The 67331-nt window shown below is 34.4% G+C and overlaps 4 protein-coding genes across 5 annotated transcripts; 2 read left to right on the top strand and 2 right to left on the bottom strand.

The window, feature by feature from the left end:
* Window positions 1-7814: 7814 nt before the first annotated feature.
* Window positions 7815-12378, top strand: LOC120089440 (F-box/RNI-like superfamily protein). Its single transcript, XM_039046913.2, has 5 exons — window positions 7815-8106; window positions 8217-8363; window positions 10092-10227; window positions 11173-11271; window positions 12013-12378. Exons 1-5 carry the CDS (start codon window positions 8018-8020, stop codon window positions 12202-12204), a joined length of 663 nt encoding a protein of 220 aa, XP_038902841.1. The 5' UTR covers window positions 7815-8017; the 3' UTR covers window positions 12205-12378.
* A 12911-nt stretch (window positions 12379-25289) lies between these two features.
* Window positions 25290-28008, top strand: LOC120088735 (F-box protein At5g67140-like). The gene is made up of 5 exons (XM_039046167.2): window positions 25290-25799; window positions 25908-26054; window positions 26374-26509; window positions 27345-27443; window positions 27555-28008. The coding sequence occupies exons 1-5, from the start codon at window positions 25669-25671 to the stop codon at window positions 27750-27752; spliced, it is 711 nt and encodes a 236-aa protein (XP_038902095.1). The 5' UTR covers window positions 25290-25668; the 3' UTR covers window positions 27753-28008.
* Window positions 28009-28303: 295 nt separating this feature from the next.
* On the bottom strand, window positions 28304-32793 carry LOC120088734 (PLC-like phosphodiesterases superfamily protein). Its single transcript, XM_039046166.2, has 9 exons — window positions 32439-32793; window positions 32222-32344; window positions 31974-32111; window positions 31699-31797; window positions 31274-31577; window positions 30967-31190; window positions 30801-30887; window positions 29381-29825; window positions 28304-28571 (listed from the first exon to the last, which is right to left on the bottom strand). Exons 1-8 carry the CDS (start codon window positions 32553-32555, stop codon window positions 29613-29615), a joined length of 1305 nt encoding a protein of 434 aa, XP_038902094.1. The 5' UTR covers window positions 32556-32793; the 3' UTR covers window positions 28304-28571; window positions 29381-29612.
* Window positions 32794-35062: 2269 nt separating this feature from the next.
* CLF (SET domain-containing protein) lies at window positions 35063-48456 on the bottom strand. Of its 2 annotated transcripts, XR_016523810.1 has the most exons (18): window positions 47761-48456; window positions 46893-46994; window positions 46459-46778; window positions 45247-45408; window positions 41746-41830; window positions 41427-41582; window positions 41301-41348; window positions 41106-41177; window positions 40266-40999; window positions 39430-39565; window positions 38803-39026; window positions 38388-38519; window positions 38034-38100; window positions 37392-37482; window positions 36107-36154; window positions 35901-36029; window positions 35699-35776; window positions 35063-35610 (listed from the first exon to the last, which is right to left on the bottom strand). XR_016523810.1 is itself a non-coding variant. In XM_039045695.2 (17 exons), exons 1-17 carry the CDS (start codon window positions 47824-47826, stop codon window positions 35419-35421), a joined length of 2775 nt encoding a protein of 924 aa, XP_038901623.1. In that variant the 5' UTR covers window positions 47827-48456; the 3' UTR covers window positions 35063-35418. The 2 variants fall into 2 exon arrangements, 1 of the variants encoding a protein (XP_038901623.1); XM_039045695.2 differs by lacking the exon at window positions 38034-38100.
* Window positions 48457-67331: the final 18875 nt, after the last annotated feature.

The following is a 67331-nucleotide window of genomic DNA, read 5'->3' on the forward strand; positions in this document are numbered from 1 at the left end:
TGAAGATTAAATTTATTTCCTCCCATTTTCATCTTTCTCAAGTCAGTAGCTGAATTTTCAGTTAAATTCTAAATTCCAAAAACAAGTTTTTATAAGTTATTTTTTTTAGTTTTAAAATTTGGCCTGGTTTTTTAAACTATAGGTATAAAATAGATAATAAATAAAAAAATTTAGAGGATGACATAATGTCTATACTTAATTTTAGAGGAAAAAAAAACAAAAACTAAATAATTATCAAATGAGAGCTAAATAATTTAATCTATTTCAAGAATCTCTTTCATCTCACCGACTGCTTGTATGAATTTAAACCTATTTCAAAGCAATGATGGTCTTTGAAGGAAGACTTGTAGATATTAATCGATTAGGATTAATTTAACATCAAAACTTGACCATCGACCATAGGAGAAGTCGAAATTCTAAAATTTTGAAAGTTTATTACCCTGAAAAACAGTCTTATTTTTTCCAAATAGATAGCATATTTTGAGACATGTTGACCATCATCGTATGAGCATAAGTAGTCGACCTTAGGGCACTTAAGAGATGAAGAGAATTTTAGCTTTTACTTTTTTTTTTTTCTTTTGAGAAAAATCCATACTTTTAAGTTTATTTGCCACCTAATCAACTATAATGAACACGTCAACCATTCCACGTCAACAATCTAGTCAACATTCCACTAGTAAAGTTAAATCAGAAACCATTTAAAATCATTCTACAAACTTGGGGCTAAAGTGTTTTTATTAAAACTTTAAAGACCAAATGGACATCAATCTTAAACTTTAGGGTCCAAAAGTACATTTTACCCTAAAAATAAGTCGTTGGAATTTTATTTTCATTTTTTTATTGCGGGTTTAAAGATGGACCTTTTATATTAATATGGTTGTTTTATAAACTTATTAGGGAAATAAGGTTGTTTTGAAACTTATTAGAGAAATATTGTTGTTTTGGGAGATCGAAGCTAGAAGTCGAGGGTTGAGGATTCGAGTAATATAGAGATCGAACGTTGAAAACTTGACAAACAATGGAAGACTTGGAAATAATATCTATATTGAGGGCTGTCGAAGGTTGAAGTTTTAACATACATAAGTTGAAACTTCAACCCTCGACATGCAGTGTGAAGTCCTATCACCATGCTGCCCCTGCTCCGATTCTCCTGCGCGATTTCCTGCATGCATTGACGCATGCATGTTGCCCTCTGCCATAGCCTTAATGCCTCTTCAACCACCCAATGTAATTTCTCAACCCGTGGGTCGAGTGTTCAACACTCGACCTACATCCTTTTAAACCCCACTCCTCTTCATTTTGCTCACTCACTACCTCTTCATTTTTGCTCACTCTCTCCCTCGATAATTTTTGCAGCCTCATTTCCTCTCCCCTTGATTTTGTTCATTGCCCCCTCACTGCCTTCGAAATCATCTTCATCTCCTCCTATTTCTATTTTCATTTCTCTTCTTGTATTTCATTTAATACAAATTATTCTCACACAATTATACTGGTTCGTTACTCTATTAAATTTTTATTTTTTAAGAATAATTATACATTTTATTTTTGTTCTTATATTATTGTTTTTTTATAGATTCTAATTTTTTTTTTTTTAATTTTTGTAGTTGTTGTCAGATAACAAATAACAGGAAAAAAGGGTGAACGTTGTCACTTTGAAGGAAAAAAGAGAATTATCATCGAATCTGTGAGTTGAACTTATGATATTTGAAAAGTTTAGTTTATTCTTATGATATTTGATTTATTTAGTATTAACTTTGATGTTTATAGTGTTAAAATGTTTAGTTTATTGTTATGTTCAAAAAGTTGATATTTATAGTTTAATACAAAATTATTGTGATAGTTAACAAGTTTAGTTTAGTTTCAAAAGTTTAGTTTATTCATACGAAATTTGATTTCTTTAGTATTAACTTTGATGTTTATAGTGTTAAAATGTTTAGTTTGTTGTTATGTTTAAAAAGTTGATATTTATAGTTTAATATAAAATTATTGTGATAGTTATTGTGATTTAATTTTGTTGTTATGTTTATTGTGATAAGTTGATATTTTCTAGTATTAACTTTGAAAATATAGTTTAAAATAGTTTGAAAAAGTTTAGTTTAATTTTATTTTTTAGTTTGTATTAAATTTGAAAAAGTAGTTTTAAAAATTTTAATTTATCTAGATATTTTTAGTTTAATACAAAACTATTGTGATAGTTATTGTGTATTAACTTTGTTGTTATGTTTATTGTGATAAGTTGATATTTTCTAGTATTAACTTTGAAAATATAGTTTAAAATAGTTTGAAAAAGTTTAATTTAATTTAATTTTTTATTTTGTATTAAATTTGAAAAAATAGTTTTAAAAAGTTTACCTCATTTTAATTTGTTGTTATTTTTAAAAATAGTTATAAAAAGTTTAATTTATTGTTATGTTTAAAAAGTTGATGTTCATAAAACTTAAAAAGTTTATGTTTATAAACTAAAAAATTTAATATTTTTTAATATACTTCTTATAAAAAGTATAATACAAAAAATTGATGTTTGTCTTTTTTTTTTTTTTTTAGAAAATGCAGGCAAATGCTTGGGATTTTTGTTGTTTACAAATGGTAATATGATTGATGGTATTGATGGAGTTGAGTATGACCAACCACCAAGTGGGAGTTTTACCATAAATGTGAACAGTGGAATTGTATTTGAACAATTCATTGAAATGGTTGGGATGTTACTTAGTGTAGATATGGGAGCAAATCAGATAGAAATAATATATAGACATCCTAATCTAGAACCATCAGGATCAATAAGGTTTATGTCATTCCCTATTTCGAATGCACAAGCTATGAACTTGATGTTCTCAATGGCAATGCCAGTGCCAAATCTAGTGCATTTGTATGTAAATGTAAATAGATAGGGGTGGATCCTGATACATCATTTAACCAGTTTGAAGATCCAACTCAATGTATCGATCCTGATCCGGAGTCAGTTGCATCGCCATGTGATAATGAAGATATGGCGGCTAACAACCTGTACAGAGACTTCAGAACAGAAACGGATGACGAATTTGAAGAGTTGGATTTCGATGGTCGTGAACATGAGATGCTTTCAGATACATTCAATGATTTGGATATGAATGTACTGGATAGCATTCGGGAACATGACCCAATTGTAGCTCCTGTGGACGTTGACAATACTCAATTGTATAAAGGAATGATTTGTCAAGACAAGGAAATGCTACAACACGCGGTCAAATGTTTTGCAATAAAGTGTCACGCACCATATGAGGTTGTTGAATCTACACCGACGATTTGGACAATTCGGTGTAAGAAGTGGGAGGAAGGTTGCAAGTGGAGACTTCGTGCAATAAAGAAAAAATCGCATGGCTTGTTCGAGATCACTAGTATGATGAGCAGCATACATGTTTTTATTCAGAACTAAGTCAAAGTCACGTGCAATTGGATTCATCAATGATTGCACTGGAGTTCTGTGACGCCGTAAGAGAAAAACCATCTATCAGTGTGGCACAACTGCAGTCCGACATCAAATCAAAGTTTGGATATCATGTTCCTTACCATAGGGTATGGGAGGGAAAAAGAAAAGCGATGGCTAAAATGTTCGGTGATTGGGATGAGTCTTACAAATTGTTGCCCAGGTGGTTATATATGGTTAAGCAGACCAATCCCGGAACATGTGTAGAATGGAGAGTTAAAGAAACGCTTACTGAAGGCCATGTTATCCTAACTTCTATATTTTGGGCATTTAGTCCTTGTATAAAAGCTTTTAATAAATGTCAGCCGATAATTCAGATAGATGGTACACACTTGTACGGCAAACATAGAGGAAAACTGTTGATTGCTACATCAGTTGACTCGAACGGCCATCTTCTTCCAATTACGTTTGTCGTTGCTGATGAAGAGTCCGCAAACTCATAGGGATGGTTCCTGAAACACCTGAGGTGTGTCTTTCGTTACTAAGACGGGCTCAGATAGTTAGGGATTGAAAAATAAATAATATTTTTTTTATTATATATTCATTTTATTGTATATTCAATTTCCTTTATTATATTCTTTTAATTAAGTTGTATTGTATATTCAATTTTTATTCTTTTAATTAAGTTACATTATTCTTTTAAGAGTTGTACATTATTCTTCAATTAAGTTGTACATTATTCTTTTAATTAAGTTGTACATCGAGAAACACCCTCGAATACTCCATTCATCGATCATACGAGATGCGCAGGCATTCTCGGCATATCTACTCGGGTGTTTCTCAGATTAGGATTTATTCAGTTGGACTGGCATCTGATCACAACCTTGGTCGAGAGATGGAGGCCCGAGACGCATACATTTCATATGTCTGTTGGAGAGTGCACTATCACTCTACAAGACATAGAAGTGTTGTTGGGGTTACCTGTTGACGGTGAGCCGTCACTGGAGTGATGTACGATGACTGGTCAGAAGTTTGTCAACTGTACCTCGGTGCGACCCCACCTGCCGACAAGATTAAAGGATCAAGGTTAAGTTTAATATGGTTAGGAACACAATTTCGTGAGCTCACAGATGATGCAGACGAGGAAACCGTCATAAGATATGCACGAGCATATATACTACAAATGATGGGTGGAAGTCTGTTTTCAGATAAATCAAGTCATTTTGTTCACTTGATGTTCCTGCCACTGTTAGCTAACCTCCATGATGCGGGGCGGTATTCGTGGGGTGGAGCATGCTTGGCATGGTTGTATAGACAACTATGCAAAGCAACAAGACTTGAGGTTCGAGAGATAGCTGGGCCTCTCATACTTTTGCAACTATGGGCTTGGGAGCGATTTCCAACAATGGCTCCACAGCTACAACATGTTAATGACGCTCAGTTAGTTGGACGAGCCTACGGTTCTCGGTATGTTGTTTTAATTCAATTTAATTTTTATATCACTGATCTAGTTAATTTAAATTCTAAATTATCAATTTAAAAATTTAGGTGGAGAGACAAATTTTGTGTGACTAGGACAGCCACACATGTAGTCAGCCAGTATAGATACATGTTTGATCTGCTTCAACCTGAACAGGTACATTACACTGAACCTAATTGATTATTTTATACACATTTTTATTGTATTTGTCTTTAATATTCTCTAATATAATATTTTGTGTTTCAGGTTATTTGGGAGCCGTACAAAATTATTGTGCATACTTTGCCTAATTTTTGTACGAATGGTCAAAACATATGGCGGACGATGAGTCCTCTCATATGTTTTCACATTGGTGAGTGGCATCTTCCTGACAGGGTGATGAGACAATTCGGTTTTCAGCAGGATGTCCCATCGCCTTGTAATACTGAACCCGTACTGCATGATATTGACCTAAGGACTGGAGATTGGTCCGAAAAAGTTGCACATTTGGTAGTGCGATGGCACTATCGTGCAAGGTTTATTGCAGTGGGGGTTTCTCTTGAACAGTTTGACACAGATGTCACTCCAGAATATATTCATTGGTATAATAATATCACAAGGCGCTACGTCACTCGTCCGGGAGCAGCTGTGGGTCATCTGGTAAATGAATGAATATTATCTAATTATTTTTAATTTAAATTTATTTTAAATATTGTCTAATTGTTTTATAATTCACAGAGATCGAACAACAGTAGACTCCATGAGGTTGTGAATGATTCGAACCAGGTTCCTGTTCGGGAAGAGGATGAGTTTGATGAGGTTGCACATAATGTGGAAGAGTTTCCCCCTATGATGCAGACGCAGAATCAAACTGATTATGTTAGTCCGATGATGATGATATCAGCATTTGGTTCAGGACATTATGACTCAGAGGCTGGTACACGTGCATGGACATGGTCGGGGTCGTGGAGAGCATAATGAATATTTATATTATGAAGCGCCTGCAGAGGTACCAGAGCAACATCAAGAAGAACCCGAGCAACCTCAAGTTCGACGTCGACGACGACAACCAGCTCGAAATCGACAACGTCCGCCTTGTGGGACACATTGATTTTTGTAATTATTTTTATATAAATGAGATATTTAATTTACATTTTTTTTATTTTTATGAGATATTTTTTTTAGTTTATTATTTTTAGAGTTTAAATAAAATAATAAAAAAAATTTAGAAATTGTTTTTATAAAATAAAAAATTAAAAAAAGAGGAAGGAATGAAGAAAGAAAGAAGAAGGTGGAATGTGTAATAATTAAAAAAGAAAAAAAAAGGGCAAGGTCGAGGGTTCAAAATTTGACCTACCTTGGTCGAATTTTGAACCCTCGAGTTATTAAAAAAACAATATTTTTACAAATAGTTTGAAAACAACCTTATTTTCTTAAATAGTTTCTAAAAGGACAATATCCTTTTAATTTTCCCCTTAAAAATTCTAGGATGACACATATTTAAATTTTAGTTTGTTATGGTGGGAGTTTTAAATTTTCCCCTTAAAGATTAGGAGACTTTAAAATGTTTGTCTTATAGTTGTTGGTAATGAAATTTTTATGAAAAAGAATGAGAGTCCAATCTATTTTTCCTTTGTCATTTTTATGTTGTAAGGATAAGTACTAAGTTGAATTCTAAAGTTTAGAATTAATATGTTGGAGTTAGAAATTTGTAATGAAATTTTTCAATAAATGTATAAAATAAAGGAAGATAAAGTTTCCAATGATTATGCAAATTTCAAGGATAAATATGATTGAAATTGAATTATTTAACATTAATTTATGAAGTCGACGAATCAAATACTTCTTAAAAGATTTTATACATGTGCAAAATGCATCTAAATGCTCCCAAACAAAATTAGAGGTAAGGTTGAGATTTATTTTTGTATTATATTTATTATTTTGACAAATAAAAGGTTCTGTTGTCGTCAAGATCACCTGCTTACCGTCCAAGGATATGATTGGATGATCGCTGGTCCCACCTGAGGTTGTGAGGCTGAAAATGAGCAGAGAAATTTTAAAGGGGCAATTACGACTTTTCATTATTTAAAAGTCCTAAAACTCAATGAATTTAATAAGTGGTTTTACATCCATTTTGCCCCTCCCCTCTAATATTTGTAATATTTTCTTTGAAATTTGTCCATTTGTCAATTCTATCCATCCATTTTATTAATTTGATATTTAAAGAAGTGTACATACATATAAGAATTGAATACATTAACGACTTTAAAATGTAATCTCAATAAAAAATCTAAATTCATTCTCTTATAAAAATTTAGGAGTTTAATTTATAAAAGTAAAGTATAAGTCTCATACAACATTTATCAAGATAAAACGTAATGGAGAGTTAAATTAATACACTTATAAAAGTTCAAAAGTTAAATTAAAACAAAAATCATAATAATTTAGAAGTTTAATTTAAACAATTATATATTAGCGAAATTTGAAGAAGATATTATTTAATATACTTAAAAAAATCAAAGTTTAAATTAATACAACCCGAAAGTTTAGGATTTGAAAATTGAAATCTTTTAGGGGTTGTTTGGGGGCCCAACATGAGATGTATATCTCCACATCCTATATCATCTCACTGTTTGGAGGCCCATTATCCTATCTCACCGATTTTAATTGTTTGTGGACCCATTTTCGAAATGTCTTTTGTATCTCACCGTCATTTTCCTTCTGTGTATCTTATATCATTTCAATGCTTGAACATACTCAATCATACTCGATCAGAACCCACCAGACATCAGAACTCCTCACATTCTATATCATCTCAATGCTTCAAACAGCTCTTTAGTGAGAAAGGGTTTCGAAAAGATTTAAGGAACACTATAGGAAAGGGTAATAAAGTCTTTTGAAGCTAAAAAAATGACTCTAAATTAAAAAGTGGACCCAGAAGTGTTTATGACCATAAAAAATTGTTCTGTGTGTTTACAATTTCCCAATATTTGTTTATTTTGTGGATATCTTTGGAGATCTCAGAATCTTCAAATACAGTGTGTTGGTGGTGTGACCATCCTGCCTTTTTTATACGTCACCACAAATTTCATCTCTTGTTCCTAATTGAAATACGAAGTGGAGAGCAGAGGAAAGGAGTGGTTTATCCGGTAGAAATGGAGTTGGAGCCGGCGATTGAACGGTTGCCTATTGATCTACTGGCTGACATTTTTGCGATGATAACCTACTTCACCGATTTGGCTCAGTAACTATCGATTCTTAATTTCGGTTTTTATTATGAATTAAATTGCTCCGGTTGTTGTTGTTGTTGTTGTTGTTAATTTTTAGGGTTTATGCGATTGTGGAAAAACGCAGGGCGAGCGGGGTTTGTAAGAAATGGAAGGAAGGAGTTAAAATGTCTATTGGAAGAAGAAAGAGTTTGAGCTTTGCTGGTTGGAAGATAGATGATGATTCTACTGCTCGCCTTATTCGCCATGAATACAATCTTCGAGATCTCGACATGTAATCTCTAACCTCCCTCATTTCTAAAATAGTGTAAATCATTTTTGTCTTCTTAAAAGAATTAAAATTAGATTTTTAATCATTCAAAATTAATTTTGATTATATAAAAAAGTTTAAATCCTATTTTAATTCATGAATTTTGAAGCTTCTTCTATTTTGTTTCTAAATTTTTAAAAACGACGGTCTAACTTTTAAAGGTCTCTACTATTAGAATACCAAATAAGATAATCACCTTGAAAAAGGTAAGATTTTAATTTTAAATTAGGTGGTAAAATGATTTTCTATAGAACTCAAAAGTTATTTTGCATTCAAGATTTTGTCGTGGTTGTTGGCATTTTACTTCATCTTCATTTTGCTCAACACATGCTAGACTCAATTTCATTAAAGAGTTAATAAAATCTTAATAGTGAGACCAAAATAAACACTTTTTAAAAATTTAAAGACTAAAATAGTTGTTGTAGAAAGTTTAGGGATTAGAATAGAACAACATTCAAAGTTCATTAACCAAAATAGGATTTAAACTTATAAAAATTGTATTTTAAAATGTAAAATTAAAGTTTAAATTAATTTTGAGTGGTTATAAACTTGTTTTGGAATGATTTTGGACAAAAGTAATTTTTGTAATTTCAAAATCACTTCTCAAGCATGCTCTCTTGAAAATTTTACTTTTCTTCTTGGGCTTCGTTTGGATTGCACTTTTTAAAATAATTACAGATAACTTTGCTTTTCATACCATTAATTTTAATATGAAGTAAATTAGTCTCGGTAAAATGTGTGATTTAAAAGTGATTTCAGCGGATTTAATCATAATCTGTTTTATTAAACAAACGAACGATTCTCTTTCTCTCAAAATCGCGTAGCCTCATATTTTCTTCATATTGCTTTTCTTCAAGTAGTGTCTGATTGAAAATGGGCGTTTTTTTTTTTTTTCTTTTATCTCTTTGGCGAAGAAGATGATGTTCACATGGGAGTAAAGGTACTTACTTATACGCCCTTGCCTTTTTGAAACTTTCACCAATCATTCTTCAATATTCTTATAACCTTTTTAATCAAAATTAAATTTTTTCTATCAACTTCTAACAAAATTGAATAAAAAATTCTAGGGTGAATGTTTTGTCCACGTTTTCGGTTGACAAAGTTAAATATTTTTATCTTTATTTAATATAATTTTACATTTTAAGAATTTAAAATTTACCTGGACAAATGAAAACATAAAGATCACAAAATTTAAAACCAACTATCAGAAACATAATCCAGTTTATCTTGTTAAATGAATTTAGACATAAAATAAAATTCAAATTATAAACCAAACAAACCCTTAAGATTGGAACCTAAGAGTGGACACTCGTGACTTTTCACCTTCAAAGGGTCGGTCTCCAAATACATTCTTTTTAAAAAAAAGGGCTTATTTTCAGGATTTAAAACTAAAGTGTCCCATTTTTATTTTTATTTTTATTTATTTATTTTTTTTTGTAAAGCCTGTTATATTCTTGAAGTTTATGTTTCATGTTTTTGGTTGATCTTAAGGACGCTTTAGATTATTCTCAAATAAGGGAACGTTATGAGAGTAACTCAAAGGAAAAGAAACAAAACAAAATCTCTTTACCAAAAAACATAGCTTAGTTTTTTTGAGTCCACTGCCATGGCTGTCTTCATCGTTCTAATGTCTACTCAAGCAAAATGCTGACTGATTCGTCATTCTATTGTAATATGTGTTTCTTTTTTCAGCTCAAGAAGCCGTTGGGGTTGCCAAATAACAGACCATGGATTGCAAGAAATCTCTCTTGCAAAGTGCATTCCCAACCTCAAGTCCATTTCGCTTTGGGGTATGGTAGAGATCACCGACACGGGTGTTGTGCAACTGGTATGATATTATCTTATCTTTTAAGACCAAACATGCCTGAAGTAACTGCTCAATTTTTGCCAATCTCCTTTAGAATCTATTTCGATTCTTCATTCTGTTCTAGTTTAGTTACTGAAACAATTGAAAAAGATTTTTTACTTCTTTCGAGATCCTTTATCCTTGCCTTGAATCGTTGGGTTTAAATAATACTTCGATGATCTTTATGATTAAAGTGGCAGCACATAGAATAGTCAATAGCCCTTACAGTAGGCCTTAATATGTGAATTGGACAGTATCTTCATTTCTTTGCACTAATAAGTTTTGTGTATTGTCTTAGTTATTTTGGATCTTTTAAAGTCCACTTTTGAAATGTAAACACCAGTTTAAAAATTCCTTTGGTCCTGAAATGTCATCTACTTTAAAGACTTTTTGAAGGTCTAGCTTATTGTGCATGATTTTGGAAGTACTGTCCCACTTGTTCTTAAAGTAAACCTTCAAAAACAATTTATCCACGTGCCAGCATCTTACATAAATTACGTACTTTCGATTAAGAGGTCAAAAGTTTGAATTTCTCACTCTCCACATATTATTGAACTAAAATAAATCAAAAAAGAAAAAGTATGCTATATGTGCTTCACTTCACTTTTGTTCTAAAATGCATAAAATTAAGGAATTGTTAGTTTAGGTCAGTTGATTATAATAATATGTGAGGTTATAATGGTCTTTGGAGTTGTTTAATTTGTAATTAGGGTATAGAATATTTTTGTCTGGATTTAGATAGTCTACATTTGGAATGCATACTACTTTACTCTATTCAAAAAGTCTATATTTGGGGTATAAATTATTCTACTCCAGGTTTAAGGTTTACATATTTGGATTTAGATAGTCTATATTTCTTTTATGTCTTTCATAGTTCGTTAGCATTTCACTTCCTTTTTCTAAAACTGCATTTGGTTGTGTTCTCAGATTTCTAGAGCCAACTCTTTGCAAAACCTGAATATCGGTGGCACCTATATCACAGATATATCTGTGCTTGCAATCGCAAATAACTGTCCAAATTTGAAGGTAACTCTTAGGGATGTACCCGAAAAATTTGATCAACCCAATCCAATCCAATTTGTAGGGTTTGAGCCTAATTATCAACTCATTTGAATTGGGTAGAGATGGATTCAAATAAATGAAAATCTTATAGGTTGAGCTGATTCATGAGTTCATCTAAAATAACCAAAACCAACCTAAAGCAATCTGAATTTATTATTAAATTTAAAAAGTATGTTTTTTTAACTTATGATACAATTATATATAGATTTATGAACTTTAATTTTATCTAATTGCATAATTTTTTGTATAATTTATTCTCTAATAACTCCTAAAAACAATTTTTTAACACTTTAGAAAAAAAAATTATAATATAAATTGAAATTGAGTTGTTTTACATATTAACATTTTACTTATTTTCTTAATAAAATTTTAAATAAATAACTTGGGTAACCCTACTCATTCCAATTCAGACATTTTATGGTTGAATTGGATTGGATTCATTATTTGATAAAGGTTATGTGTTGTAAACTTACAACGACCCGAATAATTGAGTTGGATCTAAGAAGTACTTCAACTTGACCCGTTCTTAAGAATCTCTCTGTTCATTTGTTCATTTCCATGGCCAAACCTGACCCAACGTAACATCCTAATTATTCTTAAGAATCTCTCTGTTCATTTCCATAGCCAAACCGTTTCATGAATCATATGATACCTACATTGTCTTGCACAATCTTTAATCAATGGATTTCTTTCTTAATTCTACAGACCATTGTCCTCTGGTGCTGTCGCCATGTAACGGAGAGCGGACTTCTCATTCTTGTAAGTAAATGTCGCAAACTCGAGTCAATAAATGTCTGGGCAATGAGGGTTCCTATAGACTGCTTCATCGGTTTGGTCGCAATAAGTCCATCACTTCAAATAAAATCAAGAAGTGTTCTTGATTCTATGTGGGCTTAAAATATGTCACTTCAAATAAAACCAAGAAGTGTTCTTGATTCTCTATGCGAGAATATTGTGTGAAATATGCTCAAATATTCACATCTTGTAAAACTTCTATTGTATGTATATACGTCTTCATCTTTGTGTTTCTTCTCATTAAAGTCAAATATATATTTGTCATAGTTTCCTCAAGATGTTGATTATGTTATTTTCAGTTTATCTTAAAACTAAATTATACTCACCGAGTGTAAATATAAGGGTATGTAAAAATTAAGATGACTTTTCTTGACGCTAAATGTCTTTTTATCATTGTATGTATTTCGATAAATACATTTCTATGGTTCAAGTAGTTGGAGTCAACTCCATACTTTGTTTGGTCCAAGAAGTTAGTATGTCACACTTCCTCTTAGCTATCCTCTTTATTCGAGCATGAATGTGAAAACAGCAGGTGTCAACCTGTTAGCTTTAGGGCTTCAATCAAACCAAGTATTTTGATGATAACAAACTCAGATGTTTTAAAGTCACTATCTTGTAGAGTTCGGAAAGACGATTCCAAAGCAATTTGAATCGCTCAAATCGGAGTTCAAACGAGAAAGTTATAAGCAAAAGAAGATTGAAGAGGAAATCCAACGTGGCAGTGACACGTGGTACCTTGCTGACATGGCATCTGATGTGGCACACAAATGGTCAATATTGATGGCGTAGCAGCCGACGTAGCGGATGACGTGATGCTCCAACCGGTCACTTTTTACTGACGTGGCGATGACGTGGCACATGATGTGGCAGTGACGTGGCTACCGTGGACGAATGAGATAATGACAAGTGGCGGTCACCAGCTTCACGCGCGGATGCGCACGTGCGCCGCATGTGCCTGCAGTTTCTTCACAGAGTACGGCACGTGACGCTCAATCTCCTCCCCTATGCGCGTGGTGCTCATATCATCCGGCTATTTTTTATTTTCATTTTTATTTTCTTATTTTCCTTTAATTTCCTGATCCAATTTTCTCCAAATTTTCATCAAATTTCAGCCTTTTCAAATTTGATTTCCTTCCTAAATTTTCATCCTTCAAATCTTTTTATTCTCCAAATCTCAATAATTTCAATCTTTCAAAATTCCTTTTCAAATCTTTTCTTTTTCTATTTTTTTTCAATCTCCACCCTTTATTTGCAATCATATCCAATGGCCAAAATTTATCCTCTATTCGACTTGATTTTACTCTTCATTGACACCAAAAGCTATCAAGTCTTAAGCTCTCAAATTCTTGTCCTCCTTGCTTCTAAATTGGTAGAGTTATTTTTGTGAGATTTTTTTTAGTGCTCAACTTGTGTATTTAATATTGTGAGGTTTTCTTTTAATTTTTGGGAATTGTATTAAGGTGTGGGTACACCTTGGGTTGTGAGAAAAAGAAATTAGTTTGATCTTGAATCAATAAAAATGATCTTGGGTTTCTTTTTAGCCTAAGAAAAAGATGGTCGTGTGTCGGTTTAGTCCTCACCTGCAAGAGGATTACTTAGTGAAATACCCAAAGAGTCTTGGAGAGTGGAGTAGGCAATTTGCCGAACCACTATAATTCCCGGTGTTTTCTCTTCCTCTCTCTTTTATTTCTGGTTTTCAATTTTTTGCTTCTTGTCTTAGTTATTTTTTAATCTTTCCTAATTGCATGATTTAATTTTTAGTGTGTTATTTAAATTTATCCTTAATTAAATTGTCTTTAAATTTGAAGTTATCATAGCTTGCATGATTTAAGTTTTGTCTTGCATAAATTTTCTTTAATCAAATTAGTGGATTAACTTTATTGAGCATTGTTTGAAGATTAAATTATTTTTTAAAAATTGGTAGTCAACCTATTCACCCTCCTCTAGTATTGCCTTTAGATCCTCTCATTGGTATCAGAACGGGTAGTTCGATTTTCTTATTTCAAAAAGGTTTTGTAATTTTTTTTCTTGATTTTACATTCTGTTTTTTTAATCTTATTAAATTTGAAATTTTTCTAATTTTTGCAGAAAGTTTGAAAAATTGAGTTTTAAAAGTCGTTTTCATTAGAATTTTTTTTTTAAATTGGTTATTAAAACCATTATTTTTTTTTTTTACTTCTTAATCTTTGAAATCTTTTTTTATTAAAATCTAAATTTTGGAAAAGTATCTCTCTTTATAAAAATCTTTAAAAAAAAATTATTATATTCTCTTCCTTTTTCGAAAAACTTAATTGTTCGAGCTTATAATGGGTATGATGAAGGTCAATCTACCACTAGGCCACCTTTGTTTGATGGAAATAATTATGCATGGTGGAAAATTAGGATGAGAATTTATTTGATTTCTATTGACTATAATTTATGGAAAATTGTTTCTAATGATCCTTTAATTCCTACTAAGATAGTTGATAATAAAGATATTCCTAAGGAAAAAAAGGAGTTTAATGATGAAGATAAAAAGAAGTTTTCTATTAATTCTAAAGCCATGAACTGTCTGTTTTATGCTTTATGTCCTGATGAGTTTAATCGAGTCTCTGCATGTAATTCTGCTAAAGAAATTTGGGATACGCTTGAAGTAACTCATAAAGGAACTAATCAAGTTAAAGAGTCAAAGATTAACAGGTTAGTTCATAATTATGAATTGTTTAAAATGGATGCAAATGAAACTATATCTGAAATGTTTACTAGGTTCACTAATATTGTTAATGCTTTGAAGGGATTAGGAAAATCTTATACCACCTCTGAAAATGTGAGAAAAATTCTTAGATCATTGCCTAAGAGTTGGGAAGCTAAGGTAATGGCAATCCAAGAAGTAAAAGACCTCTCAAAACTTCCACTGGAGGAGCTCGTTGGATCTCTCATGACACATGAGATAATCATGAAGGCCAATGTGGAAGAAGATGTCAAAAAGAAGAAGAGCCTAGCATTAAAGTCCACTTAAGTTCAAGAGGATTCTGAAACTGAAGCTGAACTAAATGATGAGGAGCTCGCTTACTTGACCAAGAAGTTCAAAAAGCATTGTAGGAAAAGGAACTTCTCAAAGAAAGTCAACAATCAAGAAGGCAAAGGAGAAAAGAGCAATAGAGATACAATCATCTGTTATGAATGTAAAAGGCCGGGACACGTGAAGTGGGACTGTCCTCAAAGAAAAGTCATTTCAAAGAAGAACAAGAAGGCCATGAAAGCTACTTGGGACGAAAGCGATGAAAGCGAGGAAGAAGTAGCAAATATGTGCTTTATGGCTTTTGGAGACGACGACGACGACGATGATGAGGTAAGTCCTGAAAACCTTACTTTTGATGAGCTCATTGATGTATATAATGAAGTTAAAATTGAATTTGAAAAACTAGGTTGCAAATATATGTCTCTTAGGAAGAAAAATGCTAAATTAGCTCTTGAAAATAATAATTTATTAATTGAGCTAGATAACCTAAAAGAGAAAAATGAGATACTAGAAAAAGATCTAGATTTATCTCAATCAAATTTGCATGCTTTAAAAGAAGAGTATAAATTATTAAAAAATAAAAATGAAGATATTTCAGCTACTCTTTTAAAGTTTACAAATGGGAAAAAGAATTTAGATATCATGATGGGTAAGCAACAATGCATATTTGATAAAAGTGGCTTAGGTTATAAACCTCACCAAAAACAAAAGAAATTTACAAACTACTTTGTCAAAGAAGGTTCTATTATTTGTCATGCATGTGGAAAACATGGTCATAAAGCTTACGCATGCAATTTAAGAAAAATCAATATTATGAATGAAAAGATATGGATTCCTAAATTTTTGTTAGCTAACCTCCAAGGACCCAAACAAATTTGGGTACCTAAGATTATATCTTGAGAATTAATTCTCTCAGATATGTTTGAGATCCATAAAGAATAAGTGGTACTTGGACAGTGGATGTTCAAAATATATGACTGGGGACCACACAAAATTCACATACCTAGAAAAGAAAGATGGAAGATACGTTACCTTCAGTGACAATAAAAAGGGTAAGATTGTTGACAAAGGTAATATTAGTAACGGTTCGAATATAGAAACCTTGAATTCAAAATGAAAAAGGTTTTATGATTTCGAAAATTAGAAGTATCATGGAGGAGAATTTGAAAATGTTTCTTTTGAAAATTTTTGTGAAGAAAACGGAATTTCTCATGATTTTTCCTCTCCAAAAACACCTCAACAAAATGGTGTTGTAGAAAGGAAAAATTGATCTTTACAAGAATTAGCTACCTCCATGCTTAATGAATATGATTTACCAAAATCTTTTTTGGTTGAAGCTGTTAATACTGCATCTTATATAATGAATCGTGTTTTAATAAGACATGTTTTAGATAAAACTCCCTATGAGCTTTTTAATAATAAAACTCCAAATATTAGTTATTTCAAAGTCTTTGGTTGCAAATGTTTTATTTTGAAAGACAAAGGGAAACTTGGAAAGTTTAAGTAAAAAACGGACATTGACATATTCTTAGGATATTCTACATGTAGTAAAGCATATAGAGTTTTTAATAAAAGAACTCATGTAATTTGAAGAATCAATGAATGTTGTTTTTTATGAAACACATGTTGCCACTAATAAAGTTTTTGCTAGTGATGAATTAGAAATACCTGTTAAAGATCTTAGTATTAAAGATAGGAAAGCAGTATCAAATGAATCTCAGAAAGAGCCAGAAAAATCTCTCCCTCAGGATTGGAGATTCTCCACTCACCATCCTCAGGAGTTAATAATAGGTGATGTATCTCAAGGGGTAAGAACTCGCTCTTCTTTAAATACTTTCAATAATGTTGCTTTCGTGTCTCAAATTGAACCAAAGTTTTTTAAAGATGCTGAATCTGATGAGTTCTGGTTAATGATCATCCTGTTATAGGTACTAAATAGATATTTAGAAATAAAATGGATGAATCTGGTAATATTGTTAGAAATAAAACTAGACTAGTTGCTCAAGGCTATAGTCAAGAAGAAGGAATAGATTATGAGGAAACATTTGCTCTTGTTGCTAGATTAGAATCTATTTGCATGTTGCTTGCATTTGCATCTCATAAGAATTTTACTTTATTTCAAATGGATGTAAAAAGTGCTTTCTTAAATGGTTTCATAATGGAGGAAGTATATGTTTAACAACCTCATAGTTTTGAAAGCTTTGATAATCCAAATCATGTTTTTAAATTAAATAAAGCACCTTATGGTCTTAAACAAGCTCCTAGAGCTTGGTATGACCGTTTTAGTAAATTTTTGCTAGAAAATGGTTTTAAAATGGGACTTATTGATACTACTCTTTTTATCAAAATTAAAGATAATGATATTTTATTAGTGCAAATCTATGTTGATGATATTATATTTGGTGCTATTAACTCTTCTCTTTGTAAAGAATTTTCTAAGTATATGCATAGTGAGTTTGAAATGAGCATGATTGGAGAACTTAAATTCTTCCTTGGGCTTCAAATTAAACAACTTGAAGATGAAATCTTCATAAATCAAGAAAAGTACACAAGGGATCTACTCAAAAGGTTTAAGTTCGATAATGCAAAAGTAGCAAAGACCTCGATGAGTACCACTACAAAGCTTGATAAGGATGAAAAAGGTAAAAACGTAGATATTAAAGCTTATAGAGGTATGATCAGATCCTAGGCCTGATATTATGTTTAGTGTATGCATGTGTGCTAGATTTCAATCATGTCCTAAAGAATCGCACTTGCATGCTGTAAAAAGAATTTTTAAATATTTGCTTGGTAACGTTGATTTGGGCTTATGGTATCCTAAAAATGCATCTTTAGATTTGATTGCATATTCTAATGCTGATTTTGCTGGTAGTCTATCTGATAGAAAAAGTACTAGTGGAACATGGCATTTTCTAGGTAGTTCTTTAGTATCTTGGTATAGTAAAAAGCAAAATTTTGTTGCATTATCTACCACTAAGGCTGAATATATTGTTGTTCCTAGTTGTTGTTCTCAAGTTTTATGGATGAAACAAATGTTGCGTGATTTTGATTTAAATTTTGAACAAGTACCAATCTTTTGTGATAATAACAGTTCAATTAATTTAACTAAAAATCTCATTCAACATTCTAGAACAAAGCATATAGATATTAGACATCATTTTCTTCGAGAGCATGTGCAAAATAAGAATATTGTCATTAATTATGTTAATACTGAAAATCAAGTAGCAGATATTCTTACAAAGGCATTAAATGAAGAAGCTTTTTGTAAAAATAGATTTGCACTTGGTATTATTAAAATTGCCTAATTATGTTTGATAGAGGGAGCATTATTCATATTTCTATGAATTTATGTGTTATAATTTATTGAGGGGGAGCATTATTTGTATGATTAAGAGAGAGAAAAATCACTTGTATATCTTTTTGTTGATAACAAAAGGGGGAGAAGTATTTTTGGTATTATGGTGGTTTGTCATCATAAAAAAGGGGGAGATTGTTAGCTTTAGAGCTTCAATCAAACCAAGTATTTTGATGATAACAAACTCAGATTTTTTGTACTAACATTTTTAGTGTTTCAGAGTCACTATCTTGTAGAGCTTGGAAAGACAATTCCAACGCAATTTGAATCGCTCAAATCGGAGTTCAAACGAGAAAGTTATAAGCAAAAGAAGATTGGAGAGGAAATCCAACATGGCAGTGGCACGTGGCACCTTGCTGACGTGGCATCCGACGTGGCGGTTGATGTGGCACAAAACAGTCAATATTAATGTCATGGCAGCTGACGTGATGCTCCAGCCGGTCACCTTTTGCTGACGTGGCGATGACATGGCACATGATGTGGCAGTGACATGACGACCGTGGACGAATGAGATAATGACAAGTGGTGGTCACCCAGCTTCACGCGCGCGTGCTCTGCACGTGTCTACGGTTTCTTCACAGAATGCGACGCGTGACCCTCAATCTCCTCCCCTGTGCGCGTGATGCTCATATCATCCGGCTATTTTTTATTTTCTTATTTTTCTTTAATTTCCTGATCAAATTTTCTCCAAATTTTCTCCAAATTCTCACCAAATTTCAGCCTTTTCAAATTTGATTTCCTTCCTAAATTTTCATCCTTCAAATCCTTTTTATTCTCCAAATCTCAATCATTCCAATCTTTCAAAATTCTTTTTCAAATCCTTTTTATTCTCCAAATCTCAACAATTCCAATCTTTCAAAATTCCTTTTCAAATCCTTTTATTTTCTATTTTTATTCAATCTCCACCCTTCATTTGCAATCATATCCAATGGCTAAAATTTATCCCCCTCGCCTATAAATTCGACTTGATTTTACTCTTCATTGACACCAAAAGCTATCAAGTCTAAGCTCTCAATTCTCTCTACTCTCAAATTCTTGTCCTCCTTGCTCCTAAATTGGCCTAGAGTTATTTTTGTGAGTTTTTTTTAGTGATCAACTTGTGTATTTAGTCTTCAAAAGGTAATATTGTGAGGTTTTCTTTTAATTTTTGGGAATATTATTAAGGTGTGGGTACACCTTGGGTTGTGAGAAAAAAAAAATCGGTTTGATCCTGAACCAGTAAAAAGGATCTTAGATTTTTCTTTGGCCTAAGAAAAAGAGGGTCGTATGTCGGTTTGGTCCTCACCTGCAAGAGGATCACTTGAAATACCCAAGAATGAGTCTTGGAGAGTGGAGTAGGCAATTTGTCAAACCTATTTTCTCTTCCTCTCTCTCTTTTATTTCTGGTTTTCAATTTTTTGCTTCTTGTCTTAGTTATTTTTTAATCTTTCCTAATTGCATGATTTAATTTTTAGTGTGTTATTTAAATTTATCCTTGATTAAATTGTCTTTTAAATTTGAAGTTATCATAGCTTGCATGATTTAAGTTTTGTCTTGCATAAATTTTCTTTAATCAAATTAGTAGGTTAACTTTATTGAGCATTGTTTGAAGATAAAATTATTTTTTAAAAATTGGTAGTCAACCCTATTCACCCCCTCCAGTTGCCTTTAGATCCTACACAACCATCTTATGACACCAACTATCCAACTAGTATTTGTAACCTGGTTCCTTGCACTTGTTTAACTTGATAGACAGTTTATAAAGATCATAACATATCCATGCATTCCTAACTATGGCCTTGTAGACATTCAGAACTTATTAACCACAAACCAGTTGTAACTTATATACCTACTTCAAACAGAGTTCACATACAACCACTTTCACATATATATAAGCTTAGGATTCTATCCTTCCCACTATATGTACAAGAGTTCTAATGCCTACAAAGACATAACATCAACCTAAACAACTTCTGGTCTATTAGGGATCTATAGATTTGTGATAGATTGGCAGTTAGCTGTAAGCTAGGCTCCGGAAAATTAGCCGCTACCTGAGAAGTAAAAACATTTGAAAATAGTGAGCTACAATTGTCCAGTGAGTGACTAACTTTTAAAAATGTAAGTTTATAAACATAGGTATACTATATCACGAACTACTAAAACATAAATATGCTTTCATTGTTTCAAGGTTAAGAAAACAAGCCCAACTTAAATATAAGTACTTGCACTTAAAACATATCATGATATAGAAACCTTGAAAATACCACATAGCTTGGACTTATTTTATAAAGATTCACTCTACTGGTACTCTTTTGCCTTAGTTGAGGTAAAGTTCTTTTTGCTCATTCACTCAACGTTGATAGCTTTAGTTGATGTAGAGAAGCCTCAATACAACCAGCATCGATAGTAAATAACCTTAGCTGTTGTAGAGTGGTTCCGATATAGCTGCGTCGATCATAATCATACATGCATGTAGAGATGCCCCAAAGGCTCATATATATATATATATATAATGTATACCCTGAATACCTTCATCTCCTTCAGTATCGGGTTTTATCATCAAAATATTAAAAACATGCTCATACTAAACATACATAGCATTTAAACTCTTGAGCATTACTTAGAAAAAACATTATAGTAGATGATCATAGCATAAATTCTCATAACATATTAGGAATGCTTTCATTGATTAATCATGCTTAAAGCATTATATGGAACATAGATTATAAATTTTTTTTTTTTTAAAAAAAATAATTCATGCTTGAAGCATGCTTTGGTTGCACAGGAGCATCTAGCTCAAATAGAGACGTTCATGCTTTAAAACTCATTAAAGCTTATGGCTTAATAAGAGAAAATTTATGCAAACACACATTGGAGAACCTTACTTTGGTTGAACTATGCGTCCAATATAAATCATTCTTTGTTGAACCATGCGTTAAAAAACATTTAAAATTAGGCATACATTAAACTTACGCATTAGAAACATATTTAAGGAAACATTTATTAAACTTTGTAACTCACTATTACTTGTCAACTCCCAGAGGGTTATAGGCTTGTCATATTTCGATTTGGCCTGTCATATAAATAAACACCCTTGGTTAATGACATTAGCTCCCTTTTGAGCTTAGTTATTTAGTTAACTCCTTTTAGATCTTCTTTTTTCTTAGCTTAGCTTATCTTTAGTTCCCTTTTTTTAGTCCAAACTTAATATTAAATAAGACTTATTATTCCTTTAAGGATTCCACCTTTTAACTTGTTTATGCTTAGATTTCAAGACTAAGTGCAATGCTAATCTTTCGCGAGCTAAGTACACTATGTGTGCAGATGGGCACACGACACATACTTAGGGTAGGTGCTCGCTCACTTGACTTAGGCGTTAGCGTTGGAGTAGTCAATGGACCTTGTCTTCATGCGATGCACGCCGTACAACCTTTAGACATTAGGCACTTCCTTTGCGCATTGTCTGCTATGTCTTGTCTTGCTCGGGTAAGTCCAAAATTCAAAACAACCTTCAGTTCCTTCAAGGTTTCCTCATCAATTCGTGGGAAATTCTTCACAGCAACCATGGAGCATCAAGAAGATGGATGAAGCTTCACTTTGACTGAGGAAATTCTCCCCTTTGCATGAGTGGTTCAGCAAAATCGTCTTCTTCTTCGCGAGACCTTTTTTTACTTGCCCTTGCATGGCTACACTACTTAATTAAGTGGCATCTAGGCCACTAGCCTTTGTCTTAAGCCTGTAATTATACCGTTCGTCCACTAATTAGGCTTAATAAATTATTTCCCAACTCTTCAACACAAAGAGATTTAACTCTTACAAGCACACGTCCTTTGGCCAAAGACTCATCGCACATCAATCAATCTTCAATGCCTAGGCTAAATTTAGTGTGTCTGGCAGCCTCACCTCGATGCCTTGCCTGGGACGCTCGGTGTCACGGTCATACTTCTTCAATCGTGCAGCGCCATGATCTTTTCTTCAAACATGACCAACCTAGAGGCTAATCCTAGCCAATACATTCTTTTCTCGAGTCATCTTACTCTGTCGGACCGTCGGGCGAAGTTCTTTCATTCTTAAACGAGCTTACATAATCCTGTCTTACAACTCGCATCAAACATCCGTTCAACTATTCGTACCAAAGAGCATTCTTTTGCTCGCCTGTGACATTGTCTTAACCGGGTGTTCTCAACTTGATGCTTACAACTTAGCTTGTCTCGGCAATGTACGTCGCCCCTTCGTACATTCCACCATCTCTCTTTCACCTTCATTCTCGACCACTCAGTCATCTCATACCTCATATCGAGTCGAGACCTTACCGACATGAGTCCTGACCTATCACGGGGCCTGTCCTACTTTATCAAACTCACTGTAAGCTTCCTGTTTCATTTTAAGTCAGAAACTAGCTAAACTTGCCGACCAGGATAAGTTTTTCTTCTAACTGAGACAAGACTAACTTTTCGACGCACACCTAGTGTCCACCGATATTCAAGGATACCACCTCGAACCTTAGGATGACATACAAATTCATTTCTCATAGGGACACAACTATCGAGAATCGACTCTCAGGTCATTCACACTTATCGGAATTAACGGGACAATCATCAATACGAACATCATCGTGGCATGACGACACTTGCGACCATACCATGTCGTTTAGGATACCGTGCCGCTACCCGAGCATATATACCAACCTCCATTCTTCCCAAGAAGGTGCAATGTTGGCACACCCATGCCATCCGACACTATCCTTGAGTTACTCTTTCTCACCGGAAGTTTTCTGAGACACTCATCCCGCAATACTCGCCCACGCCATGATACATTTCGTATGTCATGTGGTAGCTCACTTAGGTACCAAGACACAAGGGTGGTGGTTGTCTTCTTATTTGATGTTCAACCTGACATGTTTGCTCACTTTCTTTGTGTGTTGGATGATGCATCGTCCTTCTCGATCGCATCATGACACTTCACTTCTCTTACCCTTTCTTTGGCATATGGATGACACCCTTTTTGGATGTTATCATACATGCTTCTTGTCTTGTCCACTTCGTGGGAGTCTCAACCCACTCAGTCATGTAGGGTTGAGACACTCGGATGCACACTCTGTCGCTTATGTCAAACAACCCCCTAGTGCAGAACCTTAGGCGCTCGACCACATACTTGGCGCCCATCCTTTATCAAAATAACCTCTAATGAGGCCAACAAAAACCTCATACTCAAACTGTCCGCCAAGGCCTTCACGCTAAGCAGCCCTTCCATGCCTAGCCTTCTCTTCTTCAACACTCTTCAAAATTTTACTAAGTGTTAGGATTTCCCAATTTCACCCGAGAGCTCAAGTCTCAACACTTAGAATATTTTCCACTCCTAACTTAGCTCATCCGTTTTCAAAGCTTAAACACTTGGGAACTTCTTCTCAAACTTATCTATTAACTACTCAAATTTTATTGTTAACTTTTTTTTTTTAGTAAACTATTTTAAAAGAAAGAAAGTTGAAAGGAAACGAGAATCTTGCACCCATTTATTTCAAAAATCTAAACATCAAAATAAATGAGATAAATATCAAATTTTATTGCTCAAGTTGCATTTATTAAAGGGCTAATTTTAATTATAAAAAATAATAAAAATGTTTACAAATAATAGTAAAATATTACTGTTTATCTGTGATAAACTGCGATAAAGAACAATAGACTATCATCTGTGTCTATCATGACACAAATAGACTTAGATAATAGTCTATCGCGGTCTATCACAGATAGATTGTGATATTTTGCTATTAGTTGTAAATATTTTTAACAGTTTTATCATTTAAAATAATTTTCGTTTATTAAAATCTTTAAACTTATAATTGTATCAATTTAAACCCTGTATTTTTGTAATTGTATAATCGATTTATAACTATTTTTTAAAAATCATTAATGCATTAATTTTGAAACATGTGTACTTTTTCAAATTTTGATTTTACAAAATGGATAATTAAAGTAAATGCATGAATGATTCTAAAAGGAAATTATAACTAAAAGTCTAAATTGATTCTTTCATAAAATTTTAAAAGTTTAATTGATACCATTATAAGTTTCATATAAAATTTTTTGAATGAAACATCATGGAAGGTGTGAATTATTATATTAGTTAATTTAAACCGATACACCCAAAAAAATTTTAGGGTATAAATTGATATTTTTAAAAATAAATTTACAAATTGAGAAAGAAAATGAGCCTGAAGGCAAGGAATTTGGAGCTGCTGGTTTTGCTTACATGAATTTGGCTGCTCAAATGCATTGGCGCCTTGGATCATGTGCAAATATTTCTAACACAATTCAAAACAAACCTATTTATTACTATCATTATCATCATCATTATTATTGTTGTTATTATTAATATTATTATTATTATTTATGTTAATATGCTTTCTTTTCTTTTTTCTAAAACTTTTTCCTCAAGATCAAAGCACATGGATTCACTATTTCTCACCCAAAAACAAGCCTTACAAACTCCCTTTAGTCAGATATTATATGGTCAGCCTATATTTTTAATTGTATGACTTTAGTTTTTATATATTCCATGAATCATAAATTTCGTCCCTATGTACTTTTAACAAAGAAAAAAATTACTTTTTTTGTCTATTTGATTTTTAAAATGTTACAATTTTATCTTTGAAGTTTGAATTTTACTTCAATATTACAAAATTTACATTTTTAACTTCGATTTTTCAATAAATAATTATTTTATGTCTTTCATGTTAATATCTATAAATTAATTAAAAATAATTATAAGTAAAATTTGAGTTGGGATGAAAAATAGTAAATTTTCATTAATTATAATTCTTTTAAAACTATAAATTTTGGAGACCTTGAAACTGTTAATGACATATTTGTACAATAAACCTTGAATTAACAATAAAGTAAGTTGTTGAATTGGTCCATGAAATTGGTAGGATGAATTCAATACAGCGAAGTTCATGGGATGCGAGCTCCTAGATTCATGAAAAACTCAAACAAAATTTCGCTCATAATCTCTCATATAATTGGGATATTTTTGAAGCTCAGAATCTTCTTCAAATGGTGGCGATATCATGTCAACATCCTCTCTTTCTCTCTCTTCTTTGAATCTTCCCTTTGCTTTTTTATGCTTCTCTTCTCCCAAAAGTAACGAATTCCACTCGTGAATTTCATTTCATCCTCCCGTGCTCGTTTTTCAACGCCACAAACTTCTTCTTCTTTCGAATTGATATACCGGAATGGATTTGGCTGCTGTGTGGCCGGTAGCGATGGAGTCGGAGTCGGAGCCGGAGCCGGAGATTGATCGCCTGCCAATTGACCTACTGGCTCATATTTTTGCGATGATCACCTCCTTCACCGATTTGGCTCAGTAATTTACTCTTAATTTCGGTTTTTATGAATGTTTTTTTTTCCTTCTCAATTGCTTTGGTCATTGTTCCCTAATTTTGAGGGTTTATGGGATTCTGGAAAAACGCAGGGCGTGCGGCGTAAGTAGGAAATGGAAGGAAGGAGTTAAACTGTCTCTTGGTAGGAGAAAGAGTTTGAGCTTTGCTGGTTGGAAGATGGATGATAACTCCACTGCTCGCCTTATTCGACATGCCTACAGTCTTCGAGAGCTCGACATGTAATCTCTCTGTCTCTCTCTCTCTCTGGAAATTTCAGTTTTCTTCTGAAATTTTCATCAGATTGCTTTGCTTCGAGTAGTTTCTGATTACAGATGGCTATTGGTGTTGTGGACAGTGAGAGGTTTCCATTTCTGTTCATCATTAGTTAGCCAATTTGATTATGAACCACAAAAACAGAGGTTTCTCTTAAGATGTGATGTTGTTTGGGCATATGTTAGGGAGAGAGGTTCTTTAAAATTGTTTTGTAAAGCTTGTTTTACTCTTGATGTTTATGGCTCGTGTTTTTGGTTGATCTTAAAGACGTTTGTTGTTTTTCAGCTCAAGAAGCCGTTGGGGTTGCCAAATAACAGACCATGGATTGCATGAAATCTCTCTTGCAAAGTGCATTCCAAACCTCAGGTCCATTTCGCTTTGGGGTATGGCAGGGATCACTGACAAGGGTGTTGTGCAACTGGTATGATATTTTCTTATCTTAGAACAAACATTCCTAAAGAAATAGGCCTTGGTGTGTTATCGGAGTATGAGTTTAGGTGGAAATTGAACTACTGAATTTCTGTAAATTTTACTTGTTCTACGATATCTTTGTTTGTATCTTCATTTCTCTGCACCAATAAGTTCTCAGTATTGTCTTAGTTATTTTGGATCTTCTAGAGTCCACCTTTGAAAAGTAGACACCAGTTTGAGAAACCCTGGTCCTGAAATTTCATCTTCTTCAGAGGTATTTAGGGGGAGGAGGTTTTTGGCAACAACATTTTTTTATTCTCTCTACTTCAGAACTTTTTGAAGGTCTAGGCTATTGTGCATGATTTTGGAAGTATTGTTCCACTTGTTCTTCAAAGAAACTTCTTAGGAGAAGTATAATTACCCAAAAGGTGATAGGTTTGAATCTGGCACGCCAAATATTGTTGAACTAAAAGAAAATGGTACTCCACATATGCTTCATTTCACTTTTGTTCTTAAATGCAGAAGAACTAAAAGCTGAACTCCTAAGGGTTAAAGTAACTTTTAATATTTTCAAAATCATTCTAGTATATATTTTTAATCATTCAAAATCAATTTTGATGATATGAAATTTGCATTTAAAAGTATAAAATTAAATATTAAATGTTTTATTAAATTTTAAATGAGCGTTTCCAAGTGATTTTGAACATACCAAAAGTGATTTTAACATTTTCAAAATCACTCTCATACAGGCACTAAATAATCTCCTTTCTACATTTTTGATGTCTTGCATGGTTCATTAACATTTTCACTTCCTTTTTCTAAAACTGCATTTGGTTGTGTTCCAGATTTCCAGAGCCAACTCCTTGCAAAACCTGAATATCGGCGGCACCTTTGTCACTGATGTATCTCTGTTTGCGATCGCAGATAACTGTCCAAATTTGAAGGTGATTATTCTAAGAATCTCCTTTCACTTTGCTAAACCTTCTTATGAATCATATGATACCTATATGTCCTGGACAATCTTTAATCAGTGCATTTCTTTCTTAATTCTGCAGACCATTGTCCTTTGGAGTTGTCGACATGTAACGGAGACTGGACTTCTTATTCTTGTAAGTAAATGCCGCAAACTCGAGTCGATAAATGTTTGGGGAATGAGGGTTCCTGTAGACTGCTTCATTGGTTTGGTCGCAATAAGTCCATCACTTCAAATAAAATCAAGAAGTATGCTTAATTCTATGTGGCCTGTTGTGTGAAATATGCTCAAATATTCACATCCTGTAAAGCTTCTATTGTATGTATGTCTTCATCTTTGTGTTTCCATCATTAAAGTCAAATATAGATTGGTCATAATTTCCCCAATAAGCTGAATATGTTACTCAGTTCATTTAAAACTAAATTATACTCAATGTAAATATAAGGGTATGTAAAAACTAAGCTTGCTTATTTAGGGGCTAAATATCCTTTTATTTCTATGGTCCCATAAATACATCTCTGGGACCTAAATGTCAAGATTTGGCCTCTAATTTCTTTAGATCCTATTAATCCGTTTTTCATATATATATCATCCAAGTATATATTCCATCTGGTATCCAAATTCCATTAAACTTGGTCTGAAAACGTTTGTATTACATTTTCAAACCAATATAAACGAAGTTTTATTGATTAAACAATAATTTGCTTTCTGTAAATATAAAGAGCATGTAAGGGACACTACTTTTTCCCAATGAATTCAAATACATTCTTTTCTTTTTGTCGTCGCCAAGGTCAAGTTAGTTAGATCGGTTAAAGAATAGCGAAAGAGCAATGGTTATAAATATGTATATTAAGTCTAATTTAACAGAATGAGTTAATATTTTCAATCTCTCAAACAAGTTTCTTGATGAGATGGGTTCAATAGTAGGCAGGATGAAAGGTGCTATAATGAATTGAGTGGGACAGTTATCCAATTAAGATAGGAAGCAAACCAGGACAAACAAAAGGATATTAAGAAGTCTTCAATATAATCCATAAGAGAGATGATTGCATTACAGCCACTCATGCCAAACACTGTTTCACTTTGCCTCCAAGGAAACCTGAAATAGAGAGATAAAACTCAATAACAATGGTTGGTAAAGAGAAGAAAAGAGTAATACTTCGGTATAGCCCACACTACATTCATTTCCATGCATTCCAATCAATCACGAAGGAATTTTTTTTTTAATATTTTTTAGAAAAAGAAAAGTCTGACACTTTGTGATTTGACACTTAAATGGATTGTACGAAAGATGAGTGCAATCCAGGATATACCCAAATATTTTTCAGAAGAAAGAACACATGGATTTTTTCATAAGATAAAAATGAGAGAAAAATAACTATACCAAGGGAGAACGGTTTACTATGAATTTTTTTTTCAAGTGAATATATTTTATTAATAAAGATGAAATATGCAATAGAAAACCAAAACTTTTCGATCTTTGCATAACTTAGTGGATAAGAACATCAATAATCATTTCAAAAGTCGATAAACTTAAAAAAAACTAAGATTTAAATAAAAATAAAATAACCTTTGATTAGCAAAAATCCTCTCTATCTGAGATTATTCAAATATCTCATAACCAGAAAGGATTTCAATACAAAATGTTTAATTTGAATAAGCAAGGCTTCTCCTGTTCACCAAACTATAAAAATCAAATATCCCAATTGTCACTTCCAGTTCTAAAAAATGCTAACAAGGTCGAGAAAGCTAAAACACTTTGTGAAACCATTACAAAAGCTAACACAAATTTAAGAAACAAATTTCAGAAGAGGGAATAAAGTTTAATAAACACAAATCTTAAAGAAAATTACATTATATCCTAGAACAATGATAAAGCAATATGATATAGTGAAGCATTTTGCATACCTGAACTAGCTCGTGTCGTATGCCAAATCTATTTCAGTTTCTGATCCTCCTGTACCTCTGCAACTACTTACCTTCCCTGGATGAAAATCTCAACATGTATTTCCTTTAATGTTAGAGTCTCACTCTAATAGCCAATTTTGGCAATCTCTATAGGATGGCTGGGATGCACACCAGGTATGACTCTCAATCTTTACATACAATATACTATAGATTAACCTCCATGAATAGTTGCTCAAAGTCCAATTAGATGAGTGTTGATTGTGGTTTTTAAGAATGCCAACAATGGTAAGTAGAAAAACCAGAGAACCAAAAGATTTGGCGTATGGACTGTCGAAGCTGATGATTTCGAGAATTGAACAGACCCGGTAAAGCTACCAGAGGTACTGCTCATTGAGCCAGTGTTAGGTGCTGGAATACTCTTGCAAGTGCCAGGAGGAGCTCCAGCCTGAAAAATGCCATCAATGAGATATTTTGGTAAATGAGTATTTAAGACGATGTCGATAAGCAAAAGGACATCAGTATAAACTGTGCACAATCAAAATTCAATGTAACAAACCACAAAAGCAGAGTAAAAATCCCAAAATGGAACCTAAACTAGTTAAATTATGGGTTGACAGGATGCTGTGGCAAGCACAAAATAACTGTTAACTTGTAACAGCTGAAAATATTTTGGAAAGTGTTGTAAAAAATAAGCGCCTTTTGTTTTTAAAAATAAAACATAGTTTTTTCTTTCATAAATCACTTGGTTAAAAAAAAATATCTGAACTTGGTTTTTATACCAAAGCAAAATAAAGAATACTTGCTGTTTTTGATGTCCCCAAAACAGATTTTTTTTTCACTGTTATTGAAATATATAATGTCTTGAAATTATTGTGATGATAAATTATAAAGGAAAGGAAAGTAGAATCATAAATATATTTTCAAATATTATTTGGGGTAAACAATGAAAAACAGTTTTTTGGAAAAGAACTGCCACCAAACATAACCTAAACAGTTACTTATATTTAAGATAGTACTGTGACCACTCATTTATATCATGATCTAAGAATCCAATGTCAACAATTGAAAAATCTAAGCATTTTTGTTTTTGACTTAATAGAAGCTTTTGCTAGCAGATCATGAGAGACAATGAATGTTTCTTAATTTGGTAACAACTGGTGATCAGTCTGTCATCAGTTTCCTAAAGGAAAGGTCATTGAGAAGCTTACAAGAAAATATAACAGAAACCCATTATTCTACAAACTAAAATAAGAGACTTTCAATTTGAGAAATAAATCAACTCAAAAGAAGAAACTCACATGCCCAGACAAAACCAAGAATTCTGAGAAACAAAAAATTCAAGAGTGATGACCAAATGTAAACTAGTGCATATAAATAAACTTCAACATAGTGACCAATTTGAAAACTTGTCTTGACAAACCTGGCAGGCAGCAAGTGTGCTACATCCACATAGCGTGTGGCCGTTTATCTTATCCAAAGCATCAAAGACTCCTCCACCTTCACTTCTCTGCATGATTTTCATCGTGATATGTTACTCATTGTAAATTTCAGCTGATACTCATTTTTAAAGTGCACTAAACTCATACCATGTAGAAGTTAACAGCCAAAAAGTTTGGCAAAATATTCCCAGATGCTTTATAGCATGTGGAGATCATATTAAAAAGTTGATTTGCATGCTCCTTGCAAGCCTCGGCTTCCACTGGATATGTTGGGAAGTAATTCTGGAGGAAGAGAGAAGAACTTCTTGATCTCAGTGGTTTCGATTCTCTTCGGTTAGGGCATGAAGCAGGTACAACTCCAGGATCACCAGCTGAAACACACAGAATATAAACATGTTCATCATCTAGACAAAACTCAAAGTTACAACTAATAATGCATTCACTTGACGCTTACGTTCATTTTCCAACATGTACTTCCATTGGTAAGCAATTCCTTCTTCAGCTTCCTTCGATGCGATGGATGTGAAAACAAGAAGCCGATGATTCTGTTGCACCATGTCAGTTACTGTAGGCCAATCTTCTCCCTTCTTTGGCATCTTTGATACTGGAAACCAGTATTTGTCCAGCCCAGCACTAGTGAAAAGATTTGTCAACCCCTTTGGAGTATGCACATAGTCTTCAATTATAATAGTCACTATTTCAGAAGGGTTCTCAGTTAAGAATGCTTCCACTTCTCTTAATGTGTTAATTGCTGGTTGCTGAGAACACCCAAATATCAATAGTCATCATCTTGCTTACAGAACCAAAAAGGCCAAACAACATTTCAACATCATAAATTGGAAAGAAAATGGAAGATGGAAGCAGAAGAAGATTGATTACAAAAGCAGTGAAGTTGAAACATTGTCCCCTGAAAGAATGGCAAAGCCAGATATCGTTTTGGAAATCATACATATCCAGCATCAGTCCCCTCACACCATTCTGGAAGGAAAAAAAAAAAGTTAAAATTAAATAACAAACAAGATCAACAATGTTTACCAGTAAAAGCACTGAATACAACAAACAGAGTACAAAATGAAGCATATCTAAAACATTAGAACAAGCGTAGGAACATACAGATCATAATACAAATGAGCAACAAGCCTGAAATCACATACTCTTAATTGATTAGTTACAGTATCCTCTTGATTGTAAAATGTCAATCTCTGAACTCCATCCAAAGACGGAGCATCAACAATACTGAACGAGTTATGAGTCACCAACCAAGTGTACTTGTTGAATGGCAAACCATTAATCTAAATCTCAGAGAGAAAAAAAAACGAAAAGCAAATCAAATCACAGAAAATCCCAGATAATCATTCGATTAGTTCTCCATTCTAAAGAAGCTATGAACTAAAAAACATACAACAGAAGTAGGAACAGTTGCTTGGCCTCGAGTACAAACAGGTTGATTCTTGCCAGAAGCAGGGCAATTCCCACAATAGAGACCTGACCCACAATCTGTGGCAGCCGTACAAGCTTCCAGAACCTGAAGATTCTCAAAGTTTAATGAAAACCCAGAAGGGAAAAAGAGAAAAAAAGGAACACCCACATCGAGATTCACTAGAAAAAGAGGGAAAAACCTGGCAATTTCCATTAAAGCAAGCTACTGAAATGGACATAAGGAATGAAAATAGAGTAAGAAAGATGTACAAAATGGCAGAGGAAGAAGGAAGTTCCCATAAACTGGTTGATAACATTGCAGAGCTCAGAGAGAGCACTGTGAAAGAAGAGAGAAACGAAAAAGAGAGAAGATCGAGCAAAGCAAAAGGGAAGTGTGTAATTAAATTAAGAGAGAAAAGAATGCGACAAAATTTGGACAAAATTTGGGTATCAAACGCGGGCTTTTTCTTCCTTAGCTTTAATTTTCTCTTATTTTAAGACGAAGTTAAACTACTTTTTTTTTTTCCCTCCCTCTCTTACTTTATTTATTTAAGGATCTTGAATTGAAACTATGTCGTTTTGTACTATATCTCCTTTTTCCATCTTCATGTACTTCTAAATTTTTTTTTGTTGGTTCCCTCTCATACTTTATTCTCCTATAATCAAGAATATTGTCTTATGATTTGTTAGGAATGACTTTTTTTATTCTTAAAAGTACTCTCTTACTTTGAAAATAATTTGTTAGCCCTAAAAGTCATTCTAAATTGGTTCTTATATTCAAATCGTCATAAAATCATCCAAATAACGGTAGAATATTTAAAAAGTTGTGAAAGTTGGACCGAGGCTGTATTTAAGATTGTATAAATTTTAATTGCTTTGAGTGTTTAGATTGATTATGGATAAATTTGTTACATAACTTTTTTAAACAAATGTTGAATCTATAACAAACTTTCCATTTCCAATTGTATTCTATGAAAATTAAAATTTACCATTTAGTACATTCCTTATATAACCAATTTCTATATAAAAAAAAATTCGGATAGATTAGTTCAATAACAATTTTTTCTTTTAAAAAAAGATGCACCTATTTCTCTTATATTTAAAAACAATCTTATACATGAATAATAATTTAGAGCAAATAGAATATAAATTTAAGTTGAAAGTATCATATAATATTTTAAGTAATTATTTAAAAATATAATTCTCAACAATAAGAATATACAAATTTTAATAGCATGTCTATTTGGTCATTATTATTAATCACAATAATTTAGCATTTTCACCAAGTATTATAACTTACTTTTTTTCAAATTTAAAGCAAATTTACTAAATACTAATTTATTTCATTTTACATCGAGTTTGTCTAGAAGTACAACAAAGCTACAACAACAACTAAATCTAAAACGACCTGATTTCTATTTTTTCAATTTCTAGAAATGAACTTCGTTTAAATTGGTAATAATGATACTGATAATTTAATTTATTAATGTGACTTCTAGGTTCTTCCTCATTAAGAAATGAATGGGATTGAATTATAAGGTAATGAATGAATGAACGGATTGAAGTTGAAATTTGGGGACAGCTTTGAAGACTTTTAACTTTGTGAAGTACTTTTTGAATTGAGTGTTCATCACGTGGTAGGCCACCATCCATCCATTCTGCAATCTGCACAATGCCTTCATATTGGTCGGCATTGATGGCCTTCATTTCTTCTTCAATAGATAAATTTAGGGTTTTTGCGACCAAATTTTTAATACTACTGTAATACCTATTATTTTCATTCAGAATTCGATACATTATTAAAAGATACTTAATTTATTTTGCATATTCCATATTATTCTTAAATAGTACTATCATAACAAGTAATAAATAGGGTTAGTATGAACAATTCTCCGTACTATGACAATATTGAAATTTTCCCCGATGTTTGTATTTTATGTATTCAATAAAAGGTGAAATGCACACCAAAGTGAGCATAACTCAGTAAGAATAGTCATTATACTCTATCCTTGGAGGTTGAAAGTTCAAATTCTCGTACTTTCACTTGTTATAGAAGAATCCTACTCCCCTGAAATATTACTTTATAGTCTATCTATACCATTGAGAAGATGGAAGTAATATTTTGAAGAAAGATTGAAACATGAATGCAAAGTTAGCCCTTAAGATCTTTGAAAATTGAGTTGAAATTCTAATGGTTAGATTTTCAAAACTATTTTACAAAAAGTGGATGAAAAATTAGGACCAAAAAGATCATGGTTGTGGAAGAGGGATCATAATTCCTTTTGCAAGATTTGTTGAACATGATGAGTAACTTGATAGTGTCCAAGGTTTAGTGTCCAAGTTATGTGCTAGTATGAGCCAGCAACTGATATTGGCTGCCTCTCAATTGGTTTTCAATAGTCACACCCGTTGAGAGTTCAAGAGGTTTGCCATATCAGGATGGCCCTAGCCATGATGTGTAATTTTGTAGTACTACAATAATCTGAAAATGTTCATATCATCTCCATTCATCATTTGTAAAAGAACCATTTGAAAATGGCAAGTTCCATGAAAAAAATGATGTATTTAATAACATGTTAAATGTTTAAGAGTATATACTATTGTAGTACTCAAATGTTTTCTCAAGCATCTACAGATAGGCAATATGCTTAGATTATTATCACTAAGTAAATTGTTAAAAATAGCTTTCAAATGGCAAACAAACTATCCCATTTGATTAAGAATAGTGTCTATACGAGTCAAATCAAGTGAATTCAAGATCATATAAGAGAAGAATATATACGACGGTATTTAACATGATAATTTGGCAGACACAATGAGAAAATGATGAAATTCTTGGCTTTGAATTCTCCCATCTGTTCTTTAAACAATTAACCAATCGAAGTGTCAGTCAAAATGTAAGTTTGAATGACAAACGCTTCTATCCTCTCCTTCCCCAACCCTCAAGCTTTTCACTTCAATGTTGCCAATTCCAAAGGGGGATAATAAAAATTGTCTAAATTTTCCTATGAAAGTAACTATCGGATGTCCCCAAAGGGACTCCTATGGAAGTAACTAATAATCTCTCTACAGATTGATCCAAGAATAGCACCTATGATCTACCATCAATGAGGATTGCTGCGTTTGTCTAAAAGAATTACAATAGTTTTAAACTTACCAAGTGCCAAATGAATTGTTAAATTAAGCGAGTTTCTTTGCTCGACCACTTGATGGAGCACCGTCGTCTTTTTTTGACCCCGATGCCTCAGGCTTCCTAGCCCAAGCCGGGGCTCGATCAGGCTCATATCTATAATCATAAAAGAGCTCCTCCCCAGCACTGATTCTTTCCTTGGCAAAGATGCCAACCCGGTGATCTCCCGCAACCATGATGACCTGCAATAGATGATAAGCAGTTGAATGGAGGCACACTATGGAATTGTTAGCAGATTTGGATGAAAAGATGCATAGAATGTAAATGTACCTTGGCATAGCAGTTCGGATCCGGAGAATGATTAGCAAATTTTAATTTATCGCCCTTCCGGTATGCATCAAGAACAAACTAAACAAAGCATACAAAATCACGTCAGCATTTGCATTCGGAGTTCACAAGTTATTACTAAAAAGAATTAAAAAAGGTATACAATGCTCATGTTTTCCAACTGAGTGTTAGAACAGAAACATGCCTGGTCATTCAAATTGAACAGAAACGATGAGTTTTCACGATCATATATTTTGCCCCGTTTATCAGCCTCCCTATGTGAAATTAACTCTCCAGTATACTCGCCAAGATATTCGTGTTTGCCAACACTATTCTGGAGGCGGCGACACAATTTAGCAAGCAGCCAGCATTAGAACATAAGTTTACAATAGATTGAACTCTTGACATTACCTTAAGAAATGCTCCCCAACCAGATATATCAGATCTTCCCAGTAACACCTAACAAATTGGAACCAAACTGGAGTCAAGAAACTGTATCACAGTAAACTCACATCAATACTATAACTGAATCTCTCTCCGAATACAAAGAAGTGCTCCAGTCTCAAAGCCATAAACATCATGAGAAACTTTCGCAATTAGAATTAATTACAGAGAAAAAATAAAAAGACAATATGTGGGGTCATCATACCAAGGTTAGAATATTGTTCATGTTACTTGAACTATATTTACGATGGCAAAAAAGAAATAAAAAGAAAACACTATTTCCTATAGAAACCCAAAAGAATGGTTGAATTTGCCAGTTTCTAACACCAGCACCCCCAATCCAAAAAAACATCAACAAACACCATATTGTGTTCTTTTCAACCTGTTATTCCATAGGAAAGACATTACAACATTAACCCGAACTTTCTTGACCTTGCCTTTGAAATAGAAGTGCTCGTGGGTTGATTTGGATGCTTGCCACAAGGACCAAAATCATTCGACATTGACATAGAGAGAACTAAAATATACTAGATCCCTTCTAGAATATCACCCCAATCCTGCTCATTCTTGTTCTATCAGCTCAACCAAATCTGCCACTCCCCTTCAATATTGTGAATATTTATTTATAAGTAATCTGAGTTTTAACAAGCTCAGACTTCCCTACAGACTTACTATCCAACCCCCATTTTAAATTCCACTGCTAGTTGCTTCCGATCAACCTTCAGAGTACCCCATAGTTAGAAATCACTAAACCAGGGCCCAAGATGACATCTACGCTACCTGAAGGTAATGGAAGGAGATTTGCAACTACCATCAAGTTAGTTGATAAATTTCAACGAGTCATACTCAAGCAAGTACATATTAGAACTCAGAACTGGCCAGAAGCCTCTTCATACATAATCAGCAAGGATGAGAAAAAATTTTACTCAACCAAAAAAATAAGTTTTATTACCAAGTTCACATCAATAACACTGACAGCGCCACTTTAAGGTACAAGGCCAAAGGCCTAAAAGATGTCATCGAATTAGAATCTACCTAGATAACAAAATAGTAAAAAATTGCAGGAAAAGAAAATCCATGCAGAACATGCTATTTCCTACCAAGAACGATTTATAATTTATACAGCATTGAAGTTATTGCATGAGCAAGATATACTTCAACATAATGCAATAAAACTAACAAGAAAAACCTTGCACTAAGTTTGACAAACTGAGAAAGAAAAAATGAAAAGAAACAGTGAAGCTGTGATTACTCTTTGTTGTTGTTTCAGAAGAAGCTTCATGTTCCTGCACTCATAATTATCACCTCTTTGGTTGGGAACCCCAAGAGTACCATCACCACAGCTACAAAGGCAAGTTGCACAGTAAGTTAATGTGCACAGCGAAACACACTCAGTACGAAGCAAAAAGGTAGCAACTGATTGATGCATGACATATACAAGCATGCACACAAGTAAAATTAAATAATCCTTAAAAAGAAACAATTAACTTCAAAATAATTAAAATTCCAACCATAATAATTTTTTTTAAAAAGGAAACAGCCTTTATTAATCAATAAATATAGTACAAGAGATGAGTACTTTGATAATAATTAAAATGCCAACCATAATAATTACAATGGTTAATCTGATAATATCTTAAATTTATAGAGATAATCAACCCAAAATTTATTACAAATATTACCCGTAAATTAATGGATGCATTGACGGATAAGTGTGCATGCACATGTTGTACACTAGCATGAATTAACCATACACAGGAAATCTAGACAGCGAGGACTAGAAACTGAAAGATTCTAAATGCAGCTGTCAACATTATTTTAAATGAATGCAGCTATCCATGTTTTTTTTTTTTAAAAGATATTGTAATTCAAGTGTGAGGTGGGGGAATCGAACCTCAAACCACGAGGTTGATAGTATGAACACTATGCCAGTTGAGCTACGCTCTTGTTGGCGAATGCAGCTATCCATGTTAATAGCACCGTGTACCAGTAAGCATGTTTAGAATAGAATTTTACAAATAAGAAACAAGCAATGACAAAAATGAGGAATATAACAGATTCTAGATTTCCTGAAAATCTTGCTTATTTGTTTGATTCACCATATGTACAGTTTATGAACAACAACTAAATAAACGATTGAACTTGGCACAGACATTCATCAGCTTATCAAACTCATATACATGGTCCCTTATCATTCCTGTTGTAAATAACATCTCAGCAAGTGATTGGAAAGAAATTATGAACTCACCTGACCCAACAATTCCTACAAACATCTGGATCACATTCTCTATCTGCTGCAAAACAAGGACATTGACGACTACGACATTGACTTTTGGCACAATGGCATCCTCTAAAACGATTCTTGCAACTCTTAGGGCACCTTTAAATTTCAATTGAAAGATTAAAATACAAATAAATGTCAGTTGAAAGATTAATATATAAATGGATCATCAATATTTCCTATAAAATGATGCATATATAAAAAACATAGCTATAATAAAAATTAGAACGAATCAAATGAGTATCAAAGCCAATAATCATGGAAGAGGTCTGAAAATATATAAATAACACTAAGAGAAAAAAGAAAAACAAAATTCAAATGTCATCCTCATTCTTCAACAACGAAACCATTCAATAATTTATTTCCAAATCTAAGGGCTCACCCACAGTACTTCTCACAGCAGGTGCCATTTAAAAGACAGGCACACTGCTTTCCACAGGCAGTTTGGCAACCACATGGATTATACTGTCTGCATGGCTGATCTTTCCTTTCAGTTATTCGCTTCCGAATTGAATGGTAAGCAGCTGATTTCCAGGTATATTTCAGTCGACGAACTCTACCCCTTCTACGTAAAAATCTCGACCTTCTTCTAACCTCATTATTACCCTGAAAAATTTCAACATTGAACTTGGTAAAAAAGGAAGAAAAAGTAGCCAGGGTGATAAAAATGGAGCATAGGAGAGGCAAACTGGAAGCTTATTGATCATGTTTCCAAAGTCCAACCTTGGTTTTTTTTTTTTTTTTTTTTTTTTTTTGTGGGGAAAATGATACCACACTTTCCATTAAAAAAATGAAAAGAGACTAATGCTCCAAAATATAAGATACAAGGAGAAAGAGAAACCTAAAATTCATAAAGGTAAGCAAAAAAAAAAAAGCCTAAAGTAAAGTAAACAAAATACTAAGGGAGAAACTATTAAAGAGGAACCACAAAACTCTCCCAACTACCATTAATATCTTGAATGGAAGACCCTAAAAATAAATAATAACAATAACAATAATAATTTTCAACCTTGGTGTAACCTTCAAGATGAGGATTTGACCCATCACCCACTTGGCTGCCATTCTTGTTCTCAGAATAATTCATGTATTGAAAAATTTCCCAACAGGTCTTCATCCCATTTAGTAAATTCCTTGCTATTAAGCAGCTATATGAAAGATGAAACCCATATAAAAAATAATGAGAAATAATGTGCATAAACTCCAATAATAATGTAAGAATATATAGATAGCAAATCATATCATTGTATGCATATAACTGTAGGACTTATCCATATCTTCTGGATTTATATCCACTTTACCAAATTAATACTTTGTGTTCCAAATTCAAGATGATAAAAATTTTCCAGGGAAAAATAAGAGGAAAATCTAAAACGTACCACCTATAACTCCAAAGACCAGACAAGATATGCAATAGGGAAACGGGAAACAAACAAAAACTGTAGTAATGCCTAGAAGCCTAAATGATGTAGTATTAAAATAATTTCTCCATTGCTGTATCACAGGATATAAAACCACTGGAAAGAATCAAAATTGCTAAATGAAGAACAAAAGAAATGGCCGCCTTTTCTGTCTCTTTTTCCTCTCTTGACCGTTTTTTGGTTTCAGTTCTTTTACTGCTTTTTTTTGTGCAAAATTTTGCACCCTTTTAAACATTACAGCTTATCATTTTTAGTCACCAATTGCCAATCTCTCTTTTAATCACTTTTAGGTGTCCTGATTTCATTGATCAATGAAATGTTTCTTTATCTAAAAAATAAGAACGCATATAGAATCAAGCTCACATGTAAAAACATCAGTAAGATGTGCTAACGTTTAATACAAGAAAATATAACTGTATGCACAGACCTGTTCCTACCAAAAATCTCAATACCCTTCTCATAGAGACCTTTTTCAATAGCCTTCCAAGATTTATCATCTGCCAAATCCTGCTTGCATAAATTTTCATCCACACACTCTTCTTTCCTTGAGTTGTCATCACAACTGTCGGCTGGTAGATGAGTAATTATCTCATTTGATGAATTATTGAGTGTTTCATTCTGCTCAAATTTGTTGCATTTCTGAGTCAGGGATTCCCTCCTCCTAGACCTTCCCAGTGTAGGAGATCTAATATTCTTACGTGAAGAAGAACTAGTATCGTCATTTTCTTTACATGAGTTAGATTTTAATTTCACATCATTTGGACAATGACCTACACTGGCTAGAGATTCTGACTCAGAAGCAGCCATTTTCTTCTGCCTTTTCTGCATGCAAATGAGAACACGCTCAGCAACACGCTTGCTGTTCCTTTTTCGAATTCCACCTACTCCTGTTATCTTAGAATTTGGTGGAGGTGATTGATGAATAGTATTCCCATCCTGCCTGGGTCCATTCTCTGACTCACTGCTTTCTGATATGTTCTTTGCATTTGATGAGGCACTTTCACTTTGATAGGATTTTGCCCTTCTTCGACCAGCTTTACAAGAAGATTTCTTCTTCGTGGAGATTTGAGCTCCAGTACCATCAGATGACATGGGATGTTTTTCTTCCAAGTCACTGCGAAGTGGAGAACTCCCTGTACCATTTTTGTCTGATTTCAGTACCTGTGAACAAATATACAAGGTTTTGACTATTGATATAGATAATGAAAATATCGTTTAATAAGCAAGCCAAGGAAATCATAATGGTATTAAAAAAAACAACACATACTGATCGATAGCAGAGTGGACCACAGGGCACATTTTCCTCACCTACAGGACCCCATTTAGGTTGTTTCTCAGCCTGAGATTTTTTTTTTTAAGAACAATAACTTCAATCAAGGATAACATAATATCAATACATAAGATAGATACAACAAAATATGCATACAACCACGTAAGTACATGATCTTTAGCATAAACTTACAGGAAAGACAAGATCTTGCGAACAACCATGTAGTCTACAATCAAAGACCTGTAGCAATGAAAACGTACCAAATATTGAGTAAAAGACTATAAATACAACTCAGAGGAGCAACTAAAGAAAACTTACAAGGCAACGACGGCAAAATAAATTGTCAAAAGAATCAAGAGCTGCATCAAGATCTTTATCAAGAAGAGTACTTCCAATATGTGATATCTCCTCATTGATCCTATTATTAAAACACCCTATAGCCTTTTCTCCCTGGGTAAGCACTTCATATCTTGCCTGTATAAGATGTTTGATGGTGTTTCATATCTCTGTAAAGCCAGCACAAAGCAAATGGGAAACAGCTGGACCAAAGCTTACACTCTATGACCAGTTTTAATCAGATGGAGCAGAAAAGAGAAGCACATCTAAATTTTATATTATGCAATATACAATTACGTACCTTTATTTCACCAGGACTTCTAGAGAAACAATTGGCAAGTGACTCTAGCACCAGATCAGAAGAACCAATTTCTTTCATAGTCATGCTGTCAAGGTAAATAATAGTTGTCTTCAATTCTCATATAGTTTTTGCAAAAAAAAAAAAAAAAAAAAAAAATAAGAAGAAGAAAGAAAGAGAAAAAAAAAAGGGAGGGTACTGGTGCATCATACATTCAATTGAAATGTTAAACTTGAACGATTATCAGAGATACTAATTAGCATATGAAAAGAAAAATCAACATTAACTGGAAAATCTATCTGATGATTCTCACACACCTTCAAAGAAGAAAGAAAACTTTATGATGCCTATACGTATTGCACCAAAATCATAGGACACTGGAGGAGGAAGAAAAAGTGTTATATCCTAAAAAAGGATCTGGAGAAGGCATGCGATAAAGGAGTTGGTATTATTGAGAACTTGAGATGCTATCATGGAATTACAAGGTTAGGAACCACATGGAAGAATTGGACAAAGAGATGTATTTATTCCAACAGATTAATTAAAACTTTCTAATGGAAGAATGATCCAAGATTTTGCCTCTAGAGATATCGAAAAGTAGACCCCTGCCTCTAGAGATATTCGTCAAGTAGACCCTTCTCTTATTGTTTTTTATTTGCTTATGTTGATTACTTAGCCATTCTATTTTCAAAAGTAGAAAGTAAGTCCTGGTTGTGGGTTTTAAGCCTGGCAGCTACAAGCTTTATGTTTCCCACATTCAACATGAAAATGATATCGTTACTTTCAGCTCAGATAGATTAGTTTCAATGGTTGATTTTGGGCATGTAGTTCAGAGGCAAAGCTAGTCCTGTAGAAAAGAACTCTTTTTTTTCCCTTATGAGAAAACCAGCAATGAAAAGTTCTTTTTCCTTTTTGGTAAGAAGATGATTGAGGAACATGAAATAATGCAAGGGCATACAAAAAAACAAGCTCAACCAAAGGGAGTCCAAAACTGATTGCAAAAAAGGGCTCTAATCCCAAAGAACCAAATTAAACTCATAATTACAAAACGGCATAATGGTCAAACCTGGCTGCCTTCCAAACCTCCTCACCCGATCTTTCAACCTCTTTAAAAATTCTATTATTCCTTTCTAACCAAATAGCCCACAAAACAACAAAGAAACTAGCTTGCAACCTAACATTACTTTTCCCCTGAAGGGGAACTAGAAAGCACCTCCTATAATAACAATCTACCACCCTATAACGAGCCCCCCACAAACCAAACAATGTCCTCCAATGACTCCAAAGAAACTGAGCAAACTAACAATCCCACAACAGATAATAAAGTTCCTACTCATGCCTCCTGCATAGAATTAGTATTGTAGGAACAACCCCAAAGGACAAATATCTTTAGAGATGATCCACGATACTAACTCTCGGACGTAAAACCTACCACAAAATTTTTAACCTTCTTTGGAATTTCGACATGCTAAAGAGAGGGAAAACAAAGGCAACTACGGACGGAGGAGAGCTAGACAAAATACAAAAGAAAGAATGGCAAGAGAACCCTCTAGAAAGATTGAGGGACAAATTCGATTTCAAACATCCTTTCTGATGTAGGGGTATCTTAGTCAAACTATGTAATTTTTTTATTTGTTTTACTATTTACTTTTATTTTAGTTTAGGGGTGAAAAAACTCTTCCCTTTAAGTCTATTTAAAGGGGCCTAGGATTAGAGTTAGTTAAATTAGGTGTGTAACAACCATGTCCCTTTGGATCTATTTAAAGGGATCCTTACCTTCATTTGAAGATGATCAAAACTCCTACAATTCAAGATTTCTCCAACATTTGGGTCTATATCACCTTTCCTCCAGAATCACCTAAAAGTCTCGCAAGATAGAAAGACGACCCAACACACTTGTTGTCACTCATCAGACAGAACATAAAACACCTAGAATGGTTTCATCCTCCATTCAAGAATCCCCCCAAAAACAAACTTTCGAGCCTTTCCCAATAGAACATCAAATAAACTGTGAAAAAGAAGGAAATCCCAAAGAAATAACTTTCCAAACATTAATGTTGGGACCTTTAGAAACACCGCCCTCAAGCCACTTGAAAGGGTGAAGATCATATCTACTCGCGACCACCCAATGCCACAGAGAGCTCCAAGAAGAAGCGCCACAACCGCTTGGCTAGAAAACTTTTATTTTTTGTCTGAAACTCGTGTCCTCCCTCTAAATAATGGTCTCAAACTCCCTCTTCGGAAAGACACACTCCTCCCTCAACAAGTTCCCTCCCGCTTCAAGCCCATCATTCTAGTCCTTTTCACGATTTCTACTTCCTTTTTTTTAGATTCTCAGGGATATTCCACTCCTTCAAAACTCCTTCAAGGCCACATTTAACTTCCTAAAGAGGCAAGAGCCTTCCCACTTTCCTTCAACTCCTTAAAAAAAGGCTGAACCAACTATATATCCTCAAACCTAAACGGACTAAGTCCCAAGGAATCCAATCAAAATTAAGGCTAATGGACCAGTCACCTAAAATAAATCTAGGCCCCATAGTCTGTCTAGGGTACAAAAAATACTCCACCTATTCCTTGAAGGAATCTATCCAACCTACAATGCATCACGCTCTCTCTCATACTTAACCAAGTATATTTTCCATTCACCAAAGGAGGATAAAAAAGGTCACAATCATCAATGAACTTATTGAAGCCTTTCATAGATTGGTGGCACTTCCCCTATCGAATTTTCCAATGGATACCTAGTCATATTGAAGTCCCCTACCAAACAACAAACACCAACACCTCCCACAAAGCCTAAAAAGTCCCCCCAACACTTCCTAAAACTTCTTTCTTCCTTTGGAAATAAGAGGTCCATAACCTGGTAAGACCCAACGAACCCCCAAATTACGCATATCTTGAAAGCCACAAATACGAAAAGAATGTACAAGAGCATATAAAAGACAAGCCTACAAAAAAAAGTCCAATACTAGCATCAAGAACGTACTCGCAAAGCTCTTCCCAAGATCTCATAGCCCTTCCAAAGATACTATTGTTCCTCTCAAGCCAAATGCCCCATAAATAGCGAAAGAGTAAGTCTGCCGCTGGATTTTTCCTTTGTCACAAAAATGAGGGTTCAAGACTACCTCCTCGATCATAGAGAAAAAAATCTCTATGGCGAGCCAAAGGCCCAAAATAATCTCAAAAGTCCTACAAATTTTACTCCAATGGGAGAAGCATGTCAACAAACCCATGGTAAATGGTCAAGGTCCTCTTCTTGCCTGCGTAGAACGCACAATATACACTTGTACAAAACCATGGTAAATGGTCAAGGTCCATCTTCGTATCCATGTTGGTTTCGCATAATATACACTTGTACATTTTTCTCCATCTACATATCCAAATATGTTTTTTCTACATTTCTTGTAAAAGATAGCTTATAAATGATAGAGAACCATTGATAGTGAAACCTGAATATATCATTTATAGCCTATGTCTGAATACAATCAATTTGGTTATACCAACCGAAGTATATAATCTTCAGATTCCACAAAATCTCTCTTTTCCTCTTCATCATCAATTACTTCTTCCTCGCTGTCACTGCAAATGAGGGCTTCTCCTCCACTTTGACCATAATAAATTCTCCTTCTACCAACCACAGATTGATCTTCAGTCATTCTCTGATTTCTGCACCAAAGTCACCAAATATCAATGAAACAAGTAGTTCTTGTGACTATATTTTACACAGGCAGAAATGATTGGCTTAACATATATCAAAGATATTGTAAGGCAAAGACAACGCAATAGGAAGTGAATTAATAATATAGTTTCATTCAACAACCAAATATTGGCCTACTAATTAAAAGCGCAAGCAGTAAAGTACATAGCTTTCAAGTCACAGTTTAAGCTAGGATTTCCTCAAACCTAAGATACTAACTATCCGAAAGGCTTCACATAGTTCAATGTACAAGTAAATGTTATCCAATTATAGGTGGTCACTTATTAGTGCTCTTTCGAAGCTCTTTAGTGGTTTCTCAATCATTTCTCAATGTTGAGATGCTTTTATTTCACAAATTTAAGTGTATTATACTGTTTTGTTACTTATTTTCTACCGTTGGTTTGTTTTGTTTTGGGTTTTTATCTTGCACCGAGGTTTTTCTATTTTGGTTTGTTTGCTGCTTTTAGTTTGTATCTTTAAGCATTAGTTTGTTTTCATTTTCTTGATGACAAATTTTGTATCTTGTTCCAAAAAAGAAAGAAAAAAAAATGGTCATTACGAGTTTTTATTTCTCGCTTCCAAGGTTAGCATGAGCAGTGAGGATGTCAAGGAGCAATTAGATGATATCACGTTTGATGATATTCCTGTGGAAAACTCTCCTGCAGAAGCGTTTGAAAATCATTTTTCAATTGATGATAGAAAGCATTCGGCTTAGGCTTTACAAACAGTAGCGTCAAAGGAAAAGTATCCTCTTATTCCTTCAAAATTTCACTCACTAATTGAGGTGTGTGGATTATAGATGAAAGAAATCAGGCCCCAGTCACCACAAATTAAGATTTAACTAGACTCCAAATTTGTCCCAGGTTGTTTTCAAGAGGAAGCCCTAGATACATCATATGGTTAACCACAAACACATGTATCATACAACCATAGGTTTGAACAGTTGACAATTCAAATAAGACAAAATAATTACACATTAATAAACATATACAAGGAAATAATGAAGAAACTTAACAAACCTGTCCAAAAATATCCATGTAGTATAAGGAGGCAATCTTTTAACTTCAGGAAGCTTAATAGGTCGTACAGCATTTCTTACTGCAACATTAGATCCAAGAAGAACAGCCGAAGATGCATGGCCATCATCTTGAGATCCGTCATTTTCCCCATCACTGACATCTATACCATTCTGCATATCAAGTGCATCTTTCTGCCTCTTCATCAATAGGTCCACCCCCTTATCTGAATCACTTGTCCTTCTTATCCTTTTTTCTGTTGATGATTTCAACAAGTGAGTGGTGATGCCAACCAACTTCTGCTTGTTTTCTTCCATTCTTTTCTGAAAAGTAAGGAAGATCCAGTAGAAATCAGTAATATATACAATACGAACGTTAAACCTCAACTTTAAGTTAGCTAAAGAAATAAGAAATTTGGGTGACCATGATGAAAGCACCTGCACGGAGTTGCAACGTTCGCCAGCAACTTGCTTCTTTAGAAATTCAATGACTGATAAGATCTCCTTAGGAGTAGGGTCTTGTCCTCGTGGTTTCATTATCTATGGATAACAGCAGAAAGTTAGACAAGTTTTCAATTAATTCCTATAGAATGGAAATGATGACCTAATTTCTCTCTTCTTTTTTTTTCTTTTTCAATTATATTAATAGGCTTCATCACCTGCATCATAGGGGGTAAAAAATGTTGGAGATAATATATGGTAAACACTCTTGAAAGAAATCGAAGCTTAGCTATTAACAAAAAATTAGCTACTTTTTTTTATAAGAAAACATTTATTTCATTGATGTACGAAAATATTATGAATCGAAGGCAAGGCGAGCCCAAAAATGGAGTTAAAGAAAGGTCGTCCATTTAGCCAAAATACAGAAAGACTACAATCAGAACAAGATGCTGCCATTTACACCAACAAAGAGCAGAAAAACAAACGAATAATAAAGGTCGTCCATTTGGCCAAAGTACATTCTGTAGCAACAAAATACACACAAACTAAAGAAAATTATCACGACATTCCACAAATAACAACCATTGCTTATTTTGTACGGCGTATAACGTAGAAACGCCAAGATTTGATACTCAAACTTCCGGAAGTTGATGGAAAGTTATCAAAGCACCCGTGGTTCAAGCATCTCATCAAAATGTAAACAAATCTTAAACGCAATGATGAAAAGCCAACCTTTTCTGATAATGCCGTTATGAAAATTGACAAGTCTAATCACAAAACAATATACTGAATGAAAACCAGATCCTCGCCCGCATTCTAAATTCTGGGTAATGGAGAAGAAAGAAAGGGAACAGAAACTAATCACCTGGGTGTCATCGTGCAGGTCCGATCTGTCGGCGGAAGGTGAAGGCAAAGAAGCCTTCGACGCCATTGACTTTGGCGAAGCTGCCGATGAAAACTTAAACCCGAAAGCACAATGGGGGTTCGGATCGGGGTCCAATTCATACAGTGGGAAACCAAAATCCAAAGAAAACACGAAGCAAAAAACGTAAAAACTGAGGTGGGTTTATCGGCTCGAAACCCTAAAGTCAGCCAAATCAGGCATCTTCAATTGAAAATGGGATTGGGTTGTTCCAAATTTTGAGTGCGACCATGATGGGCATTTTGGATTACAAGAGTATATAAACCGGAGAATATGAACTGTTCAGAAATCAAAGTAAAAAGGGAAAAAAGGAAGAGAAAATTGGGATAGAAACGTGTTGGTTTGGTGCAACGATCGAGAGAAAATTTTGGTGGGAAAAGGAAAGCGATGTGGTGTTTTGAATTTATACACTGTAACAAAGAGCAAGAGCTCTGAACCTCTCGTCCAATGGTGGAATATGTGGCCACTCTGGACCAAAAGCTGAGAGATTTTCAGAGATGATGTAGAAAAGTAATGGCAAATCAAGGCTTTGATTCACAAGTGATTAGCGCTATAATGAGTCCAATCGAAATATACAAGTTCGTTCCTTTCCTCTTGTACAAAGGGTCAACTATCAACTAAGAGAGAGGGTCTATTTTCAAAATATTTATCTAAATCTATATCTATATAGGCTTAAATTAGTTTTAATTGATTTATCTTTGATTTTAAAAACTTATTTTTATTTTTTAATCATTTTTAAATTTATTTTTTAATATTCTCGTCAAAAGAAATTAATTTACTTACAATCACATTAACTAATTCAAAATAAGTTATTTATCTTTGGTAACTTTTTGTTTTTATTATTTTTCAATTATTTTTAGATTTTTTTTAAATCTTCAAGTTTAATTTTTTTAAAAAAATTATCCACCCTTACATTAACCTATACAAAACATTTGATTCAAAATAAATCAAAATAATATTTGAAATCTAAATTCCATCTACTAAATTAAACCCCCATTTTAGTACTACTACTACTACTACTACTACTACTACTACTACTACTACTACTACTACTACTACTACTACTACTACTACTACTACTACTACTACTACTACTACTAAATTAAACCACCACCACCACCACCACCACCACCACCACCACCACCACCACTAACTTTAAATATTGGTGGAGTTGAGTTGGTATATTTTACCAACTCTCCCCTCTTCCAGTGTTTTCATGGCTCCGCCCATCGGCCACTGTCACACTCTATGAACCAACTTCGAGTTTTGACAATACCTCTGATGATAACTCCCACGACCAACTCTAAGCTCCGACAACCACCTCCGATGATAATTCTGACAACGAAATCTGGGCTCTCACAACAACCTCCGATGACAGCTATGGCGACCTACCCAACTTCAACAACCAACTTTGCGCTACCAACTCTGACAACCAATTGGTTCTAGCATCAAACTCCGATGGCTAACTCTGACAACTACCTTCGTAGGTTCCGACAACCACCTCCAACTACAAACTCCGATGAAAATCACCTTCGATGACTACCTTTGAGCGAGCAACTCCAACAACCAACTCAAGGCTTCGACGACCACCTCTGATGACAAAACTTCAGCAACCAATTCTAATACCATCTTCATGTGACTAACTTCGAGCTCCGACAGCCACATTCGACTATAATCTCCGACAAAAATCATCTTCAATGATCAACTTCAACAACCACTTTCGCCCAACCAACTCTACGATTTGAAAACCACATTTGATGATAAACTTCGACAACCACATCCGACTACAAACTCCAGCGAAAATCATCTTCGATAATAAACTTTGACAACCACTTCCGACTACTATAAGCCTGATGACTGTTAAAGTATGTTGTAGGGTTGATGATTATATAAAAAAATATTATTTTGTCTACATTGAGTGCAATATCTATACGTAAAAAATGTAAAATATATATATATATATATATATATATTTTTATTTAATTGAGTTAACATATCAAATGAGTGTTAAGATTATTTAGACGAAAAATAGGTATGTAGTTGAAAAGTGTGTAATATATGACAAAAAATTCATAAAATGAAAAAAAAAAATCTTGAACATTTTCTAGTAAGAATTAGTTAGAGATTTATTCTCTACTGATCTTCCAAATTTAGTGAAATTGGAAGTGAAATTGTTGAAGAAATGTGGTTGGGAGAAATTTAATTAAAAAAAAATCATGACATAGTAAAAATATAGAGCAACAAGCAGAAGAAGAACAAGAAAAATATGATAATGAAATTCATGGAGAAAAATTAGTTGGAATCACAAGTTTTAATTTCTCTTTGGTTTCTCATTTTATCTAACCATATTTCTACAAGAAATGTAATAGGTTAATTGTTGTTCATCTAAAAAGAAAGAAAAATTTTAAAAATTAAAAGAAAAAAAATTGCAATCCATATTTTATTCAAACAAAAAATGGTTAGAATTATTAGATAAAAAAGTTTCAAAACAAAAATAGTAATCATAAAAACATATTATTTAGAGTTCAAAAAACTGCATCAGATACCAATACATATGAACTTAACTCTGCACCTCATACACAGATATATGAATCCAAACCAAATAACTCTCCATCCCAAACACAAACATATGAACTCCACAAATATATGAACTCCACAGACATATGAACTCCATACATCCTATCTCAACTCATCGTCCCAAACAACTCCTAAATTTCATAAGAAGACACCCAACATAAAATTACTCAGAGAAAAGGACGCTTAACTTTTGAGTTGTCAGGTGCACCTTGTTGTGATATAGATAGTAATTTTTAATTCTTTTAAGTCTTTCTTGACCATACTTTCATATTCTTAGGATCTCTCATTTGAATGTGATCTCATTCATTCATGTACATCTTCTTAACTCGGGCGTTACATTTAGTCTTTTTGAAAAAAAAAATGCTATGTTATTATTTCAACTTAATCATACATTATTGATTTTTCTTTTGTTAGAAATCGAGTACTGAGAGGAAATTGCTAGAAGTAACACTCAAATATTTTTATCTTTCACATTAGCAACCTGTTGGAGAACTCATTGGTGAAGGAATTGAATCTTGTAGCAAAAGCATTTTATCGCTTTTGTCTTTCAATTAGAAGATTAAATCTTACAGAAATAAAGTAACTAACATACAGAACATCATATGATATATAATTAACTAGGTTAAGCATGAAATTGAGATTAAGAAGTATACCTTTGAAGACAATCTCCAATTATCCTCCCACGGTGTTGACCTTATAACAAAACTTCTTCCCTACAAGTCAGACATCACCACTTGATCTTCCTTGATATTCTCTGACAAGGACTGGTTGGTGGGAACCTTGTTGAAAGATGAAAAGATAATGGAGTAGATAGAGGATTTTAGGGAGGTTGAGGGAGAAAAAACTTTTTCACGCTAATTCCATAAAATTGGAATTAGAGTAAGAAAGAGGGAGATGGGAGTTAACTCCCATCAACAATTCCACACTCCCTTACTGTTGGGATTGATGTCCTAAATCTCGTGGGTCCTATAGTTGTAATTGTAATGTACAGATATTTTATTTATTTAAAAAAATATGAGATGTTTTATTCGATATTTAGTAGCATTAACCCACAAACTAATAAATTAACATCCAAGGTTATCATTAGTAGCTTAAACATGTATGTAGAGACATACAGGTGATCATGTTTAAGTGACAACCTAAATGGTATGTAGTAGATGGATAAGGCAGGATACCTTATCCTTGTGACACTACGAACACGACCTGCTTTGTAGGTGTTACAATTGTTATAAAGTACTACAAATGATCTAATCCTAATTATTCATGTAGAGACATGTGAGCGAGAGTGTTCTATACAAATGAGTTTGTATAAGACCAGACCACGAAATGACTAGTCTCATTAGATAATACCGTAAATAATAAAGACTTACATTTCACCAGGATGACCATATGTGACATGACCTGAATCCTAAGTGAGTTATGAACTCCTACCTATGAAGACGGTCCTTTGATTGGTATGGATAAGAATGGTCAAATCGTCAACTCAATGACCTGAATCCTAAGTGAGTTATGAACTCTTTCCTAAGTGTTATGTATGTTGAGTAATGAAATGGAATTACATGAAGCATGACACTATTTTAGGTTATTTTATAGTTGTTATAATTTACCCAAGTATGCTTTCACATGCAATAATTGGTTTTAATTTATTTCATTTCTTTTATAAAGGTCATAATTAAATGAAATTAGAAATTAAAATCAATAATTCAGAATTGCATGCAAACCTCAGGATAAAATCATTTTTTAAAATAGTTTTAAAATATGATTCACATAGATCTAAGATCAAATTTCTAATGAGATTAGAAATAAGTTTAATCTTTTAATCAGTTTAATAAGATTAATTTGGTTTTAATTAAAAGATTACATTGTAGCAAATATATCTATAAGGGACTTTTTGTCTAAGGCTAGTTCTGTCTAAGCTGGAGTACATAAGTTGACAGAAAAGGAACATTCTTACCTGGGAACTGATTTGAAAAGGTGAATTAGATAGATTTGATTTGGAAAGGTGCATTAAAGGGATCAGTGATACTTAAAGAGTTAGATGTAACTATAGGGGTGAAACGGTAATTTTGACCCAGTTGTACTTACGAACAATTTGTGAAGGGTCGTCACACTGTTGACTGGTTATATCCAATGGATACAAAAATATATTTGTAGTGTGAAGAAGGCAGCTATCGGTCTTTAGTGGAGTGACCGATAATTAATGGATGTTGAGTAATTTAATTAAAGGAGTTTAATTTTTTATTCAAGTACCATTGGGTTTCAATCTACAAGTCCATAAGGTTCCCTCTATAGCTCGACTAAGATTATTGAGAATTAAATTAATTTTGGATTAATTTGAATTGTTCGAATTAATTAAGGAATTAATTATATATGATATAATTAACATGTGATACATTATAATATAAAGTTTATTAAGATGATATAAATATTTGAATATGATTCAAATATTAATTATGTGAATTGGATCCATATGAATGCATTTAATATAAATTTGATTTATATAAAATACCATAGATTATTGAGTGTATTAAAAACTATAAATTATATTATATTTGATATGATATAAACCATATGTTATGTATTATATTTGTTATAACACATAACACATTTTAGTATTAAATTAAATTTTATTTTAATTAGGGATGGAGTTATTAAAAATAACTTCCCTCCTCTATTTTCTCTCATAAATCATGGGATGAGGCAGAGGGAGTTATGCGATCTTCTTCTTCCTTCTCCCTCGTGGTTCACACAGACGCTCTTGGTGTATTTTTGTGAAAATCTCTGCTAAAATCCTCTCAAAAATTCTTTTTCCTCACCTTTACCAAAGTTAAAAGCAAAGCCCACAGCTCTTGCTCTTATTCTCACCTTAAGGAGAATATAGAGGAAAATCTTTTGGTGGTGACCATTTTGTTTTTTTTTATTCGTGATATTCGTGGAGAGGAAATTCGTGAAGATTTTATGACTTCAAGGGTATGTTTATTTCTAAACCCTAGTTACTTTTTCTCCTTCCTCAATTGCATGCTATGTAATTTCTAAATTTTTGCATAATTTTGTTATGTGAAAATAAAATTGGGTTGATCCCCTCGCTACCGCTACGAAACTTCACAATTCCTTCAATATGTATTAGAACCAGGCTTTGGTCCAATATTTTATTGTTCCATATATGATTTTACAGATCTATGGTGGGTTGCATTCTGTAAATTGATTCATGTGATGAATGGATTTTTTTTTGTTTGCAATTATTAGATAACTTTGGGATTAGGTCATAGTTTTTACAACTTTATTTTACAAATTTTGGTTTGTAAGGGCCTTTTGTTTATTGGCATAAATTGTTAAAAAGTCTATAATTCTTTAGTCTTGAGTCGCTTGTGTTGTTCCCGATGTTTTCTGGAGAAAACGAGGCAAAAAACGGAGAAGGATCGATGGATTTCACAATAGTACAGCGGCTACTGTACAGTAGCATTACAACATTGTGCCCTAGCATTCAACGTTGTGAACGGCGAACGGAAGAATTTTCTGTAGCGTTGCAATGCAAGGTCATAGCGTTGTAATGCTCCAAGATGAAAAAAAAAATGCGGTTCGCGTGCGGTTCGTGGTTCTTTCGACTCATGGTTCATTCGATTCGCTTGGTTTGGCTGGTTCGTGGTTGGTTTGGGTACTGGGCGATCCGGTTCGTGCAGTTCAATGTCCGATTCGCTTGTTTTGAATCAGTTAAGCTATTAATTTGTAATAATTAGTTGTTTTTAATTAATTAAATTAATATAAGTGTTATATTAATTTAATTAATTGCTTGGGAGTCCAATCCCGGTCCAATAATTGTTGTTTAAATTATACATTTGATGTATGATTTAATTTTATTTATATATGTCATAATGTGCCATATAGTAAAATCTCATAAGGTTATGCATTATTAATGCATCATTTATATTATAAATGTTATAATATATAGTAGCATGATTTATTTATAGCATGCTCATGCATCATATAATATAAGTGTTATAATATATGTTTGCATGCATTAATAACACAGTCATGCATAATTTATATTATAAGCATTATAATATATAGTTTGTGTTGGGGTTAATGCCCTAAAGTCTCGTGTCCTATAGTTTGTAAACAGTTTGTACGAATGCTTGTATTGTATAATATATGATATTTTATTTCACATCTTGATTTTGTTCAATTGTTTGTTTTAATTGCTTTACCACAAACCAATAAACATAAAATCTCTGGTTATCTATATGTAACTTAAGCATATATGTGGTGACATACAAGTGGATCATGTCTTGAGTGATAACCAAAATGGTCTGTAGTATATGGATATATGAGGGAAACCTTATCCTGGTAACGCAATGGATACGGCCCGCTTTGTGGAATGGTCACAAATGTTATGACTTGTCACAGATGGTTTGTTCCTGATCATTCGTGTAGGGGACATGCGAGTGGGGGTTTCCTATACAAAGAGTTTGTATAAGACTTGATCGCGAAGTGTTAACGTCTCGTTATATAACACCATTCATGACAGAGACTTCACTTCACTAGAATGACCATAGGTAACATGACCTCAATCCTGAGTGAGTTGGGAACTCTTGCCATTGAGGGCGGTCCTTTGATTTGTATGGGTGCGAATGGCCAGGTCTTTGACTCAAACCTACCATTTTGGGGATTCGTCTGATTTGGGAGCTGGGAACTCAACTACATAAGATGGAATTCACTCCTTCCCCGAGCCAGGGGCGAGTAGATAAATAGCTCCCTTAAGGGCTGAATCTAGGGCTTGAACGATGTGGCGCCACACACCTTCTCTTGGCTCGAGAGGTGTTCACATATAATTGGACTATGTTGTGTTGTTCATTAGATGAATCAGTGGTACTTAAGAAGTGAGATGTAACTACAGGGGAAAAACGATAAATTGGCCCAACTGTACTTACGAGCATCTATGAAGGGTCATTGTACTCATGATTAGTTATATCTGATGGACACAGAAATATATTTGTGGTAAGAAGAGTTCAGTTGTTGGTCTTTAGTGGAATGTCTAGCAGTTAACGGATGGTGGATCTCGTGGCTAAAGAGTTTAGTAAACTATTCACGTACCGTTGGAGCTTTGAGCCACAAGTTCATAAGGTCCCCTAGGTAGCTTGGATAAAGTCGATAATCAGTTTTTGGGTCAGTTTGAAATGTTCAAATTGACAAGAGGGAGTTCGATTATATATGATATAATAGAAGTGGTTAATTATATATGATATAATTGATTGAATGTATGAGATACATTATTTTGGAGGAAATTAGATATAAATATGATTTATATCAAGTAAAGGAGAAATTACTATAGTAGATATATGATATCAAACTATAGGGTAAGAATATAATATGATTATATTTATTTATTAATTAATTAGTTAATTATGTGATAATTGGCCAGAAACTTCTCCTCAATCGTGTGTTATGGGAAAATCTCATTCGATTATTGTAACTGAAGAATAAAATGAAAATTGGTTTCATTTTGCAAAGAGTTCGAAAAAATCGCTCAAGGTGTGAAACCGTATCGATTGCTTAGCTGAGAGCCTATACAATAGTGCCTTATCGCCTAAACGATCGCACACATTCTCTAAACGATCGCTTAGTGTGACGAATTTTCTAAACGATCGGTTACCATTTACTAAACGATTGCTTAGTAAAACCTACACGATCGTGTAGCTTTCTCTAAATGATAAGCATCCGCTATACGATAGCCTTCTCCCACTTGTTTATCGTTCTACACAATCATCCCTTTCTTTATTCCTCTACCAAATTCAACAAAGACCACAATTTGGATTCTCACTCCGAGAATACCAAGGGCTCTAAGTGGTGGTGTTATCCCCGCTCTTGCTTGTTCGTGCGCTGTCGTACGTGTAAACGATTGTGCTACTGGTAGCCGACTGTTTGATGGGCGATAAAGAATGTAGAGGTTTGCTTCCGCTGGGTTGAGTTCCAAGTGAAGAGAGTCTTCAACTGGTGTGTATACTCAATCTCTTATATTTTATTTATCAAAGCATGCCGTTAATTAGTGTAAAATTGCATACAAAAGCCAGAGCATGAATTGGAAAGATTTGCTTTCGCTCGTAGGTACTCTTGAATAAGAGTTCATTCAATTGGTATCAAAGCCAGGTTTTTGATATTCCAATTTATTGCTGCAAAAGAATTACATTTACATTCACGGTGGGTGCAGCATGTCTACTCTCTGTTTTATTGTTAATTCGTTTGTGGATGTGTGGATTAATGGAGTTTTCAAGGATGTAACCTCGGTTTGTTGAATTCTCAAGTTAATTGTAAAGTCCTCTGCATTTTTTGGCACAATTAATTACTTTCGAGTCTGTAAATTCAAAGTTAGTTTGAGTCTTAAGTCATTCGTGATGAAGTTTGGAGCAAAGGTTGTTGTTCTTCGTGGAAGAAGACGATTAAGTGTTGGTCGTGTTGTGTAGACGATGAGGTAGACGATCGCCATCTATCGGATGCTCGACTGTCATTTAACGCGCGCACGCACTAGACGATCATATAGGTCAGCAAGCCTCATCGCTTAGTTACTGACTATACGATCGCAGAGTAATTGCATGGTAAATTGTTTACCTTTCGCGTGCTAATTGATTGTCTAGACGATCCGGCTTCGCGGCCTCATTGTTGTGTATGCGATCGTTTAGTGTGCGCTACACGATCGTTTACCTGGAGGCATTTACTAATGATGGGAGCTTCGCCTGGTGGTTCAAGATCCAGTTCGCTTGTGAACCGGTTTGCTCAGCAGAATTATGTAAATAGATTGTTTTCTTATTCGGGTTTTGTTTTGGTTCATCCCGATCCAATAATCCCTGCTTTTATACATGTGATGTATGTTTTTTTTTATGTCATATGGTATGCACATATAGATAAATCCCACCTTAGGTCATGCATATTCTCTTTATTATAAGTGTTATGATTTAGTAAAGCATGATTTAATTTACGTAAGTGCATACTCATGCATCATATAATATAAGGGTTATATCTATGTATGCATTATCTATTTAACGCAATATTTATAAGCGTTATAAATACTTCATTTTGTGACATGCGTGTTTTAGTTGTTTTTATTATAAATGGTTATAAAATGAAATTAGAACTAAAATAATCAGTAAAAGATTTATATGTAGCAAATATGTCTAATAGACCTTTTGTCTAAGGCGGGTTCTGTCTAGGCTGGGCTATTTAAGGTGGCAACAATGGAACACCTCTACTTGGGAACCTACCTAGAAAGGTAATTTAGATAGATTTGATGCATGCATGCAAGTTAGGGCCAGTCCATTAAAGAGTTTAATGTGACTAATTGGACTTGTTTTTTATTTCAAAGACAAAAGTTGTTTTTTTTAGCAAACTTAATAAATGACTTAGATTATAATCAGTAATCGAATTGTCTAGGTTAATAAATCCCTAGGTAGAACATTCAGTGGGAGGTACTTGGGGCATTTAATGCTTCATTTACACCTCTCGCGTTTCTCCCTCATAGTCCACACCGTGAGATCTATCATTGGCCTCGTGACACCCTAGGAATGTCCTCCTAAAGGATGGTGTTTGGGTAGATTAATATCAAGGTGGATGGAGATAATGTTCATAGTAAGTGGGAGCGGGAAGTGCGACAACATATCCTATATCTCTCTCGTTAGATTAAATAAAGTTTCTGCGCATTGCCTCGTGGCATCTTAGGTGTGTCACCCTATAGGATGGTTGTTTTGTGCATTTCTTTATTTGATCTTCTGTAAGAGGATAAGGTTACTTAGTTTCTTGTCCTAATCTGCTTTTTCCCTACGGTGGGTGCATTAAGGCGGGATTCTGGGGCTGAAAACGAGGGGTTACACTTAACAATTCTGAACCGAACAAATGGTGGCTATTAGGCTCAGTTCCAAGAGTTGGTTCTGCCTAATGGTTGAGAATGTCTCATCCCAGTGAAAGGATATCTGATCACCCCACCAATGATGTTTATCCTACCTCGCTGGGGCATCATTGCAAAATAGAAGTCTTGTCACTTAGGGTACTTGGAATCTGTTTTGCTAAAACTAATTGGTTAAAAAAAAAGTGGTTTTTGCAAAGTCTTAAAAAAGGTTATTCGTTTTTTCAACAATGATTTTTAATGGCTACAGCCACTATCAGTTGACTTAGCGCCGAAAAACTGAATGGCCAAAACTATTTAAGTTGGAAACATATGCTCACGATGATACTCATCATTAAGAATCTGAAGTTTGTCCTTACGGAGGAATGCCCTCCTATTCCACCTCAGAATGCTACTTGAAATGTTCGAGCGACGTACAAGTTTTAGACACGGGCAAACGAGAAGGCCTGAGCTTATATCTTGGCTAAGAGAACACGAGTCTATGGTCTCAGCACGTGAGATCATGGAATCCCTGTGGGGAATGTTCGGACAACCGTCTGGACAACTTAAGCATGAGGCTCTGAAACACATCTTCAGCTCCAAAATGGAGGAAGGCACATCTTTTCGTGAACACGTATTGAATATGATGGTCCACTTTAACGTGGCGAAGATGAATCAGTCTAAAATCGATGAGGGCAATAAGATTAGCATTATCCTGCATTCATTGCCGGAGAGTTTCCTCCACTTTGTTAGCAATACGATTCTTAACAAAGTGGACTACTCCCTTACCACTCTCCTCATCGAGTTGCAGACTTACCAATCCTTGCTGAAAAGTAAAAAGAAAAAGGAAGGTGAGGCAAATGTTGTCTCGTCTTCTAAAAGGTTCTATCGAGGTTCGATCTCAGGAACAAAGTCTGCACCTTCAACTTCTAACTCTGGAAAGGGAAGAAGAAGAAGAATGGTAAAGGGAAAGGGAATGCACCTACTAACCCGCCACTTGTCGCCCAGAAGAAGCGTCCATTGCCAGTTGAAAAAGAAAAATGTTTCCATTGTAACAAGGACGGACATTGGAAGAGGAATTGTCCTCATTATCTAAAGGAAAATAAGGCAGCCAAGGCTAAGGCTAAGACAGACAAAGGTAAATGTGATTTACTTGTGTTAGAAGCTTGTTTAATGGAGAATGATGATTCTGCTTGGATAATAGATTCGGGCGCTACTAATCATGCATGTTCTTCTTTTCAGGGGATTAGATCCTGGCGACAGCTGAAGGCTGATGAGATGACATTGCGAGTAGGCACCGGATACGTCGTCTCAATTGTGACTGTGGGAGGCATCCAGTTAACTTTACAGAATAGGTTTCTTATATTAAAAGATGTCTTTGTAGTTTCTGAATTAAAAAGGAACCTTATTTCTGTAAAGTGTCTGTTACAATGCAATTACACTCTTTCTTTTAAATTGAATAAAGTGTTTATTCATAAGGATGGTGTTGAAATTTTTACAACTAAACTAGAAAATAACTTGTATGTGCTAAGATCGTTAGCCTCAAGTTCCCTCCATAACATGAAGATGTTTAAATTTGTTGTAACTCAATCTAAACGTCAACAGTTTCTCCAAAAGAAAATGCCCAACTTTGGCACCTTTGATTAGGGCACATCAATCTCAATAGGATTGAGAGATTGGTGAAGAATGGCCTTCTAAGCGAGTTAGAGGAAAATTATTTACCAGTGTGCGAATCTTGCCTTGACGATAAGATGACTAAAAGTCCTTTTACTGGAAAAGGTTATCGAGCCAAAGAGCCTCTTTATTTAGTACATTCTGACCTTTGTGGTCTATGAATGTGTGAGCTTAAGGAGGCTATGAGTACATTATCAATTTTACTGATGATTACTCGAGATATGGGTATGTCTATCTGATGCAACGAAAGTCTAAATCTTTTGAAAAGTTCAAATTATTTAAGATCGGAGTTGAGAATGCTTTGGATAGACGAATTAAAACATTTCGATCAGATTGAGGTGGAGAGTTTTTGGATTTTGAGTTCTAGGACTATTTATTGGAACATGGAATTGTTTCCCAACTCTCGGCATCAGGTATACTTCAGCAAAATGGTGTAGCGGAGAGGAGAAACAGAACCTTGTTGGACATGGTTCGTTCGATGATGAGTTACGCTTCCGTACGGAACTCGTTTTGGGGTTTCATAGTGGAGACTACGGTATACATTCTCAACTGTGTTCCTTCTAAGAATGTTGCGAGAACACATCTGGAGTTGTGGAATGGGCGTAAAAATAGTTTACGTCACTTCCACATATGAGGTTGCCCAGCACATGTGCTTAAGGTAAACCCCAAGAAGTTGGAATCACGATCGAGGTTGTGCCTCTTTGTAGGCTGCTTCAAAGGTACACGAGGAGGTTACTTTTATAATCTATCCGAAAACAAGATGTGTATTTCTACAAACACTACTTTCCTGGAGGAGGATCATATCAGGGAGCACATTCCACATAGTAGAGTCATGTTAAGTGAGCTTTCCAAAGAGATTACTGAAACTTCAACAAGAGTTGTTGAATGACCTGCTTTATTAACCAAAGTTGTTGATGATAGTTCATCTGGTAGGTCGGTTATATCTCAAGAGTTGAGGGAACCTCGACGCAGTAGGAGGGTTACGAACCCGCCTGATCGTTATCTGGGTTTCAGGAAAATCCTAGCTATTGTGGTAGATGACGACATTGAGGATCCGTTGTTCTATCAAAAGGCAATGAAGGATGTTGATCGGGATGAATGGGTCAAAGCCATAAATCTCGAGATGGAGTCGATATACTTCAACTCTGTATGGGATCTTTTAGATTAACCTGATGGGATAAGACCAATAGGTTGTAAATGGATTTACAGGCGCAAATGGGGTGCTGATGGGAAGGTGCAAGCCTTCAAGGCTCGACTTGTGGCAAAGGGTTATACCCAGGTCGAGGGAGTCGACTATGAGGAGACTTTCTCACCTGTTGCCATGTTAAAGTCGATTCGCATCCTCTTATCCATTGTAGCTTATTATAATTATGAGATTTGGAAAATGGACATCAAGATGACTTTTCTAAATGGCAATCTTGAGGAGACCATTTACATGGTGCAACCTGAAGGATTTTTTGCCCAAGGTCAAGAGCAAAAAGTTTGCAAATTGAATCGGTCCATTAATGGGCTGGAGTAGGTGTCTCGATCTTGGAATATTCAATTTTATATTGCGATCAAATCGTATGACTTTGACCAAAATGTTGATGAACCTTGTGTTTACAAGAAGATAGTCAACAGTTCAATAACTTTCTTAGTATTGTATGTAGACGATATACTACTCATTGAGAATGATGTAGGTCTACTAACTGCAGTTAAGAACTAGCTAGCAACCCAATTCCAAATGAAAGATTTGGGAAAGGTCAGTTTGTTCTGAGTATACAACTCTTTCAGGATCATAAGAACAAAGTGCTAGACGATGGAGGCTGAGTACGTAGCGGCTTGTAAAGCTGCTAAAGAGGCCGTTTAGCTTAGAAAGTTCTTGACAGAGCTGGAAGTTGTTCTAGATATGTCTAGGCCCATCACCCTCTATTGTAACAATAGTGGTGCTGTGGTGAACTCCAAGGAGCTCAGGAGTCATAGGCGCGACAAACACATAGAGCAAAAGTGTCATCTGATCCGCAAGATAGTGCATCGAGGAGATGTGATCGTCACGAAGATCGCCTCGGAGCAAAACGTTGCTGATCTGTTTATGAAGGCTCTCATGGCTACAGTGTTTCAAGGTCATCTTTAGGGCATGGATCTTCGGGACCGCCCGTGGCTAGACTAGGGCAAGTGGGATATTTTGTTGCATTCGGTTTTTATGCCCTAGTTTATTATTTTGTACCTGTTTGTTTGTACTCCCCACTTTGCTTTAGGACGAGTGAGAGATTGTTGGGATTTGTGCTCTAAAGTCTCGTGTCTTGTAGTTTGTAAACAACTTTGTAAGAACACTTGTGATGTATAATATATATGATATTTACTTCACTTTTTGACTTTGCATATTTAGATTTTTTTTTTTTATTTTACCACAAACCAATAAACTTAATATCACTGGTTGTCTTTATGTAACTTAAGCATGTATGAAGTGACATACAAGTGGATCATGTCTTAAGTGACAATCAAAATAGTCTGTAGTATATGAATATAGGAGGGAAACTTTATCCTGACAACACTACGGACGCAACTCGCTTTGTGGAATTGTTACAAGTGTTGTGACTTGTCACAGATGGTCTGATCTTGATCATTCGTGTAGTGGACATGCGAGCGGGGGTGTCCTATACAAAGAGTTTATATAAGACCTAACCTCGAAGTGTTAATGTCTAGTCATATAACTCCGTTAATGACTGAGACTTCACTTCACTAGGATGACCATAGGTAACATGACCTCAATCCTGAATGAGTTGGAAACTTCTGCTATTGAGGGCGGTTCTTTGATTTACATGGGTGTGAGTGGCCTGAGCGCCAACTCAAACCTACCGCTTTGGGGATTTGTCTAATTTGGGAGCTGGGAACTCAGCTTCACAAGATGGAGTTCACTCTTTCCCTAGAGTAGGGATAAGTAAATAGACTGCTCTCTTAAGGGCTGATCCCAGGGCTTGAACGATGTGGCGCCACGTATCTTCTTATGGCCCGAGAGGTGTTCACACAAGGTAGGACTATGTTGTATTGTTCATTAAAGGGATCAGTGGTACTTAAGGAGGAAGATGTAATTACAGGAGCGAAACGGTAAATTGGCCTGCTGTAATTACGAGCATCTGTGAAGGGTCATCGTACTAATGATTGGTTATATCCAATGGACATAGAAATATATCTATGGCAAGAAAAGTTCAACTGTCGGTCTTTAATGGAATGCTTGGCAGTTAACAGATGGTGGATATCGTGACTAAAGAGTTTAGTCAGCTATTCATGTGCCGTTGAAGCTTCGAACCATAGGTCCATAAGGTCCCCTTGGTAGCTTGGATACAAGTTGAGAGTCAGTTTTTAGGTCAGTTTGAAATGTTCAAAATGACAAGAGGGAGTTCGATTATATATGATATAATTGAACCAATTAATTATATATGATATAATTAACGTTATGTATGAGATACATTAATTTGGAGGAAATAGGATATAAATATGATTTATATCTAGTGTAGGAAAAATACTATAATTAATATATGATATTAATTTATATGTTTTGAATATGATGTGATCACATTCATTGGATGCTTAAAAAGGAAATGGGATGACATATCTTATATTTTAATAACGAGTGAGTGAGTTGAAAGATCACTTTGAGACGCATAAATAGCGCACGGTGTGTTAAGCATGAGATGCGTAGACATTGTGTTAAAAAGTTTGCCATCGCCTAGAAAATCTGTGCCTATATGGTAGTGACTGCACGATTGCTTACCTATACGATAGTGCTAAGCGATCGCTTACCGATTACACCGTCGGCGCTATTTACTAAACGATCGTTTAGCTCCCAATATTTACTAAACGATCATATAGACGATCACTTAGTTTTTCCTACACGATCGTATACCCGTTTCCTACACGATCGTTTAGACGATCACATACCCTTTTCCTACACGATCGGTTAGACGATCGCTTACCTTTTTTCTACATGGTCGTTTAGACGATCGCTTACCTTTTTCCTACACGATCGTATACTTTACCTAAACGATCAAGCACTTTGTCTATACGATTGACGAGCTCATCTTGCACTTACTTAATCGTTGAATACGATCTCTCTTCCTCTTTTCCTCTACCAAATCTGAACAAAGCCAACCCTTTGGATTCTCACTCCAAGAATACTGAGGGCTCTGAGTGGTGGTGTCACACCGTTTCCTTCTGTTGGTGTGGTGATTGTTCAAAGTAGACGATTGGATTTTAGATTTGCTGTGAAGAAGAAGTCTTCAACTGGTATGATCTCTCGATCTCTTGATCTCTTTAGCATTATGAATGCATTTTAGTATGTTTGAATGTATATGTGGTAATTCTGTCATAATGAATTGGAAAGATCTGCTTCCGCTTGTAGGTACTCTTGAATAAGAGTTCCTTCAGTGGGAGGGTTGCGAACTTGCCTGTTCATTATATGGGTTTAACTGACATCCTAGATATCGTAGCTGATGGAGATGTTGAGGATCCTTTGTCTTACAGCAATGGAGGATGTTGACAAAGATGAGTGAATCAAAGTTATAAATCTCAAAATGGAGTCTATGTACTTCATTTGGTTCAGGATCTTGTAGATCAACCTGATGCGGTTAAACTTATAGGCTGCAAGTGGATCTACAAGAGAAAACGGGGAGCTGATGGGTGAAGAAAATCTAAACATAGAGATTCAGTGAGCGGAAACAGATTGTTCCAAATCCGATTGAGAAAGAACACAAACATATTACAGTCTACAAGAACAGATTATACATAATTAAGTAAATTACAAGCATGCTTCTTTAGAAGAATGAATAAAGGTTAGAGTATGCAAACCTTTGAAGAACCTTTCTTCAAGTATCCCTCGATCGTTCAGCAACTCGTTCAACTAGCACAAATTCGAACGCAATGATCAGAACACGGTCTCAACGAACATCTGAATGAACCTCGATCACAATCAAGTCCAACTCGATCCTCTAACCTCAAATGAAACTAGAACACCACCACAAGAGTTACCTTGGTATTCTCGGTGTGAGAGTTCAGGAGTTGTAGGCTCTGTGTGACTTTGGATAAAGGAATCAAGGAGGTAGACGATCGAGTAAGTGGGAGATGGATGAAGTCTATCATATAGACTTCGCTACTCGGTCGTGTAGCAATGAGTAAGTGAGTAACTATCATATAATAAACTCGGTACTTGATCGTGTAGGCTGTGAGACACTATCGTTTAGTAAAACACTTTTACTCGATAGTTAGTTCTTTTGTCAAACGACACAAAAAATCATCTTTAATTTTGGAAAACCATTTTCTTTTTATCTCACAGTTACCATAACCATTTTAAAAACCTCCAACTCAAATCGGTTTTTTAAAAAAAAGGATAATTATCATATAATTAATATATTATAAATAAATATGATAACCAACTTATCATATTATATTTATAACCTATAGTTTTAATATTTCATCATATGAAAAATATAAACCATAGTTCTTTTTCTATGTTATGGTATTAAATATAAATCATATTTATATTAATTCCTCCAATTAATGTATCTAATACATCAAATCAATTATATCACATATAATTAAATTTCCTCTTGTTAATTTGAACACTTCAAACTAACCCAAAATCTGATTCTCAACTTGAACTCATTGAGCTACTAAGGGGACCTTATGGACCTGTAGCTTGAAGCTCCAACGGTATGTGAATAACTGATTAAACTCTTTAATCACGAGATTCACCATCCGCTAACTGTTGGTCACTCCACTAAAGACCAACAGTTGCACTCTTCGCACTACAGATATATTTCTGTGTCCATTGGATATAATAATTCAACAGTGTGATGACCCTTCACAAATCGCTCGTAAGTATAGCTGGGTCAATTTACTGTTTTGCCCCTGTAATTACATCTAACTTTTTAAGTACCACTGATTCCTCTAATGAATAATAAGTCATAGTTCTACTATGACTGAGTCCTCTCTTGGGAAGAGAGGGTGTGGCCACTATGTTCAAGATCCAGAATCAACCCTTAAGGGAGCAATTTATCTTCTTACCCCTGCTTCGGGGAATGAGTGAATTCCGCCTTGTGTAGTTGAGTTCCTAGCTCCCCAGTCAGACGAATCTCCAAAATGGTAGGCTTGTTGAGTTGGCAATCTGGCCACTCTCACCCAAACAAATCAAAGGACCACCCTCATGAGCAGGAATTCCCAACTCACTCAGGATTAAAGTCATGTCACTTATGGTCATCCTAATCAAATGTAAGTCTCAATTATCAACAGCGTTATATCAAGAGACTAATTATCTCATGGTCCGGTCTTATACAAACTCTTTTTATAGGATACCCCCGCTCGCATGCCTCCACATGAATGGTCAGGATCAGACCATTTGTAGCAATTTACAACACTTGTAATATCTACAGAGCGAGTCGTATCCGTAGTGTCACCAAGATAGGGTATCTCTCATTTATCCTTATACTACAGACCATTTAGGTTATTATTTAAGGCATGATCCACTTGTATGTCTCACATACATGCTTAAGTTACATAAAATAACCTTGGATCTTAGTTTATTGAATTGAGTAAATGCTTATAAAATAACAATTATTTTATTAATAACAATATGTTCCCAAAGTATTTACAAACTACAAGACTACCAGGAGAATTAAGACACCAATCCCAATAATCTCCTACTTGTCCTAATGCTTCGGGAGAATAAGGTACAATACAAAAATAGTACAATATACAATAAACTAGGGCATACTCTACACCCCCAGTATCATCTCCCACTTACCCTAGACAAAGTATCGCATGTCCCAATAGACCCAGACTCTCTAGATGACCCTCAGACACTTTAGCCGTGAGAGCCTTTGTAAACGGATCAACAACGTTGTGCTCCGACGCGATCTTCGTGACAACCACATCACCACGATGCACAATCTCCCTAATCAAATGATACTTCCGTTCTATGTACTTGCCTCTTCGGTGACTCCAAGGTTCCTTAGAATTTTCCACAGCCCTGCTATTATCACAATAGAGTGTGATCGGCAAAGACATATTTGGAACAACTTCCAAATCAGTAAGGAACTTCCTAAGCCAAATAGCCTTTTTAGCAGCTTCACAAACGGCTATGTATTCGGCTTCCATAGTGGAGTCCGCGATGCATCCCTGCTTGATGCTTCGCCAAACTAAAGCCCCTCCATTCAAAGTGAACACTAACCCGATGTCGATTTCCGAGAATCTCTATCAGTCTGAAAGTCAGAGTCTGTGTATTCTGTAAGGATCAAATCCTTATCTTCATACACGAGCATATAGTCCTTCTTTCTCTGAAGATACTTGAGGATCATTTTGACCGTTGTCCAGTGATCTAATCCTGGATTGGACTTGTTGGGATCAGTGTCCTAATTCT

The sequence above is a fragment of the Benincasa hispida genome, chromosome 10, assembly GCF_027475165.1.
Source record: "Benincasa hispida cultivar pf3 chromosome 10, pf3_genome.v1.1, whole genome shotgun sequence".
NCBI classification, from domain to species: Eukaryota; Viridiplantae; Streptophyta; class Magnoliopsida; order Cucurbitales; family Cucurbitaceae; genus Benincasa; species Benincasa hispida.

What these genes read in the sequence shown, in the direction of transcription:
- LOC120088734 (XM_039046166.2), bottom strand. Translation starts at nt 32,555, where the DNA reads ATGTTATCAACCAGTTTATGGGAACTTCCTTCTTCCTCTGCCATTTTG. An exon ending in CAACTGTTCCTACTTCTGTT is followed by an intron (nt 32,112 to 32,221) that starts GTATGTTTTTTA and finishes TCTGAGATTTAG; the next exon opens with ATTAATGGTTTGCCATTCAA. An exon ending in CTGTAACTAATCAATTAAGA is followed by an intron (nt 31,798 to 31,973) that starts GTATGTGATTTC and finishes TTTTCCTTCCAG; the next exon opens with AATGGTGTGAGGGGACTGAT.
- LOC120088735 (XM_039046167.2), top strand. Translation starts at nt 25,669, where the DNA reads ATGGATTTGGCTGCTGTGTGGCCGGTAGCGATGGAGTCGGAGTCGGAG. An exon ending in ACAAGGGTGTTGTGCAACTG is followed by an intron (nt 26,510 to 27,344) that starts GTATGATATTTT and finishes GTTGTGTTCCAG; the next exon opens with ATTTCCAGAGCCAACTCCTT. An exon ending in ATAACTGTCCAAATTTGAAG is followed by an intron (nt 27,444 to 27,554) that starts GTGATTATTCTA and finishes TTAATTCTGCAG; the next exon opens with ACCATTGTCCTTTGGAGTTG.
- CLF (XM_039045695.2), bottom strand. Translation starts at nt 47,826, where the DNA reads ATGGCGTCGAAGGCTTCTTTGCCTTCACCTTCCGCCGACAGATCGGAC. An exon ending in GTCCACTCTGCTATCGATCA is followed by an intron (nt 41,000 to 41,105) that starts GTATGTGTTGTT and finishes ATTTGTTCACAG; the next exon opens with GTACTGAAATCAGACAAAAA. An exon ending in TTCTGAAACAACAACAAAGA is followed by an intron (nt 36,155 to 37,391) that starts GTAATCACAGCT and finishes CCAATTTGTTAG; the next exon opens with GTGTTACTGGGAAGATCTGA.
- LOC120089440 (XM_039046913.2), top strand. Translation starts at nt 8,018, where the DNA reads ATGGAGTTGGAGCCGGCGATTGAACGGTTGCCTATTGATCTACTGGCT. An exon ending in ACACGGGTGTTGTGCAACTG is followed by an intron (nt 10,228 to 11,172) that starts GTATGATATTAT and finishes TTGTGTTCTCAG; the next exon opens with ATTTCTAGAGCCAACTCTTT. An exon ending in ATAACTGTCCAAATTTGAAG is followed by an intron (nt 11,272 to 12,012) that starts GTAACTCTTAGG and finishes TTAATTCTACAG; the next exon opens with ACCATTGTCCTCTGGTGCTG.